Source organism: Cololabis saira, chromosome 21 (assembly GCF_033807715.1).
Source record: "Cololabis saira isolate AMF1-May2022 chromosome 21, fColSai1.1, whole genome shotgun sequence".
Classification (NCBI taxonomy): domain Eukaryota; kingdom Metazoa; phylum Chordata; class Actinopteri; order Beloniformes; family Belonidae; genus Cololabis; species Cololabis saira.
In genome coordinates this window covers 18,178,585-18,249,890 of record NC_084607.1, presented here as the reverse complement: position 1 = coordinate 18,249,890, position 71,306 = coordinate 18,178,585, and the positions used below count along the sequence as shown (strand labels likewise).

The 71,306-nt window shown below is 39.7% G+C and overlaps 5 protein-coding genes across 10 annotated transcripts in view; all 5 read right to left on the bottom strand.

Moving 5' to 3' along the window:
* LOC133421696 (ethanolamine-phosphate cytidylyltransferase-like) overlaps nt 1-8,306 on the bottom strand; it is a 12,400-nt gene extending 4,094 nt beyond the window's left edge. Inside the window, exons 1-6 of the mRNA XM_061711418.1 lie at nt 7,908-8,306; nt 1,369-1,457; nt 586-747; nt 427-493; nt 243-327; nt 126-167 (exon numbers count right to left, since the gene is read on the bottom strand). Of these exons, the coding sequence (XP_061567402.1) occupies nt 126-167; nt 243-327; nt 427-493; nt 586-747; nt 1,369-1,457; nt 7,908-8,038 (576 nt within the window). The 5' untranslated portion in view covers nt 8,039-8,306. The remainder of the gene's footprint in view (nt 1-125; nt 168-242; nt 328-426; nt 494-585; nt 748-1,368; nt 1,458-7,907) is intronic.
* A 2,734-nt stretch (nt 8,307-11,040) lies between these two features.
* On the bottom strand, nt 11,041-29,415 carry LOC133422339 (transcription factor MafG). 4 transcript variants are annotated; one of them, XM_061712301.1, is made up of 4 exons: nt 29,247-29,415; nt 24,393-24,443; nt 15,925-15,997; nt 11,041-15,231 (listed from the first exon to the last, which is right to left on the bottom strand). In XM_061712301.1, the coding sequence occupies exons 3-4, from the start codon at nt 15,958-15,960 to the stop codon at nt 14,779-14,781; spliced, it is 489 nt and encodes a 162-aa protein (XP_061568285.1). In that variant the 5' UTR covers nt 15,961-15,997; nt 24,393-24,443; nt 29,247-29,415; the 3' UTR covers nt 11,041-14,778. The 4 variants fall into 4 exon arrangements, with proteins under 4 accessions (XP_061568285.1, XP_061568284.1, XP_061568283.1 ...); XM_061712300.1 differs by lacking the exon at nt 29,247-29,415 and adding an exon at nt 25,580-25,767; XM_061712299.1 differs by lacking the exon at nt 24,393-24,443.
* Nucleotides 29,416-32,350: 2,935 nt separating this feature from the next.
* Nucleotides 32,351-36,610, bottom strand: pycr1a (pyrroline-5-carboxylate reductase 1a). 3 transcript variants are annotated; one of them, XM_061711383.1, is made up of 8 exons: nt 36,497-36,610; nt 36,191-36,262; nt 35,111-35,181; nt 34,854-35,033; nt 34,223-34,444; nt 34,006-34,098; nt 33,507-33,670; nt 32,351-33,260 (listed from the first exon to the last, which is right to left on the bottom strand). In XM_061711383.1, the coding sequence occupies exons 2-8, from the start codon at nt 36,255-36,257 to the stop codon at nt 33,092-33,094; spliced, it is 966 nt and encodes a 321-aa protein (XP_061567367.1). In that variant the 5' UTR covers nt 36,258-36,262; nt 36,497-36,610; the 3' UTR covers nt 32,351-33,091. The 3 variants fall into 3 exon arrangements, with proteins under 3 accessions (XP_061567367.1, XP_061567369.1, XP_061567368.1); XM_061711385.1 differs by having other exon boundaries at nt 36,191-36,278; nt 36,497-36,585; XM_061711384.1 differs by lacking the exon at nt 36,497-36,610 and having other exon boundaries at nt 36,191-36,466.
* A 1,002-nt stretch (nt 36,611-37,612) lies between these two features.
* Nucleotides 37,613-40,103, bottom strand: LOC133421820 (myeloid-associated differentiation marker-like protein 2). Its single transcript, XM_061711597.1, has one exon. It carries the CDS (start codon nt 39,163-39,165, stop codon nt 38,257-38,259), a length of 909 nt encoding a protein of 302 aa, XP_061567581.1. The 5' UTR covers nt 39,166-40,103; the 3' UTR covers nt 37,613-38,256.
* An 840-nt stretch (nt 40,104-40,943) lies between these two features.
* On the bottom strand, nt 40,944-48,023 carry notum1a (notum, palmitoleoyl-protein carboxylesterase a). The gene is made up of 11 exons (XM_061711417.1): nt 47,653-48,023; nt 45,147-45,199; nt 44,887-44,982; nt 44,489-44,549; nt 44,349-44,407; nt 44,150-44,252; nt 43,873-44,064; nt 43,689-43,786; nt 43,414-43,561; nt 43,280-43,327; nt 40,944-43,171 (listed from the first exon to the last, which is right to left on the bottom strand). The coding sequence occupies exons 1-11, from the start codon at nt 47,982-47,984 to the stop codon at nt 42,868-42,870; spliced, it is 1,494 nt and encodes a 497-aa protein (XP_061567401.1). The 5' UTR covers nt 47,985-48,023; the 3' UTR covers nt 40,944-42,867.
* Nucleotides 48,024-71,306: the final 23,283 nt, after the last annotated feature.

The window sequence follows — 71,306 nt, the reverse complement described above, 5'->3', positions numbered from 1 at the left end:
AGCAAAACAGTTGAAGAAGAGGAAGCTAAAGTATTTTCTTCTAAAGAGCCACAATGATGGCCTTGTCTGCAAACGTTTTTGATTCAATTTTACATGTAACCTGGGTAAAACGAATCAGACTTTACCTTTCCAAAGTTGTCTGTGTGTTGTTTATAGTCTGAACTGTCCTGAAAATAAAACAGGAGAAAACAGGGTTAATTCTCTGAAAATAAATCACATTAAGAGAATTTGATGATACACACAATGTTGCTGTGGTGTGCTTTGGTCATCAGGAGCATCCTGCCGACCAGGTCTGTGGTTGAAACTCCCTGGGTCCTCTTACACTCCCTAAAATGACATGATACACTGATGTCACTCAAACAGGTACCCAACAGCCCCCCCTGACTGTTTGTATCCCCTTCTGCACATTTGATTAGAAAAGCTCACCTGTAGCGCCCCGACTTCTTCACCTCTTCGTATGTATCTTTTCCATCCACAGTTAGAGTTATGTCATCTGAAACGACAGCATACACGATCCCCGCAGTGATTCAATGAGGTTTATTTTTTGTGTTGTGTCTGAACAAGTACGCAGGGTGATGACGTTACCTCCGTGAACGCAGAAGTCACAGTTGTACTTGTCGAGGGTCTCGAGAGTGGTGACATAAGGAGCTCCTTCCACGACCTCATCCACCCATTTTATGGCCCGCACCATCTTATATCTTTCTTCCTGAGTGAAAACCGGCGGACCCTTGTGCTTTGCAATCTCACCTTGGAAAAAATAAAATATTGAAATGAAAAGAACACAGAGAAGGACATTTGTTTGAATGCCATGAACAGTGCACCATCTTCAACACTGAGACATTGAATTATTATTTCAGGAAGTGGCAAGGCTGCTGACATATCTGCTAAGTATTCTGGGTTTTTACAATGTTGCAATTCCTGAATGTGTCACATGAGGGTGATGCACAGATGAGCCAACCAGAGTTTTCTAATTCTGGTCAGACACTCAACCTCTGCCCACTAATCTGCAGTGTTCAACACAGTAGGAGAGATGTGGTATTTTATTGATAACATCCAGTTAATTTCTTAGATGGCAGATGTTTAGAATCAATATTTAAAGTGACCACTGTATAAGCTCTTTTGACTGAGCCATTGTGTATTCAGCAAAAATGAAGCAAAAAAGAAATAATTAAGTGTTTATTTATGATTATACATGATTATATGATATATGATTATACAGCTTGGAGATCCTGCAATAACCTGAAGTTGTTAGCTTTTTCTATGCTGCAGTGCAGACATTCACGTGTGTGCAAAGACACTGAGCATATGAGCACATAATTGAAGTGTGACATAACATCAAAATATAAACTTTATCCATAATGTTCTTACTGTCTGTGTGCACTCCGACAATGAGGTAATCTCCCATGGCTTTGGCCTGCCGCAGCTGGTTGGAGTGGCCATAGTGCACCATGTCGTAGCTGTGGAGGAAAAACACGACAGGATTTGAACCTTTAGAAATGTTACATGTAGCAGCAGCCGCAGGGATTGCATTTGGATCTCTGTCTGCAGAAGTCAAAGGAATACTAAAGATTTCATGCATATGTCAATCAAATCCTTTACTGTATACGCTATTCTTGACAACATCAAGAATCATCCTCTAAGATGTGTAGCTGTAACGTCCAAAAAGCATTAAGTTTACGATCCGGTTCATATTTGAACTGTTCTTTCATGAACCCATAAATGAAACCTGGGCGCTGCATTTGATACGTAGAATATATGAAGATAAAAAAGAGATAGTTAAAGTGTGTTCTCCCCTCCCTCGCATCTCCTGCTAGGCTATGATACCATCTGTATTTAATTAGATTAGCACAGATATGAGACGGAGATTGTAACGCAGCATAGTAACTGAACAGATGGGTATTAGCCTCCCATCACTGTCACTAATGACAACTGCTCCTGGCGTCCCGATATTCCTTTTGGATTTTTTTTTTATTTCACTGTACAAGTTACAACGAGTGATGCAATCAAAAAATTTATAAAACTCTGACTTTTTTAGTGAATTTTAACAGTTTTTTTGTCGGGTTGGGGGGGGATTTGCTCCTTTAAGTCTTGTATCTATTATTTATGTATTTTTCTTCTTCAATCTTTAGTTTCTTAGTTTGATAAGTGGTTGATTAACTATCTTTACGCATTGGAGCAGAGCTTGAAAAGGACATGGAGCTGCACAAGTTGCAGCAGCTCTGCTCATATTTTTTTGTGTTTTTCTTTGCAACATCTTGAGATTTTCTGCAGGGATGGTTTTCTCTTACATTAAAACACTGATTATTGAAACATTTTTCTACCTTCGTTTGGATGCTCTGCTGGTAATTCTGCCTCAACATTTATTATGATGAGTAACCATGACAACATGACGTTGTGTAAATTAAAGAGCAGCTGACTGAGATTTTTAAAACCCAAGGGATGCTTAAGCCAGAAGTGAATGTGGATATTGAAAAAAAAAATGTTCGAGAAAAGACACTGAGACAGTTGAACTGGAGTAAAACGGAACCAAGAAAGTGTAAGTCGAAGCCATTCCTTCCCTGAATTGTGACTGAAGAAGATCACTTAACATAAAATGGGAGTGTTTAAAGCACTAATGAAGAGAAAGTGAGACGAGTGGGCATTAAGCACTCATCTATAATCAGCTTTAATAGAGAAAGACAGAGACTGCAAACAGAGCAGCGAGGCGAAAACGAGGAAGGCAGTTACTGTGAAGGAGCATCTCTGCACTCCAGATATTCAGCTGCTGCCTTTCTTTCTTCTTTTGGACCTGCTAATGTTGCATCTGCAATGACCCCAGTTGTTGCCAGGCAACAACACGCCACTTAAAGGCATACTCTTAACATTTCTTCCACCCATCTCTTTTTCTGTTTTACCTACAATTTTCCAATAGTTTATCAACTAATTATACTTTTTTCATATTTATTCTTGACTTATACACTGCAGGAACATATAACAATTCAATTCTAAAAACAACTACAGGAGAACAACAGTTGCCCTGGTAAATTATGAAGCAGGTAACAGCAGTAACAGAAGCCTGTGATGTTTTCATTCCCTGGCTATGCAAAGACAGGCAAGCATCTGCAACTTAACGCAGAGTCACTATACAAGTCCTGGCTGCAGAAGGAATTCCTCAGCACTTTTGCCATTTAAAAGACATAACAGAGAACTAAAATGTGCTTTCATGTCATCATTATGAGTTAAAAGAGGATTGTAGCTGCTCCGAGGGCGTCTTGTACGATTGAAATGGGATCCTTGTGTGCCGCATCTAAGGGGACAGATCAAGCCAAGAAGAGTGCTCTGAGGAGGATTTTGGAGGTGAATGAAAAGAGATGAGAACTTGGAACCCGAGACGGAGTTACGTAACACCAGGAGGCTGCTACGAGCAAGATGACCGTGTTCCTGTTGCATTTGTTACCAGGGAGAGAGATCATGAACTTATCATTGTGCCATGATGAAATATTAATTAGTGAAGCCTGTCAGCAGACACCCCAAACAGAACCTCAGTTTCTTGAGGTAGAAAGTAAAGGACAGCAGTAGATGGGCAAGGACAATAAGCCCGAGTTTCACAGACGAGATGAGCAGAGCCGAGTAGGTACTAGTGGAAAAGCGCCATAAGGCTTTAAAAAGAGTTTACACAATACCGCAGCACATACTGGAAGTGGACTTTACTCTTTTCCTGAGTGGTGCTTTTGTAGCAGCTGATCTTTAAACCCTGTCATGAGCAGCAAGTCTCTTTGTGCCTGTGAGAAACACTCTCCCCTTGGAATTTTCTTCTCACACTGCTGGCGAAGCAGGATGCCAGGAAGAGTTCGTCGGCGTTCAGTACAGGGCTTCGGGGGAACAATGCGCTCAGTGACAGGCACCGCAGCGCGGTCCACAGCAGCCTGAGGAGGTGTGGGCCAGAGGGGTTAGAGGGGTCCATTGCACGAGTCCTGTTGACATTGGCTCTCTTTGCATGCTCATCCCACCGGTTAATATTCTGGCATCCCAAATATTCTGCAACATACCATCAAACCACAGATGCACAGGCACACATAAATGGCAGGAATTCGACTAGAAAAAGCAACCGTAATCCTCGCCTTCATGCGCAGAAACTCAAAAAATCTTTTATGCCGCTGCAGCGTTGCTCTTTCCCCCAGAGGAGGTTATTATCTAACCTGCTCATTATTTTCTTGGTTAAAATATCAGAGAACCGCTTGCTTGCTTCATTCGGCGAACAATTAAAAACGCAAATAAACTGAACTCATGGGCACAGATGACACCAACAAAGATCAAATCCACACACTGGAGAAGATGGAACAACTCAGCATCAGCATCATCCTTGTTCTGTTTATCGACCTGACGGCTATCGTTTGCCATCAAGTCGATACACTAGTGCCCAAAATGAATTTTCCTGTTTACATTTGGTAACCTGCAGATATCAGTGCCAACAAAAAAACAACTGTGCACACATTGGTCTGTGAACACGGGAAAAGCTGTCTCTCAATGACTGCGTAACCTTTCCATTAAAACCTTCTGCAAGGTGAAATATGAGTATGGATAGAAGGGAAAGTGCAGTTTGTTTCTTGACATTTTGGTGAAATTACCTTTTACGGTCAGTCATAGATCAAAAGATCGGCTCTGTGGGCCAGCTCATCAATGATACACTAAAAGTACACTAACATATAACATGCATGCTAGGTAAATTGATCATTCTAAATTGCCCGTAGGTGTGAGTGTGAGTGTGTCTGGTTGTTTGTGGGGACTGCGGGTGGAAACTAGCATTACTGCTAAACCCGGTGTATTCACACTGCGTAATGTAGTGTGCATTAATATGCATTGTCCCGTCTAAATAAACTTTGAAACTGAAACTGAAGTGAGACTTAAGCCTGAATTATGGTTCTGCGTTAAATCGACGCAGAGATTACGCCGTAAGGTACGCGGCGACGTGCAACGTACAGTGCGTGTCGCAGCGTACCCTACGCCGTAGGCTCTGCATTGGTGTAACGCGGAACCATAAATCAGCCTTAAGATGGTATGTTCAGACCCTAGATCCATCCAAGTTTATAATTCCTGTTGGATTCGTTCATGAATGCTGTTCAGTTATTACTGAGATGGATTATTGCATTGGACATTCATGCACTTGTGTAAGAAAAATATGTCTGTTAAGTACATAAATGTGCACAAAACGAGAGCGTTCATGAAAAGTAGGGCCAATTTCACAACTCGGATAAGTCATTTCCAAACATGAAGATTAACATGATCTGCAAATAAGTGGCAGTGAGCATTAAAGCAGAGAAGTGGTGCAATCAAATCTCATTTTTGCTTCAGTCCATTGCCATTGCTAGTGAATTTAAGACCTGAACTTGCTTGGTCAGCCTTTGCTGGTGCTATCACATCAGTGTTACGTTCAAGACTCCTCCCGACTATTTCCAAGCCCCTTGTCAAGTACAGCATTACTTTTTTTTTATTGTCATGTTACATCATGCTGAAAGAAGACATTTAGGTCCAGGGGTGGCTCCGCAGTGGCCTAAAGTGTCTGGGTTAAAGATTAGAAAGTTGAGGTTTGAGTTCAAACCCAGGAATGCGAAGGTGTCTCTGTTTTACATTCAAACAAGTACCTTAATGAAAGGTGATTGTGCTCTCAGCACAAGTTCTGATAATGCTTTTGTTTGGTGTCATTATGGAAGTGTGACCGTTCCCAGAAAAGTTTAGATCTTTGTCTTCAGTTCTTTAATTACATCTTGACCAAACTAGCAATTGAAGCACGGGCATAACCAGCAGCTAGTGAATGGTTCATATCGGTTTATCAATGGAAAATGTGAATTATTCAGACAGCCGGGCATCCAGTGATTGACATACAGTTAGTCCAAACTCTAACGACAACAGAGTTTATGATTTGCCAATTCTACCCCATCACGGTGGATTTGGAACAAACTAATCGAGATATTATCAAAAGAGTTTTCACAAAAATATGGCATTTAAGATTTATGAATTACAGTTGTTCTGAGCAAAATATCTCCATTTTCAGGGGCTCAAAGTATGTGGGTTGGCTGAAAAAAAGTAAACTGGCCGGAAAAAGATAAATGTCTGGATCTGGATCTGGATATCAGGAACAGAGTTGGCATTTGGTAGCTGTGTTACAGGAGCTATCAGTAGGAAGTCCAAGGAGATCTTAGTGCAGGTGGAAGAGGCTACGATTAGCCTAAAACAAACAACAAACATGTAAGATCGATAACAAAGACCTTAGATGCGGCCAAATCAACACCTTTGAAAAAGATTATGATTATCCTTGATGACGGAGAACACAGTCACAACATCAACAAAGGTCCAGAATACTCTGGGGAAGGTTGGTGTATCATTGCAAAAACCTACGGTTAGTAAACATCTTCATGAATATAACTACGGAGGGTTTACAACGAGTCGTCAGCTATACTTGAAAAACCAGATCAGACTTTGAAAAATTTGGAGAAGGAAAAGAAAATCGTTCTTGATCCAAAGCATACCAAATCATGTGTGAAACATGGTGGTGGCAGTGTGATGGTACAGGCATGCATGGCACCCAATGGAACCGTCTCCTGAGGGTTTATTGATGCTGTGACTGCTGAGAGATGTAAGATGAATTCTGCCTATAATCTGTACATGTTCAACCAAATACTATGTGATGACACTTTTTACAGTTGGATAATTACCCTAAACATAAAGACACCCGAGACTTTCTTTTTTAACTTAAAAAAATCCCAGAAACAAGCAGCAACTGACTTTGCTTACATTGCTGAAAAGGGTTGAAGTCCCTTAAATTAAAGATAGAACTTTAGCTTTTGATCACATCTTTAGTGTCTAATTTCCAAACCAACGTGGTGTTTCATAAAGGTAAAACCATTGAATATCTCAGATTATCCAAATACTTCTGTGTGTTTAAGTGTCTAACTTAGCTTTTTTAATTTGTTTTCTTTTGCTTTGATTATATAAATAAATAGTTGAAACTGAATATAGTACACACTAATTCACATTCAGTCAACATTTAATTGTTGGCTGGCTTTATTTGAGGTATAACTATTTTCGTAAATCGACAAGACGTGTACGTTTTCATACAGAGGCAGAGGGGAGAACAACTCATGGCTGTTTTAGTCAGAAAAACAACTGACTGTTTTCTTGAACACCAAAGAAAAATAGCTGGACACATAAAGTCCGAAACAATTCTAGCTATTCTTGTAATCCAGCAGAATTTATTTTCACTTTTAATGTCCCACTGACCGACATTTGCACACATTAACAGCAGCAACAGATAAAACTAACTTGTGGTGTTGGCTGGTAATAATAACGCATTAAAGCATGTTTTAAAAGAAAGAGAGGTGTCCATTTATCTCCTAATGCCATTCACTAATGGCCTCAGAAAGCTTGTAGATTTTGTACAGAAGTGAGCTAGGATAGTAGCAAGAAAGATCAAATTTGCCCTCACATTATTATGTAATAGCTGTCTACTACAATGGAAAATCCAAACCAGGATGCCCCAGAGATATCCTTACAGAGATATAGTGTAAGGTTATATATATATAGGTTATTGGTATGTATGTAATATATATATATATATATATATATATATATATATATATATATATATATATATATATATATATATATATATATATATATATATATATATATATATATATGTGGATTAACCTTGAATAAGGTTTGTTTGAATAAGGTGGTTCAACTCCTTGAGGATATTCTGTTAAAAGTTGTTCTTTTGCTGAGCTGATGGTGATGCTGCAGAGGGCCCGTCCCGGTGTCAGGTGAAGAGATGGCACGTTTATTTTTACAAAATCGCCGCATTACAAAGGGTGATGAAGACACATCTGTAGGACCTAGTCACATAGAAAAAAATCCGATAAGCAACTCACCAGCCATCGCACCACACACGGATTCTCCTCCTCCTCTTCTCGGGACTGCAGGCTGCAGCGCCCGGGGTCGCTGCTGCGTCTTTGGGGGCTGCCGCGCTCACTTGGTGGTGATGATGGCCGTTCTTGATCATCCTGACCTGCGGAGGAATATCTACAGAAGTGCCCCTTCCAGCCACGGACAGACTCTTTTAGCCACAAGCGTTTGCTGCGCGGTGTCAGGTGTGCGTGCGTGCGCCGTCTCGGTGCAGGACCGTCGGGTTCTGTGTCAGCAGCAGCGGCAGGGGCGGCAGGAGCGGCAGGGGCGGCAGGAGCGGCAGGAGCGGCAGCGGTGGCGCGGTGCGTCAAGTTGGCCAAAGAACGCAGATGACACCAGAAGGAAGACGGTACCGCGCTGTAAATATACCCCATACGCAGTTCACGCGAGCCTTATTTTGAAAAGTCTCAATTGAGCTAAGTATTTGTTACTTGACAGAGGCAGGGTGGTCCGATGAAGAGCCGGTGTGCGCAACCAGGACGTTGTTGTTACATAACAGAGATGGTTTTCCTCTGTCACGTGACCTTGTCTGGATCCAGCAGTCCCCTTACTGGCAGCTAATAAAACGCCGAGGAGGAAAATACTAGTAACACACATATAACATATATTATGACGGGATCAAGGTATAGCTTACTATTGGAATTTGAGAATAAATACTTTAGAAGTGTGATGAAATGTGTGTTAACAGACAATAGGAACAGCTCCAATTAATATTATTGGAATATTCCAAACAAACCAACATAGAACAACGTCACGTGGTATAACCTATTATTACCTAATGATAATAATAGTAATAAACTACTACTACTATTCCAACTGATACTACTACTACTACTACTACTACTACTACTACTACTACTACTACTAATAATAATAATAATAATAATAATAATAATAATAATAATAATAATAATAATAATAATAATAATAATCACTTAGGTAGAGCACTGGGTGATAAAATGGGGAAAAAAAACTGGGATAAAAATATTTAAAAAAAATAAATAATAATATGCATCCATCCATCCATCTATCTATCCATTTTTTATATCCGTTTTATCCTTTGCAGGGTCACGAGGAATAATAATAATAATAATAATAATAATAATAATAAACAAGTAAGTTAAGACTTTAGCTCTTCAGCTATTTTCTGTCTGTCTTCAAAAAGCTATTTGAAATAATAAAAATAAACAAACAGAAACCATTCTCCATAGTTTGCCATGATGTGTTGTTCCTTCTGGCTTTGTTTTTGATTTTATAAGAAAATGTACACATGCCTTGTGAACTTATGAAATAGCTGAACAAAATCCAGCCCTCACCTAAATGTTGACTTGATACGAATCAGTGAGTAGTCCATTCTGTTTTCACTACTCATTAAAATAAAACAAGTGCTTCAGTTGGTTGGAGCTGCAGTTTTACTGACAAAGCTGAATCAGGATGATTTTTTGATCATTTTATATTGTCATGGCCAGATGGTTAAATCTGAAACACATTCATCCAGCTTCAAATCATTTTGTTCATTCTAAAATTTAAAACAATTAATAATTAAAAAAAGCGGACCAATCCCTTTTAAACTTTTACTGACAAAATAAAAACCCACTATCATTAGGGCCCTACTAAACAACTAATACATTTTAAACTTCTAGTAGCCTACCAGTCAAAAATAAATAAAAAAATTAGCCTAATACAAGAATTAAAACCCTTCTGATGAGTCAAAACAAATAAATAGATAATAATAAATAAAAAAAAGTGAAAAATCTTTACAAAATTGTTGATCATTGTATATGTAATTACTTCAGCAAGTGAAGGTCAATGTTTACATCATCTTGTGTTCAGTTTGTTAAAACACTGGGGGAATCCTGGTGTTGAGAATGTAGTCATCATGAAAACCCCGTCGATCACATGTTGCGTTTACCCTGAACCACCAGCAGGGGGCGTACTAAGCTCACATACCTGAGCAGGCACAGCGCACCTTCCTCTCATCCGTATCGCTTGTTTTCCTTAACAGCTGCATGGCATCTTCAGTCAGAACAGACACACATTTCTTCATCTCTTCCTCTCTCCACAAGCCCACAAACATCAACTCTTTGACAAATGGTGGTGTTTATGAGAATACGATTTTCCTCACATCAGATGGTAGTGGATGTAACAATCGTTGACGTAAACACAAACATGTTGCTGTAGTGAGTCTTGCAGAGTGTAGTCCCATGCTGAACCCCGGCAGGGCAGGTGTGCTAAAAGCCCAGCTTGGCTGATGTGGATGGAAACATTAATTGTATGGCAGGTTGTGGTCTGAGAACTGGGGCAGACACCTGCTGCAGAAGTGGGTGAAGATGAAGAATGTTGTCCTAGATAGCCCCAGCAGCTCACCTTAACCCAACCCGCCAAATTAATCAACTCTTCAGAGGCCTTGTGGGTGTCTGGGGCAGGCATCCGAGGAGAGGAGAGGAGCCCGTTTTGAGGCACAGGTCACACAGACCTTTCCAGGTCTCCTGTGTTCGAGAGAACCGACAAATGATATCACACCGCTGTCATGCTGAGGCGCTGGGGTTTAGACTTGCCCCGCAGGATCAAGTTGTAAGATGTAGTTTGTTTTCAGCCATCTGTGTCTTTGTCAGTGCAAGTTCTCTCTTGAGGGGCGTTTGGAATGTGCTGGGATTGAAACAGTGCTGAGGAGGCTGATGTTTGATGAGGAGCACTGAGCAGGGGGTGGGGTGGGGGCTGCTGGCAGCTCCACAGGGAGCAGGGATGACTAACTCACTACTTCTCCTAATCTAGGACAAGCACACCTAGACATCCTTCATGACTCTAATGTTTTACTCGTGTCGGGCCAAAAATATGCCCACTGAGGTTAGCCGAAGTGGGTCGCCCAACAGCTTTTTTTGGATCACAGAAAAAGAAATTGTGCCATCTAAATGATCGCTGTCTTCTAAAATCCACCATGGACGGCAAAAAAGCCTTCCCCGCCAGTTTATTTTTAAAAGTATCAAACTGGGTCAATGACGCCACAGAAAAATGACAAAACCTAATTTCGAGCGGTATTTAAAAACTCAAATCACAGCAGTGCTGCTTAAAATCATTTTCCAAAACATTTTATTGGTCTTATAGAAAATAAAGTAAGCTGTATCAACAAACATACAGTATATACATCAATAACTTAGACACCTCAGAGAATCACATTTAAATCCACAGTTGTTACTGTATATGAATACATAGTACTTATCTACAGATTGCAAAAATTACAATAATTTAATTTATAAATAGTTACAATTCACTATTGTCTGTTTTCATACAAAGTACTGCAATATTTTATTACAACCCATACAGAAAAATAACAAAACAGGTTATTAACTTTGTATTACTCGCTTTAGTCAGATTTATATACCTTTGAAACACAGACCCAACTCCATAGAGTAAAAGGAAACACAGTCCATTTGCAAAGCCTAATTCCACAGAAAAAAAGGCCAATGTCTGGAGAGCTATTAAATACAACTGCCACACAGGTGCTGTTATTTATCCTCTCTAACTATTTGGTTGTTTACACAAAAAAAAGAAAAGAAAAAGAAGCTTTGACCAACTGAAAATCTTATCTACTGAACAAATTACAGTGTTAAGATTATTTTCAAATACAAAACAACAAATAATGAGAACGAAAATGCTACGGCAAACAACAAACACTAATGACTAGTGTAGCAGCTGAGGAACAACACTCGCAGATGAACACACACACACACACGCACACACACACACACACACACACACACACACACACACACACACACACACACACACACACACACACACACACACACACACACACACACACACACACACACACACACACACACACACACACACACACACACACACACACACACACACACACACACACACGTACAAAAGAAAGCAAAGGATATTGCAAGAGGCCCTTGTGGCAGAATCCGTCGCAGCATCTGCTTCACTTAGTGCGCAGATATCTTCATCTTTCAGTCATTGTATCCACTTTCAATTTATGGATCTGTAATTTAGCTGATTCCAGACAAGAGAAACTGAGTAAGGCTTGAGTGCAGATGCTTCTTCCTGGTTCCTTTATATTAAACTTTATGATGCAAGTAAACAAGGGCCAAATGCTCCCCCCACTCAGAGATGTGAAATCTGACGGGAGGGAAAAACAAAAACAACAAAACAGCAAGAACGATCAAATAACAGACTGCAGCAACTTTGACAATATTTGATTCGTCTTACGTCTACTCTCTCGCACCTTTTCCACTGAGTTGCATATTAAGGGTCACTTTTTTTCACTAGGTTCATTAATACGTACTGCAGCTACATACTATAACACGAGTGAGTGTGTGAGAAAGAGGAGGCTCAAAGAATCGGTCAACAGTGCCACTCAATCACCTTAAAGACACTTGACACGAACAAGATTCACTCCACAAGACTGCCACAGCAATAAGGACGCCAACATCAAAACTGGGCTATGTCAAGAGTCACGTGTACATTTTCCCACAGTTAGCCAGTCAAAGCGGATAGCCGAGCACGTTGACGGGAATGACAGGATGGGTTTGCTCGCCTGCATCTCTCTGGCGTGGAGTTTTTGAGGGAGACTAGAGATGAACACCTCGCCGACACAACAAGACGCTATGACAAGCGGGGGGAGTGAGACCTGGATGAAGTGCAATCTGTTAATGTCATTACACAACTGCTTTCACCTTGAGGTGCAGGACTGCTTCTGTGTTAAACTCCTTTTAGAGGACCGGAGGAGCGATGCGACGGCTGGCACAGGGGACGCGCTGCTGGCAGCTGTTCTGGATTGTAAATCTACATGGTCCGCTGTGTCTCTTTCTGAGTGTGGATTCAAGCCCTTTATGACTGCTTAATATCAAAGGAAAACAAGATAAGAAAAAAGAAGAAAAAGAGCTGCCATCCCTGCCTCTTGTCTTCTCACGTGTAACGGTTTATTCAGTTCTGTGGCCCGTTTTGTCCTGAGCAAAACAAGCAGGAGCTTAGTGCATACGTACAAACCCTCAGCCAAACATTACTGCTTTTAAAACGAGGAGGAGTGATGCTATTTTTTGGGGGTGATTAACCTACGTGTTAAATCGTGCAATCTTTTAGTTATAGTCTTAAAAAAACAACCCAAAAAACAGTTTGTTTGGAGAAGTGTTGTTTCATTACGTAGGCCTGCAATCTAATTCAAATCGAGTTAAGTGGCTGGAAAGATAATGAAATCTTCTCAATAATGAAGTAATTTAGTTTCAGGTTACAGAGGGTGTATTTAAAAGGCATCCATCAGGTGCAACCATTATTCACTGTCACTTTAAGCTTTAAGAGTCTTTAGACTTACTGTTCGCAGATGTCAGTTTAACAATTTCTGCCTTACGCTGCTCAGTGTGGTAAACTCTTAATGAGGATATGATTTGGAACTAACGACGAGGAAGCGGAGGATATCACAGATGCCAATACGCACAAAGACAACTGACCTTGTTAACACCATCTAGTTTAGCTTTACAGATTTGTTTTAAATAGCACAGCATTGACATCTATACAGTGAACGACACTGCCAACTTGTCACTTACACGTCACATCACGCGCTACCCCACTGTACGCGCCTAGTCACTAGAAAAAGCTATCAGACTTCAATAGTAAGCCACTTTCGGTACAATTGCAAAAAAGATGTCACAGGAATTTTTTTTTTGTTTTGGGGAAGGGGGTTTCTATAAAGAATGAATCTACCTAGTAATAAAAACAAAGAAGTCAATGTAGACAAAGTTTTTTTTTTAAACACCTTAACAATTTAAACATTAAAGATTGTGTAAAGACTTTCTTTTTGAAATATCCGACAGCGTTAACAAGCAATTACAAAGTAATGACAAAACATTTTATATATCCTCTATGAGCGAAAGTGATGTTTCAAAATGCTTGTGGTTTTCAGCGTCCCCACAAAACATGAGGACATTCCTGTGATAACATTCAGCTTTTGAGATGTTGTAGAGGAATCCTGGCGTATTGGAATGGCACTCAGCTCGGGACTAATGTTTCCCAGAACCGTTCATCATTTCTCACTAAACAATAAATACGGAAGTTCTCTTTGTTTTGTCAGTGCATACATATATTATTGCATCTACCTGTCATGAACTCTTGTCTCCGAGAGCTCAGTCTAACCATCTTTCCAACTAGAGAAGCTGGATGTTGCATGCGCTTCAATGACAGCTTCACTGAAGCCCGACACGGATGCAGAAAACAAAAATGAATACTAGGTTTATAGGATCATTACTTCATACCTATAATCTTCTTGACAGAAAAAGAGACAAAAAAAAGAAAGAAAAAGGTAACAATTCCCATTAAAGTACTGGTTTTTGAGTTAGTCTGGTTCTTTTGAAGACTTCTGTAGCTTTAAGACCAAGAGTGTGACTATGGGTCCATTGTCCTTATTGAAAGTCAGTGCAGAATAACAAGCAACGGGATTCACAAGCAGTTAGATGGGACTGGGCCCGTTCTCCACTCTCTGTTTGTGGAATTGGTATTTAAGAACATCTACAATATATTATTATTGACTCTGACATTTAAAAATGCCAATTCGGACGGAAACAAAAGATTTAAGAGTTTAGTCTTAAGGTAAACAAAAACATTATGTAAACCATATTCTCACAATCAGCTAAAAGTAACAGTCTAAATTTAAAAAACGAGATTTTTTTTTCTTTTCACCCTACTGCTGCGTCAAACTGTTGAATGTGGTTTGGGAAGCATATTAGTGTTCGCTGCAGAGGAAAACAGAGAACTTGTTACAATGCACTGACTGGTTAAGTCTTGAAACTCTTCGTCCTGTCCGTTCTGCTACTACGACCTAGCCTCCGTTTTGGATTTGACGATGGTTATAACGCTGGTGGCAGCTACTTTACCAGGGATGAGGGGCCCGATCACAGAGGCCATAGGTCCCCTTGCTGAAGTGACGGGGTTGCGGGCCACAGTCCTGGCGAAACTTTGGAGGGCCTCGTACTTTGAACGCAGCGCATCGAGCTCCACCTTCATGCTGGCGTTCTCCGTGGCCAGCTTGTCCACTTCCTGCTGCAGCTGAGCCTTTTGCTTTTCCAGCTCCTCCTTCTGGGTGACGCGCTTCACCCGACAGCTGGCTGCGTATCCTCGGTTCTTCAGGGTGCGCCGCCGCTGCTTCAGCTGCAGGATTTCTTCCTTCGTCAACCCCCGTAAATGCTGGTTGAGCTCTCGCACCGACATGGTCACCAGCTCGTCGTCTGTCAGGCTGGTGCCATTTTCTCCAGGCTCCCGCTTCACCTGCAGACAAAGTTTAGGCAGCGTTGGTCTCTATAGGAGCATTAGCATGTTAAAATTAGGACTGTTGTTGACGTAGGGCTGGGCGATATATCGAGATTTTAATATATATCGATATATTTTCAAACGCGATATGGTACTAGACAATATCGTTTATATCGATTTAAAAAAAAAAAAAAAAAAAAGGGTTTTTTTTAAAATCGATATAAACTATATTTTTTTAAAATTTTGATATAGCTTATTTTGTGACAAATTGACTTGAATGTTTTATTTGAGATTTTCACAAATGCTTTGTTATTTGCACAACTATCAACCTCAGTTGAAAAGTCTGCCTGTTACTGTCTACATTGTATTAATTGTACAGTGTATTTTAATTTAATTGTTATGCAGGAAAGGGATATTTGTTTTATTTTATTCAAGAAGCATTTTTATTCTATATATGCAGGCAGTTTATTTTTATTTCATTTGTTTTATACATTTTGATATTGTGCAGACCTCTGTTAATAAAGGTACCTGTGTAACATTTGGCACGAGGCTTTGTATAAAACTGACTGAAAAAAATGAAGCTAACAGAGATGCTAAAAGAGATATATATCGAGTATCGCCATTCAGCTAGAAAATATCGAGATATGACTTTTGGTCCATATCGCCCAGCCCTATGTTGACGTTATAGCCAGCTCCACTTGTGGTTCTTACCTTTAAGGCCTTGTTTCCCTTGTTTGTGGTCGTCATGCCACAAGAGCAGTGTTCACCTGTACTGCTGGTTGTTCTGTGAAAAAGACGAGTCATCATCAATACATCAGAGAATAATGTCAGAAAGCTTAGCACCTATGTTAGAAGAAGCGTAACAATGAACTACAAAAAGGGTTTATTTCTGGAAAAGACGCTACAGCAGGAATAAGTCCCAAAAATACAAAGTAGGTCAAGGACTTCTCACTTCTTTCTAAGTGATACCAAGTTTTTAAACAAGTGGTGCAAGTGCTCTCACTGAAACTGTCAAAAACAACCCTTCGTTTAAACTTCTGCTTTTACCCTGATTCACGTTGAATATAATATATATTTACTGCACAGTGAGTCAAATTCCCTTGGCCAAATAAACATGATTCTGATTCTGATATAAACAAAGACGTAACATTTTAGTGAGAAGTACATCCAAACTCTCCCTCTTGAATCCTCCCCTGTGTTCAAACAGCATTGCAGTGAGGATACCGTTTCATTGGCTGGCAGTCTTTCTATTGTACATCTTCAGGGTTTAAACAGTCCCACCTGTCTCGGCCTGTGCTCAGTTATAATAGCTTCAATCAATAAAAAAGGGGGATAGACTGTACTGCAGAGCCTGACCGTGCAGAATGACCGAGCTGGACTGCAGTTGATTCATGTCAATACTGAGGGGACACCAAGAGAAGCAGCGCGGGCCAGAAATCCAACCTACTGGTGTTAAGACAGACAGAAGGTCAGGTGCATTCCCTCTGTGTGAGCTCTGTCACAGGATAAGTGCATGTGCACACACACAGTTGTGGCCCTGGGTGCTTTACACCACACACAGTAAATGCTGCGTCAGCGACGCAGGCACCCACCACGGCCAGCCCAGCCAGCACTTTGCCTCAGTAAGCTGATTTAAACAACCACCGGTGTGTGTTACTACTGAGCACATAGACAAATGTACAATGGAAACTTCTTAACATGAATACAAGAAACAACAGCATTTTTCCCACCCTGACACCTCCCCAAATCCTACAGGAGACCCACTGTCTGTCTGTGCTTGCATTTATAGCCTACATCCACATAAAGCCAGTCATGTATGATGTTTGCAGAGAAGCTCAGTGAGGGAAGAAAAAAAAAAAAAAAAAAAAAGATGAGTCGTAGCTCAGGAGTGCACTAAGATGGCCAGGATATTTCCATGGCAACAACAGGGTGCTACAGGTGGACCAGTCACCTGAGCCAAACAGGGAGAGACAGACGCTTGTTAAAAATGACCTGAATACAACACTATCATACAGGCTTGGGGACATAACATGAGGTCAGCTTGTGACTGGAATCCTTGATGCTTTTACTTTAAAAAGTCCTCCGGTTCCTAATAAAACAGCAATGTTTCTCCACACCGCAGGTGCCTCTATCAACAGCCTTTAACATTCTACAGAGGACCTTTTAAATCTGATAGTTTCCATCTCTGATGGCTATGAATAGCCATCTGATAGTAACACCTAGCTCTCACAGGCCTTCATGGTGACTCATTTCCAGTAAGAATTTGAACCACAGATGCAAAACAAAGGGATAATGGTCTGCCTGATGATGCAGAGATAATGGATAAATAGACAGGAAAGTAGTACACTAATAGCTACTGTGATGAGAGCAGGAAAAAAAGGGCTGCATCTTACACACTTCATATTAAGCCTACTATTTTCCCCTCAATGACCAAGACCCAACACCATTTAAAAAGCAGTTAGAATCTTGACCAGACAGAGACACTGCATATATTGTAGGTTGCGGAGGCGAGCTCTGTCACACAGCTGTGCAGAGTAACATAGTAGGCATGGTTTGGCATTTTGAAAGCTTACCATATGACAGTGAGGAAAGATTGCACCCAGGCTGCGAGCCTCCAGCACAGGCTGCTGCCAACAGACGGCTACCAATGACAGGGCATGGCAGAACAACACAGACAAGGTCCAATGCACAGCTGCTCCCTTCCACTACTGGGCATGTCATACCTCACAGACACAAAGAGACATGCACACAAATAGAGAGGCAAAGGAGAGGGAAAACACACCTATAATTTCCTGCAAGAAATGACAAGGAAATGCCAGAGGTGATGCAGCCAAGGATTTCACTGTGACAGGATGGCTTTCCACTTGACACTTTGCACAAAAGCACTACTCCTGGTGTAGATTACCTTCCATTAATAATTTTAGGCCTCCTTTTTTTTTTTTTTTTGCCAATGTCTAGCCAAAAAGAGCAGAAGGTGAAAGCTGCAGCTTTGAGCGGCGGGAGGGGGGCGCAAGTGCGGGGACACAGATGCCTTTTGTAGGTGCTTGCTGAATTTTTATGAATCGCCTAGAAGAACGCTGACAAATCAGAGCTGATTGCTTGTGGAGGAGAGACATCACACCCACAGGAAATAGAAAATGCTGAGTTTGGTCACCCAGAGAAAGGGAATGGTGAAAGACAGAGAAAGAGAGAGGAGGGAAACAGAGGGTGGGATAAAATGATAAAAAGAAATGAAACAGCCTTGTGTAAAATGCACAGTAGACAGTTTTGGAAGAGTTTGAGTAGAGCAGGTTTGAAAAAAAAAAAAAAAAGAAACACTGATCTCAGCAAGGACCAAAACTAAAAGGTGCCAATTAGGAAGTTACAAAGTTGGACTAACACAACAAGAGCACGCTGGACAACCAACAGAAGCCGTCTTTGTTGGTGTGTCTCTACAGAGAGAAACTGGTGAGATTTCTGCTGCTATGACATGATGGGTCCAGCCTTGATCGGGCTTGTTGCATGCTTTCATGATCTCATCCCCTCCACAGGAGTTCTCTGGGGGGGGTGCCAAGGATGGACACCATTAGCTAAGGGACTCTTTGCTGAAGGGGAACTGAGGCTCAGGCTTCCACGTACTGTGTCCCTCTGATGAATATTTATCACTGTCGTTTACTGCCCAGGGTGGGGGTGGGAGGCTGAATAAAGATGCTCAAGAGGTGATTCTTCAAGGATACATCCAAGGCTCTTCCATCAACAACTGTCTCAAAATGGCGGTAGGCTATTGGGGGGGCGGGATAAGGGGGGGAGTGGGTGCATTTCTGGTACCGGAGGTGGCATGCATGGTGGTTCAGGGCTGCAGGGAGGGCCAGCTCCACTTGACAGTAGTGTAACAAGATTATCAGGGCCATAAGAGCAAACAAAAACCCCAGCAACCTGCCTTGGAATCCAGATTACAACAGTGCCTGCCCTCTGAATACTAAACATGACTGAGAGAGGACTAACGGGATACAGGCTTTGCTGAGACGGGGCAGTGGATTGCATTTTCGCCTAACTAATCACATACAACATATCCACAGAGATCCATAGAGAGACTGATTACTTAAAACATGCAAGCACATATAAATATAAATTGTCATTATCAATTCTTGAAAGGAAGCTTCCGAGCCCTTGGCTCAGGCAGCGTGCTAATGAAGTGAATAAAACTAGACAGTGGAGGTGCATGCTGATGAAAAACTATTTTCAGGAAAAACACATGCAGCATTCAGCAACAGCAACGGCAATTGAGCTCAGGGAAACGACAGGCTGAACATCACCTAATACAGCTCATGAATGCATGAATGCAGGAGTCACAGCCCATGCACTGTGACTCCTACTCATTTGATCAATTTAAGAACAAAAAAAAGCACAGAATATGTGTGGTCCAAATGCAAATGAGGCCTTACGAGATGGAATATTTAGCACCAATTTAATCTGTCTTTGAAAAACATCTTAGATAATTAAATGAAGAGAAGTAGTCAGCTATGAAGACCCCAAAGACTTGTAGCCTCTGATGCTTTCCACTAAATATAAAATGACAGAAGGTCCAAGAAACAAAAGAAATGCCAGCAATTTCTCTTGGTCTGGCTTATAAATGTCTACTTATGCCTATTTGTCATCCTGTCTACTTGTGCTCTCAGGGTTGAGATGGTTAATGCAATCAGCAAACATTTCCATCGTATATGCCATCAGCCATTCATGCCTGATCAGAGCCACTACTCTCCGTCTCTCCCCTCCAATTCAAGTTTGAAAAGATCTCCCGGTAATTCAGATCTAATCCTTTCTCCTGTCAGCTAAGTTCAACCAAGCTGCATGTGTCGGGCGCCGTTTAACTGCAAATTAAAAATCTGACTCCTTTGATGGCTCTGGAGGAGATACGGAATGAGCAGTGTAAACTTGTGGCTGGAGAAAATAGTGTGCCAGTCTAAGAGAAAGGTGTGATGGGAAGAGGGGAGGGAAGCTATTAACTACCAAGTATTCAGAGCGTGAAATAAGAGTGACAAAAAGAGCAGAGATCATTCAGCAGCTTTCAGAGGGAATGTGATACGCTTGTACTGGAGGGGAACTACTATGCCAGCACTTTTGACCAGTTCTGAGCCCGTACATCATACTGCACATGCTGCATGGTTTAACTTTGCAATTATCAAAGTATAAATGAACAAAAATTGCACAAGACAATCATTGATACACCTGATGTGGTACTTAAATTTGCAGTTTGTGATTTGCTGCCTTAAACTTTAAAAAGTACATCATCATGAGGATATCAAAAATTTCAGTCAAAATCACTTTGAGGGGAAAAAAGCTCTTAGAAAACATCTGGGAAACGTGTTATTAAAAGATTTACTGACTCTTACTTTGAAAATGTCCTTTTTCGCTATACAGCCTTGCAAAGAATGAAATGGAAATAAATGAATGAATACAATAACCACCCTTGGTAGAGGGTCATTCACTTGATTCATTGAAAGGGAAAATAAAATAAAAATCGCAAATACGCATCTGCAACAGGCATCTGTGCTTTTACTGTAGAGTTAATGAATGCTGTCTCTTCTAGTGCGTTACCTGACATACAACCCTGAATCATCAAATTGTGGAAATGTGACCATTTATGCTTTATACTCTTCATTTCATATGCAACAACAAATACTCTGACATTAGCTCCTTGCCCAAAACCGATTTGTATTTCATTTCTGAATACCATTTTCATCCAATCATTCAAAGATTGCTTCTCTTCATCCCACTGCAGCTGGGTTTTATTTTTAGGCTCTTTTCTGCTAAAAATTCAATTTCTAACAGTTTCAATACAAACCTTGACTCCTGTTTTTTTTTTCCTCATTTACTTTTCATTTGTTGTGCAGTTTTTATTTTCAAGGCATACTGCTTTGAATGTCCTGCTTTAAAATCATCAGTGGTCTACATGTATGCCTCCCTTTAACAACATTGGGTATAATGTATTTTCTCATTATCAACCCCGCATTTTTACTGCTTCATGTTGTTGTGGAAAAACCTGCTAAACGTCTTTAACGTGTTCTTTCCAACTAGGTGAATAACTGGACTGAAAACTGAGTGTCCAAGTTACCAAGAATAAGACTTGAGAGTAGATTTAATTAAGCAATTGCATGCAAAAGGGTCTGAACAGACATCAGGTGTCTCGATGCAGAATGGACAAAGGAAACATGCTGATCTTAAAGCGTAGAGGATGGTTCATTCTAGTAGACAAAACATTGTTAAGGTATTCTCACTGTTAATCTTTGTTTGGGCAGAGTACTGGTCTGCACATTTAGCCAGCCAAAGCTATTTTCTGCCGCTCTCAGCAGTTTCATCAAGTATGGGAAATACTTTTTTCCCATCACTTTTTTCCAAAAAAAATGGAAAGATGCCAGCAATTACTACAATGTTTTAACTTTTTAGGTGGGTTTTACAAAACCAGAAGGTCCAGCTGTTCATTAAAATAAAATAATGTGATGTTACACCCCCCCCTCAAAATAAATAAAAAAATAAATAGATAAAATAAAACAACATAAGGAACATCTGAAAGAGCAGTGATTTATTTTCCTGCCCACTGCAATATTTTGAAAATGTTGTATCTTTTGTGTAATAAAATTTGATAAAATTCACCTCATTATTCTCTTTACTTATAAATAAATCAAGGCTAGTAGCTTTTCTAAATTACATGTTTACAAAGCAATGCATTACATGCACCATAATCCTTTTAATTTACAGGAAAAGCTGAAAGTTTAATCTCTTATTGTTTTTGGGGTTGTTTTTTTTATCATTTCTTTGAATATTGGAGTATAACAACTTTTAGTGGACAGATTTTGGTTTGAAAACTGCTGGGTTTTAGGAGACTCTTTATAAAAGTACACTTTTCCTTCTTTACTTCCTTTCTTCCATTTAATAGACATTACCCTAATAATTCACTTCTTAAAAGGTGTTATTCTTTCTTATCTGATTAAAAGGAAAATATTTCAAAGATATTTGACGTCATTTCCACTATTTGTTGTCAACTTCAAAATTACAGGTACGGTATTTGTTTAAAAAGGCTGCAAGAATAGCTGAAGAAAAATAACTAACATACTGTTAAAGAACAAAAGTGGGGGGCACGGTAGTGCAGCTGGTAGTGCAGCCACCTCACTGCTAGAAGGACCTGGGTTCAGTTCTCGCTGGGGATGCTGTGGGTGTTGAGGGCGTGTTTAATTCCTCATGCCCTTAGCACCCAGAACCTGGGTGGGGTTGGCGAAAGGGCCTTTCTGTTTGCATGTTCTCCCCGTGTTCCCTTGTGTAGCTAATGTGTGCTAAACCCTCACAAAAACCTGCAGCCATCCTGGGCTGTACACTGCCTCCTCTGGCCAGCTGGGGCACCCAAAGGCTGGAATAACGTGATCCTTCCATGCGCTATGTCCAGCCAGGGAAGCCTAGAGCCTAGATTTAGTATAAAGTAACTCGAGTCTTTTTGCATCCACCCACCAATTTAATAATTAGTGACAGAATGTATGCCATGCTCAGGAGCCCATATTTATTTCTGAGCTGTTCTGTTGGTAAAACCAGTAGGACGTGAGACTTCACTGGCCTTCTAAAGCATCTGCCTGGAGGACTTGATTGCCCAGGAAGAGAACAGCTCTCGATACGGCAGCCTCACACTGGCAGAGGAAGTCAGGATTGCAGACAACCCACACATTGGCAAAATACCTTAAGAGCTGTAGTAAAGCTCTAACATTCATTTTAAATGCAATATTGCATTGACCTAACAGCATGCCACAGAATAAACACAACACTTTGTCACGTTTTAATTCATTTTAAAGTGAAATAAAAAATGTGTAACACTGCAAAAGGTGGATTCTCTACAACTGAAACACTCCTGTGTGGCAAGAAATCAGTCATCAACAAACTAAAACAAAATAAATACATTTAATAAAGCAAGAAAACATGCGTCATTTTGGTATTTTCCCCTGTGAGGGGCTTTGATTCAAACAAATTGAGTCAGCAGAGCTGATTTCCGAAACTACGTTTCTATTAATAACATTGCAACTGGCATGTTCAAGTTAAGGGAATGATGTTTGCTTATAAGATATCAAACTCACAAGACAGTACAAAAAATAACAACAAATGCAATGATTAAAATATATACATAAAGATATATTTTTAATTCTTAATAATCATTTTTGTACTACAATCCAACATTGCTTAGAGAAAAGATGCTCTGAGTTCTTCACTTATTCTCACTTGACTGAAAGCTTAGTTATAAAAAAACAACAGCAAATAAATTAACTTACTGACAAACAAAAATATCTATTAATTAAATCAATGGGAGTACTAAAGGCAGTGTTAATATGCCCAAGCTAATTGACAACAGAAGCACTTATCTTTAAAAAAATGTATACATTTATTTTGACTTTATTTCCTTCACAAGTACGAAGATGGTTAAATCTCCTGTTTTTTTTTTTTATGTCTGTTTGATGTCGCAGACAATAAAACGTTTAACATATATAAGTGGGTTACTTGAAAAGTACAACCCTCAAAAACCATAGCCATGTTAGGCCTTATACTGGATTATCTAAATTATGAATAAACATAGAGTGCTAATGAATATGGCATGTCTAACTCAAGAAGTTCATCAAACACGCCCGCTACTCTGTCTGGATGAAAGTATCACTTTGAGAAGTGGAGCGGGCATATCGCAATGCTAAGCAATCATAATCCGCACCGCACTTGCAAGAGGTTTCATCACCAACATTCCCTTCCTATTACAAAAAGGAGGAAAAAAATATATTGATCTTTTTCCTCCCTTCCTTCAAGGCATTTTCTATTTCCCTGTGCAGCTTAAGCAGCACTTTTGTGGACAAATCCCACATTTGTGTTCCTTTCTGGAGGCTATCAATTGTCCTGAATAGGCATAACTACTCCCAAGGCACAGCTTCGCTGGCCATACAGAGGTGTTGATGGCCAGACTGTACTCTAAGCAGTGTAAAGTCTTGCCTCATGTTTCATCAACCTCACATATCCTCTTCCACCCTTCGCTGCCTGCCCATTCTTAGCAATGCCACTGGGTACAAATTGCACACTAAGTTCACCTCTATGGTATTTGGTCTCGTTTCATCTTTGCTACCTTGATGAAAGAAGAGATAAAGCTAAGAACAGATCACCACAATTCTCAATCTACACACCTCTACCAGCCCCATCAGACGCTTATATGGTCCATCATCTTTCCTTGTTACCTGCAGAGAAAGGCAGAGATGGACATTACGCTTTATTGCAAAGCCAAGCTTCTGATGTAGGGCTGACCTGTCAGCTAAACACATTTCAATGCCCTGATTGCATGAGCAGAGATGATGAAATAAGTTGGATATCTGAGCAAGAACGGGCAACTTCTATCTGTTTGGCCCTAGCTGTATGCGCCCAACAGTTTCCAAGGTGACTTTTCAAATTGCACACAGGCTCTCCATGGATAATTCATTACCTGTGCCCTTTATAAGTGTATACTCTAATAGGCAGCAAATTTCATCATGTCAAACACAGCGAAACAAGAGCAGCTGCCTGCTCAAAATAACAGAAATTAAGAGTTACATCGTGTTAAATTGTCAGCAGGAAATCTTTTGTAATTATATGGCATCCTGAAGTCAAAATCTGTACTTCAAATACTGATAATATCTGATGTTTTATCTTTTTTATTAAACCACTAAATACGCATGACCCAATTTTATACATCTTCACATAATATCTGCTTATCATGCAATTGTTTAAATTGCTTTCACATTTCAGTTGGCAGCACTTAGTCTAAATGTACTCCGGTTTGTTGATGCACATCATGACAGCGCTGCAATAAAAAGCACATTCTCGGCTGGATGATGATAATGATTATGATGAGGCTATTGATAAATACATGATGGCCATCACTTGATGCTCATGGCTCGAGGACTGACTTGCACGGGAGATCAGCACCATTTCGACCCATCTCCTTATGAAAGGATGCCTGATGATAAACATCGACCCTCATCCAGCCGGCGGACCTTTGTCCAGCTCTGTTTCGGCGCGTATTCCGGTCTAAACGCATTATTGTGATGAATCGGCATGATAAAAATGTCGCTACTTGCCTGATGTCTCGTATAATAAAACAATACTGTTGCTGAACTGCTCGGCTGGTACAACACAACACGAGGACGGCTGCTTTGATTAAGCCCTGCCATTGTTACAATTTAACTACTGGCTATAATAAACTGCCACCTCAGGTGAAGCAATTCAAAACAAAAAACGATGACATGCATGTGATTTTCGGGAGTAATGACAAAAAAATGAAGCTTCAATGTAATGATCATGTTCATGTTTGAGAGGGAAAAAAATTGCAATAACCAACCTGATCTCGCTTAAACCCCTGGCTCGGCTCGCGACCGCTTCCCTTTTTTCTGTTTTTTATTTAAACACAACGAGCGATGAAGCAGCAGGTTTGACCAGCGAGAAGAGTTGACAAACCAAAAGGAGAAACAGCACTGCAGGTTTTGCACTGATGACCGCAGGAGCGACTACTGTACGCGGGGGACACGCGTGTGACATTCCGCGACGCGTGTGTGCTGCTCTCTCCCACTCCAGAAACTGGCACACAAACTCCCCGCCTACAAACACCGGAGTGAGGAAACCCCCCTGCCTACTATCACCATCACAATCAGCTTTATTTGGCCAAGGCAGGGAATTTGACTCGGTTATTTTCACTCACTGTGCAGTAAATAGTCAAATGACAGCTCTTGTTAATTAATATCTTATTAACATTACCTTAAACATGATTTCAAACATACGACGGAGTATTAGGGGCAAACTAAGACAAAAAAAGATGGGAAATTACGAGAATAAAGTTATAATATAATGAGAATAAAGTCGTAAAATTAGGGGAATAAAGTCATAATGTTGCGAGAATAAAGTCGTAATAGAATAAAGTCGTAATATTATGAGAATAAAGTCGTAAAAGTAGGAGAATAAAGTCATAATGTTGCGAGAATAAAGTCGTAATAGAATAAAGTCGTAATATTATGAGAATAAAGTTGTAATATTATGAGAATAAAGTCGTAAAATTACGAGAATAAAGTCGTAATATTACGAGAATAAAGTTGTAATATTACGAGAATAAAGTCGTAATATAACGAGAATAAAGTCGTAACATTACGAGAATAAAGTCGTAATTTATGAGAATAAAGTCGTAATATTATGAAAATATCATTTATGAGAACTCTTAACAGGAAGAGCTTCTTCTCCCTGTGTTAAAATTAGGAATATTGAGCATCTTGTGAAGTTATATTTATATATTTATAATATATTTAATATTACGACTTTATTCTCAAAATATTACGACTTTATTCTCGTAATATTATGACTTTATTCTCGTAATATTATGACTTTATTCTCGTAATATTACAACTTTATTCTCAAAATATTCCGACTTTATTCTCGTAATATTACGACTTTATTCTCAAAATATTACGACTTTATTCTCGTAATATTATGACTTTATTCTCGTAATATTACGACTTTATTCTCAAAATATTACGACTTTATTCTCAAAATATTACAACTTTATTCTCATATTATTATGACTTTATTCTCGTAATTTCCTTTTTTTTTGTCTTGGTTTGGCCCTAATACTCCGTCGTACAAACATACTTTTGCAAGGCTAAACATAAAACAAAGGTGTATTTCTGTTACAGGTGTAAAATTATGGCATGGACAAAGCAAGGAACTGAGAGGTTGCACAAGTTTGTACCAGCTTAAGAAAATGTTTAAAAAAGAGAAGATAAGTGCCTACAAAAAAGAAGAAGGAGAAAGAGAAAAAAATAGATAGAAGAGTGAGTGGTATTTTTGTTTGTTTTCTTGTTTATATATGTATAGATACATTGGTGTTCAGCAAGTCAATGTAATTGTATTTACAGAGAGGGGCAGGTATCATAAGTTTTCTTCTTCCTGCTCCTTTTCTTCATGGTGATAATGTGTACTTCTTGGAATTTTGTACAACATTGTTAAGAAGATATACCATGAATGGAATAAATGAAATGAAATAAACCAGGGTTGCCAACTCCCTGAAAAATAAATAAGGGACACCTCATCGATTGCCTACACCTTTCCTGGCGGGGTGAATTTTTTTAGCCCCTTGTTTTTGTGAGTGAAACGATTTTTTAACTATTTGACTCCAACCTGAATGATTGATTGATATATTTATTTGGTCAAGTTGTAAAGTTATTTGTCGATACAAAGTTTTTTTCCATGTAGATCAAGGACCAAAAGGTGTAGACAGAAGCCAAAGCTTATTTTGTCTACCCTTTTAACATAATATAACCACTACAGTGCAAGATTTGAAAAAAACAAAACTAAATAACTACGTGAGAGAGAAAATAAATAAATAAATAAATAAATAAAGATGTGCATACATTCATCCACATGTACCAAACCCCCTTATATATACATAGCTGTGCATACATACATACATACATATATATGCACTTATTTATACCTGTATACACATACATACATGTGCACTCATCTACAAATACATGCATACATAAGCATTCATATACATACATCCTTCCATAGACATAATACACACATAATTCTGTCCATAATTTAGCAAGAAATGTACATAATGTGGCTATGCCAATGATTTATAATTATTTATGATCTTATCTTTATACATATTGGATGGAATATGTATAAATGAATGGAATTAGAAGCATATTTTTGAATGCCATGAACACATGGAAAACAAATTATTATCCAGCAATTCACTTTAATACAAAATAACAAAACTAACTGAATAAAATAGGTATCTTTCTTAAACAGAAACCTGTCCTGCTTAACTTAAAATTGTATGAATTAATATAAAACAATAGAAAGAAAGCAGAACATCCATTCTGTAATAGTGCACATTTTTAGTGCAATAACAAAAGTGCAAACAGAAAGTCTGTTAAAGGCCATGACTGTAGGCTACAGTTGTAGTAAAACAGAAAGAAACGTATGAACTCAACAGCTCAATCAATGCCATTTTCCATTGACGTTTTATGACTATTTTTTGACTCTCACATAGACAAAGTGCGTCCCTTTTCAGCTCAATACGGGACGATTCCGTTTTTCAAGGGACGCTTGGCAACCCTAATAACCCAACTGTGACCACAATGACACTCCTCGGCCCGAACTGGGGAAATAGAGAGGCAGGGCACGCTAGAAAAAAAATCAAAACAAAAAGAAAAGCGACTTCTCCACAGAGAATAATCAAACCCTAGCTGCCAGCTCACCGGTTACTCATCAGCCCTGCAACCACGTGGAAACCTTCAAAATAAACCTCACACTTATGGTGAGTGATACACGTCCAAACCGAGCCCAGTTAGACGGATATATTAGTTTGAAAGACATTTTCTGGCGTAAACTGCGCTCACTTGACAGGCTAAAGGCTGAATTGTGGGTCCGCGTTAAATCGACGCAGAGCCTACGGCGTAGGGTACGCGTACCCTACGCCGTAGGCTCTGCGCTGGTGTAACGCGGGACCATAAATCAGCCTTAAGGATGCTAATGCCGCGTTCCATTTGTCCTCGGAAGTGGGGATTTCCAAGTTCCCAGTCGGATTTTTCAACTGGAACGCCCCTCGAAGTGGGATGTCCCACTGGGAAAGTGGGAGAGTCTTCACCACCCCCGAGTTCACATTCCAAGATGGCTGCCCCGGTTGTAAACAGTAGAAGAGAGCTCTGTAAAAATTCGTAGCACTTTTTTCTAGTTTTGGTCACACTAAATCAGTCGTATACAAGTATTGTTCAGCATATGTATGCTGCTATAGTGTACTTCACATTTTTCATGTGGTATATGCGAACTACAAACTTGTTTTCCGACTTTGTAACTGGAACGCTGATAACTCGGCTGTGACGTCATTCCCAGTTCCGAGTTCCGACTTCCGAGATAAATGGAACGCAGCATAAGCCACGGAGCTAAGTGGCTGTCACACAGGCGTGCACACTCAGCACAACACCGACCCCGCTCCACTTCACACCCACCTGCTTTGAAAAAGAAAAAACAAAACAAAAAAAAAAGGACACGCTTTCCGGGAGTTAAAGCCGTCGAGCTCCTCTTCTCACAACCCGGCGCAGACGTCCAGACATCACAAGGAGCGTGTGATTCGGGTCTCCAGTCGGACGGCAGCTCGTGTCTCCGTGTTGATTTGCTTTCTTGTGCCGAGGCATGACGTCATCGTGTTTGGTCACGTGGCTCCATTCACGAGAGCTCTCCTGTCTTCTCCCAAGAAAAGCAAAACACTCACCGCCTATTTTTAGCTGCCGTGTGTTAGTTTACGTTTAATCGAAGTCAGTGGCGTCAATTCAGTCGAAGCTAAGGTATGGCAAGGTTACGAGTCACAGAACTTAACTAGAGTATCAATCAACACGTCCAGCAAATACTCATCACAGAAGTCTGCTATGTAGCTGATCTGTGTGGTCAAGAAAATTGGAACTTTTTCAAATGCAGTCTCGCTCACTGCAAAAACTCAAAATCTTACCAGGAATATTTGTCTTATTTCTAGTTAAAATGTCTCATTTTTAGTCAAAAAATCTCATTACACTTAAAACAAGAGTCATTACCAGAAAAATAACTTGTCCAAGATTTATCTTCTCATTACAAGCAAAAAAATCTTGTTCCACTGGCAGATTTTTCTACTTATTTTAAGTGAAAATCTACTTGAAACAGGTGAAAATGGTTGTTTTTGAGTCTTGTTTTAAATGTAATGAGATTTTTTTTGACTAAAAATTAGTAATTTTAACTAGAAATAAGACAAATATTCTTGTTAAGATTTTGAGTTTTTGCAGTGTATAATAGTTCTAGTGAAATCGATCATGTTGTTCTGATTTGCATTTGTAGTTATTCTATTAAGTAATAGAATAATCAATACAAAGAGACAGTAATTCCATAAATGTATTTGAAAAAACAAACATTTACATTTAACCCTTGAAGCCAAGGTGTGGCGGCTGTCATACCTTGCCATACCCAATTGACGCCCCTGATCGAAGTGAAGACAAAACTGCTGGGTTTTTACTGTACGGTTTCTCAACTAAACTATACTGCACGTTTTTAAAGTTGGCTCATTAAGATAAATTATAAAACACATGTAATGTAATCTTAGGCATTTGTATAGCACAATTCAACACAAGGTAATTCAAAGTGATTTACATCAATATTAAAAGCGGCAAGACACACTTAAACAGTAAATAACAAATAAAATGAAATAAAATGATAAGAAAATAAGTAAAAATGACCGGTTTAATTATGCCTTGATCTTGTTTATTGGTTGTTTGTGTTGTATTTATTTTTTTGTCTTTTCTTTCTTCTTCTCAATTTTTATATGGCATATACAGGACTGTCTCAGAAAATTAGAATATTGTGATAAAGTTCTTTTTTTTTAATGCAATTAAAAAAACAAAAATGTCATACATTCTGGATTCATTACAAATCAACTGAAATATTGCAAGCCTTTTATTATTTTAATATTGCTGATTATGGTTTACAGTTTAAGATTAAGATTCCCAGAATATTCTAATTTTTTTAGATAGGATATTTGAGTTTTCTTAAGCTGTAAGTCATGATCAGCAATATTAAAATAATAAAAGGCTTGCAATATTTCAGTTGATTTGTAATGAATCCAGAATGTATGACATTTTTGTTTTTGTAATTGCATTACAGAAAATCACAATATTCTAATTTTCTGAGACAGTCCTGTATGATATGATATTGTGAGGAAGGGACAGGACTAAAACAGCATTCTGTTTCCTCCTGTTCCCTCTCGAACACATTGTTTTGCTGTTGTGTTTTATTTTTGGACGAGACTGTTAAATTGTTTTGCTTTTTTTAAATATTTTGATGCTTTTAATTTGATGGGTTTTGTCGTGTTCGAGACAAAGCCAACAGTAAATAAAAATAAATCAAATAATAAAAAGCACAAGTTGTTAAAAAGTAAGGGCAGTAGAGTACAGCAGGTAAGTATTTAATTTAAATATTTTGATGCTTTTAATGTGATGGGTTTTGTTGTGTTCGAGACAAAGCCAACAATAAATAAAAATAAATCAAATAATTAAAAGCACAAGTTGTTAAAAAGTAAGGGCAGTAGAGTACATCAGGTAAGTATTTAATTTAAATATTTTGATGCTTTTAATTGGATGGGTTTTGTTGTGTTCAAGACAAAGCCAACAATAAATAAAAATAAATCAAATAATAAAAAGAACAAGTTGTTAAAAAGTAAGTGCAGTAGAGTACAGCAGGTAAGTATTTAATTTAAGAGTACGCTTCAGTAAACAGTAATGTTTTTAGGCCTGATTTAAAGGAGCTGACAGTTGGAGCAGACCTCAGGTCTACAGGAAGTCTGTTCCACCGGTGAGGAGCAGAATAACTGAACGCTGCCTTACCTTGCTTGGTTCTGGTTCTTGGGAACCACAACAAACCAGATCCAGATGAACCTCAGGGGTCTGGGAGCTTCATAGGAACTAACAGATCAAGCATGTAAGATCAATGTGTTAGCCTTCTTCAAAATGTAATACTTGCTTGTTATATACTTTTTATATATCGTCCATTACAGCTACTCAGTTTGAGTTACTCCTACAAAAGTAAAATAAATACATAAAAAAAAGGCTAATGATGCAAGTATGTAAGTGTTCCAGTCCATTGTTTTTACCAAATTGTTACCCAAAGCAACCCCAATCCACAGAGACTCAATGCAGCTTTCCACAAGGCCTAAATAATATATTGCTAACATCCCAGTATTAGATACTTCAGGACTCTGACTGGTCGAGCACTTTCAGGGGCAACTCAATATTAATTAGGAGGTCATGATGTTCTGGCTGATCAGTGTATTTCTATGTACAAATTCTGCAGTGTCCACTTTGTTCCAATTTTTTCTTTTTGGCATATTCTCAAGGCAAAACAAAATAACCATTGACACTGGATTTATAACTTAATTACATTTTGATCAACATTTTGTTCTAATGAAATCTGGGTTGATTATAGTTTCTAATTGGGAAATTATTTCATAATCCCAATTTCATGTTACCATCAATCACCCATCCTTAAAAATTACTCAAGCAAGTGCACATTAACACGAATTAATGACAACTACACGTTTTCTGTTTTTACAAGTGTAATAAAACACATCCTAGGTCAACTTTGCACAGACTCATATCTGGCACTTTAAAACCTCATGTTGTACATTTTCTCTTTTCATTATAAATTTGTTCTTTGTATTGCACCAATCACCACAACAAATTCCTTGTGTGTCCAACAAACTTGGCAATAAACCTATTTCTGATTCTGAAAGTATTTCAAAAGGCCATTATTCCATCATTTTATAAAAGACAGCATCCCATGAATTTTAAAACCGTTGTGTGAACCAAAATACCAGAAAAATAAAAAATAAAACTCGCTGATGCTTTTACAGAGGTAGGATTTAAGGGGCTTCATTACGGACATCAATCTTAAAGCCCCACTATATAACCAGAAAAAAATTATGTGATGATACATGGATCATGTCTTCAATGGGACAGCAACCCCTAAGAATTAAAAGAAAATAGCCTGGGAAACGGGTGTTATTATAAAGTGAAGTGCCACATTTTTTTTCCTTTTATCTGGTTACATCCCAAATGTGACTTTTTTAATATGCTTATTTAAAAAAACAAAAAGCAAAAAAAAAAACTTGATGGCATTCTCTTCTTTGTTTATATCAACATGTGTGTGTGTATATAATATATATATTATATTATAATCAACGCCATTAGTGGTTTATTCACAGCATGTACTGCATCATCAATATGTTCAGTAACAGTCAGTTGGTCTTTCTGAGAAAAAGAATACAAAAACAAACATGTTAATGCTTCTTGATTCTGGGGTTATTGCTCTTGAAGACACTGATCCCACCAGATCGGACTCCAACAGTGTCTGCAGTGACTCCTGGCTGCTGAAGCACTTTGTCCAGAGTTGTCTTCTTAATTGCAGCAGGGGAGATCTTCTCTTGGTCAGCCAAAAACTGAAGCTCCCTTTCAAAAGTAATTGTAACAAAATATAGTTAGATAATAATAATGTATTCATTAGGTAACCTGTAACTAGGAAAGAACAAAAAAAAAAGAACCCACAGCAAAATTACCTTTATATTTAGCGCCATCTCCTGTCCAGAACTTTGAAGTGGACATGAGATCATAATTATCTATCTAATAGTAGCTAATTTATGTGCCTTCGAAAGAAAATATAATCTCTTTGTCTGTTTGATAATGTTTTAAACCTACCTGGTCCTCACACAGGAGGCCTCTACAGCATTTATGAGGAGGCTTCGAAAGCCACCACTCTCCATGACGTGAAGGGCGTGGATGGTGGCGCCCCCTGGTGAACACACATTGTCCTTGAGCTGCCCGGGGTGCTGCTCTGAGTCCAGCAGCATTCGAGCAGCACCCTTTGATGAAGCACAAACAAGGGTGCACTGATTATGTCACATGTAATAAACTATCTATCTTTATCTTTATTTAGAGACTGAATATGCAAACTGTGTCTGGTATCAGCCAAGAAAAAGCTGAAATAATCGAATACTGAAATGAAAATGTACATGAGTAAATACAAAGGCTTAAAATCAAAAAAGAAAGATTAAGAAATTTACATTTAAACTACCTGAACCAACAGTGAAACAATAAAACTATAAGAAAAACATACGTGCAAAGACACAGCACACCAAAGCTAGAAAAAATATGTATCAGTAAATACAACTATTTGTTTCAAATATGATGGTCATACCAGCAGGGCTTGGGCTCCAAGGCGTACAGCCAGTCTCCTGGGCAGGCCCATTTTCACTCCCCCATCAGCAAGAGCTTCTACAGCCGTGAATGCCTGCGAGGCCACAATCATTGCAAAGAGGATGACAGAAAGAGGGCAACAATCCAAAGGACACATTATGCCTGAGGTAAGGCAGTGCTGCTAAATACACAAACACTGTCAAGTGTAAGCGACTCACATAAGCTGGGCCACTCCCACTCAGGCCAGTGACAGCATCAATCAGGTCCTCTTCCACTTCAGTGCAGTAGCCAACACTGGCCATCAGCTGTTCAAGGAGCTTTCCATCCTCCACTTCTGCATGGGTTCCTGTGGCATAGACTGTGGCCCCTTCACGGACGACCACTGGAGTGTTGGTCATGCAACGCATTACTTTTGGAGAACTGCGATACTGCTCCAGCTTCTGCATTGGTGACATGATATTACTTCATGAATCATCTAGTGAGGTCGTGTTTGTTTGAACAGGTCTGTATTTTGAAATTATCATCCCTGTAGCTCACAGATCTGCCGCTAATGTGCTTCAAGGGCTTTCACTTGGCTCAAATTAAGAACGTAACACACATTATTTGTCAATTAAGGCAGTATATCCCATTTTAATCAAAAGTCAGGCTTTGATTCACATAATATTGTTACTCTACAGTTGAAATAAAACACTTTACAGGTTTTAAAGTCACCGAAGTTGAGTGATACAGTTTTAAATCACTGGTTTGCTTCTCTCAGATGCCATGTCACCCATATGTTTAAGTAGCCCTGAGTCAAACAATAACTTATTGTATTGCTCAAGATATTGATGATATTTGGAAATGACATACCTTTTCTATAGAGCTGATAGTGACACCTGCAGCACAGGACACAATAAGGTGTCGGTCTTCGATATCTGGTCCAATCTCATCAAGCACAAAAGGAATGATGTGGGGCTTCACAGCCAGGAAGAGGACATCACTTTTGCTTACAGTTTCCTTGTTACTTGTGGTAAAGTGTACACCTGCTTTCTGTAAAAGAAAGCAAAATATTAGCACTTTTCCTTAATTTTTTATAACTTGTTATTAATTCTAAGAGTCGTACAGACCCGCAGCTGATGCACTGTGGGGAGGTCCGTGTCTGGAGAACTGGCTGTGATTCTGTGGGTGGCAATCACGCCTGGAAAGGTGCAAATGTCAAAAAATCAATTCAATTTATGATTCCAATTTGACCTGCGACAAGTAAATCCAGACTGATGTGCAAAGTAGTGGTCTTCAATCCTGGTCCTCGGGACCCCCTGTCCTGCATGTTTTAGATGTTTCCCTGCTTCAGCACATCCTGATAAAAAATGACTGCACTAATACAAATATTGTGCTTGATCTACTTAAAAAAAATAAGTCAACTTTTTGCATGAGATTATTATGTAGATCAAGAAAGACTAGTCTTTGTATAAACTACTTAATTTTATGTATGTAAATAATACATTTTGCAAGTACAGTCAACTTAATTGTGTTAAGTTTACTTGCTTGACTTTACTTGCAAAAATTAAGTTGACTTTACTTGAATTTTGATTTTGATTTTTAAATGAATTTTGTACGTACTAAAAATTAAGTAGTTTATACAAAGACTAATCTTTCTTGATCTACATAAAAATCTCATGCGAAAAAGTTGCCTTAATTTTTTAAAAGTAAATCAAGCAAGATATTTTTTACGGTTGTGTTCTACTTAAACAAATAAAGCATGTTTCATCTAAACGTTGGTCAATCTGCCCTTTAGATTAAAATTGTTAAAGGAAAAGTAAATACAACGAGATCATTGCTTGTTGTTTGTGTGTAAATGAAAAGATTGCCCGGGATTACCGTACATAAATACTGCTTGTTAAGGAAAAAAATGAACAATGTCTTGTTTTTTGAACAAATGCAGATTAAGTTCAAAACTAGATGTATTCATGTAAAGCAACAAACTTCATTTTTAATTGTTAATATCACAGATTTAAAATGTTATATTTACATGCGCTTAGATTTATTTTTTTCAGTGTGTGTCAATAACAGACTTGTCCAGACCTGGATGACAAGCTGACGACGAGCATTAATTAGAATCAGGTGTGATGATGCAGGGAAACATGTAAAACATGCAGGACTGGGGTCCCGAGGACCAGGGTTGGAGAAAGGATGAGGTGTAAACTCACCTGCGGCCGAGAAGCCTTTCACCAAAGCGTTGGCCAATTGGCCCGCTCCAATAAAGCCCACACTCATTCTGCCTGCGAAGGCACAAAGCTAAAAAATATTAACGTATGTTTGTTTTATTTCATCTCTGACAGTAATTGATGACCTTCTGCAAGTGGCGTGCAGCGTGTCCTTTTTACAACAGGCAGGAATAGTAAACACACTCCTACTTCCTCATTGAGTGGAAAAAAAAAAGGTAGGGGCTGAACACACCATGGCAAAAACCAAATTTCTGAAGGAATATATATTTAAAGAGAGAATGCACTTACAATAAACAGACGAGTAGCTACGTTGACCAAAACAGCTACAGAAAAGGCTGAAATGACCAGACCGTCAACGTGTCCCAGGAGCCTCGCGCTGTTTTGCAACTGTGGAGACAAGCGTGATTGGCAGGTGAGTAAGCCAATGAGCTTACCTTTCTCCTTACCGAGAACGTGTTCGGCCAATCACAGTGGCAGTGATGTTGATAGGCGGGTCCTGTAAAGCTGAAAATCCAGTTACATCAGATTGTGCAGAGGGATGGTAAATTGTGACCTAAATTGTGAGGGCATTCTAGTTGTATCACTATATCTTTTTTTTATTTTTATTTTTTAGATTCTGCAAACTATTTTTACTCTTTGTCAGGCAAAATGTTCACCAAACAATGCTGCTAGTATCTAGATAGAGGATAGTCACAACTTTCATGTTTGAAAAGATGTTACAAACAGCTACTGATGGAAGCCAGTTTGCGCAATTAATTAATAAAAAAAAGAGGAAAGACAAAAACTATATGATTCCTAAAACTACATCATCATAGTGAAGCATTCTACAAATTGCTCTTTCTTTATTTCAGGAAAATCTCATTTTGAGCTTTTATTTTTCTATTTTTGCATGATAGTCACCAACATGTTTAGAGACAAAAAATAAAAAGTCTGATTAGGACTATGACATTTTGATATTAGGAAAAAATGCAATATACAATTGTTGTTGTCTTAGAAATATGATCAAGTACCATTTATTACACACACACACACACACACACACACACACACACACACACACACACACACACACACACACACACACACACACACACACACACACACACGCAACCGTATTGATGATACATCTTGATCTTGTGATGATAGAACATGTTTGATATAGATGAGTACCAACTCTGCGTTAAGTCGTCTCCTCAGGATGGCCATGCACCTTTGTTGGTGAGAACACATGGAAACACAATTCATATCGTGCTGAAAGGTGCTGTGTAAATAAAAATAACTTCCTGAGATGAAATGGCTGCTCTTACTTCATCTCTGGTAAGTCAAGTAAAAAAAAAAAAGATGTCTGTCTGTCTGTCTGTCTGTTTATCTATCCATTTAAAAGATAAAATAAAATCTATTTAGGCAATTTATTGAACAGGGAAAATTTCAAGGAAAATTTTAGAAACACAACAAGGTAATGAATGCTACTTGCATGGGGTGTAACAAGAAAGAAATCAATCAGTATAATATGATTGTCACTTGTTTGCCTTTAAAATTTTAATGAATTAGATACAATTAACATTCAATAAACATAAAAACCCTTAATGAAATTACATTTAAATGCCTTATAAGAAACTGTAAAGACACATACTGCAAGATGGCTTAAAAACCAAAATCTACATTCAGTGCATAGTGTAGACTTAGCATGTTATATACATATCGTTGGGACATTTCTCCGTTACTACTGATTGTTTAAATACAATTAAATACATTTCTCAGTCCTCGTAGGATTGAATGAGTCTGTCCTTGTAATACTGTAGGAAAACACCAGGCGTGAGGTGGGTTGGGCTGAGACCAGCTTCCTGTGGTAGTTCACATCAGAACTGCAGAAGGTTTGTAACATGTTGTTTTTTTTTTGTTTTTTGTTTTTTAACACAGACATTCAAAACTATATAAATACTGATATAATAAGGTCTCACTTATAGGACTTTATGGTAGTTCGAAGAAAATTAGTCCTTCATACAATCTGTAATTGTCTCTGTGGCCAGAGGGATTGATGATGCTTTTCAAGTCGAGCTGGAGATGAAGCGAATCCTTTGGGAGTAAACAAGATCAATAAAATATAATACCAGGTTGACGTTGGTGAAAACTGCAACCACCAGCTTACTGTCCCAGGCACATTCCCCACGAGGGCAGTCCTCAGGACGAGTACTGTTGCCGTACTTCCTGTCAAAGCTGAAGATGGGCCAGATCAGTGCAGTACTGAGATAGAGGACCACAGCAAAGAAGGTGTACACAACCACAAACCGGTCAAACGGGAACTTCAGGGCAGAGGTTCTGCCGGACACTGTCAGTATGACCACTATCACTGTGATGCAGAAACACAGGCTGTACACAACTATGCAGTACTGACTGGCGGCGTAGACATCGTACTCACTATCGTTAGCTAAGGCCCCGAAAATGATGCAGGCCACAAAACCCTGGACCACCTTGAGCAGACCAGACACAGTGGCCATGTAACCCACCACAGTTCCTGGTTTGGCTCGCGTTAGGAACACCTCGACTGCGTAAGGAAAGACGCAGATGCTGGAACAAACGGTGACAGCAATGCGGTAGATTTGCACCTCGTAGTCCTCATCAGACCACTCAATGTCGAGGAAATAAACGGGGTAGACCACAGAGGCAGTGATGTACATGAGAGTTGCCAGCATGGCAAAAGTCACGGTGAAGTTATCCCAGGAAATTGGCATACAAGCGTGGAGCCGCGTGATGTCCAAGGTGAACACGACCAGGGTGACCGCGAAGCAGAAGCACCACACGAACATGCAGAAGATCCCATAAGAGGCGCTGTAGCCCGCGCTGTGGGACACCAGGGCTATTATGGTGCAGCCAAACAGGAGCTGGCACATTCGGGCTGCACCTAAAGGTGAAAGCACAGCGTCCTTGTTGAGGTAGTGTCCTCCGTGAGCATCCATAGTGTGTGATGTCCCTCAGAAGCTGATGTTTTTCTGGGTTAAATTCTCTGCGTTGGTGTTCTTGTGGCCTACTCTCCTCTTTCACATGGACCTCACCCTTTCATTGGTTTCTTTTTATGGATGGACTTTAATTACAAAGGTCTGTAAGTTTTTTCCCCCGCTCTGTTCTTACTTTGTAATTAGAACAGTGTTTTCAAGATCAGGCTGGCTTTATACACAGATGTGTATACGTTTGTACAGTTGCTTCCAAAAATACAGCTTAACCTTTTTTTCTGCACAGTTCATAGGATATGGTGCATTTTAAAATAATATATTTTATAGAGTAGCAGTAGAATCCTTGTCTTCCTCCAATTCTACAGTAAAATGTAGATGTTTTTTCAAGTTTTGCTGTTTCTTTGTTTATGCTCTTCTTTTGTTGTCCAGTGTAAAGTTCATCATGCTCCCCCCCCCAAATCACTTTCCTTCAAACGCTGTATCCAGTCTTCAGTCTGCCCACAATAGCCCGTGGTGCCAACAGGTGCGCAGGTTTGTAGTCCCGTCAGTCAAATCTTGCTCTTCATTGACTCATTTGGTCAACCTTCTTCACTGTAGAGCCTTTACTGTCCATTAATGTCCCGCTTGCTCTTCACCGTGCTGCTTCTGCCTCCTTTTGACTCTTAGATTTGCTTTCCCTCTTTTCTCCGCTCAAACAAGTACATCCTGGTCCTCCTTCATATGTCACGATGGACAACCCACCGCGTGGATTGCTGTGCCTGTTTAAATAAAAGTTTGTGACCAGCCCTGGGTTAACGGGCCTTGCCAGCTCTATAAATAGGGGTCTATATTCCACAGAGGGGTGGGAGGCTTCATGTGGCCGGCAGGATGGGAGTCGTATTTCTAGGGAGCACCCAGAGAGGCTGAGTCAGAGCTCCCTCAGTAAGAAACTGGCATTTACACACAGTATAATGACAGGGAGGGACGTTAAAACTCCCATCGGAGACATAAATTACATACAGGTTGAGAGGGATGATTATACACAAGAGATGTCAGATTTGGCCTCCATGTGTGAGAGGGAAGTAGAAATAGGTTTGCAGCTAATTAGACTTCTTTTATAAGGATATTAGCATGCTGATTCTGATTTATAGAGTGCAGGAGGAGTTTTGCAAAAAGTAGTGTCAAATAATACTCTTCAAGTTTTTGAACCCTCCAGATGATATTTTATAACAGGAAAATGCAAAATCTAAATACCCACCCACACGGTGAAAATGAAGTCGGGGTTGAGATATTAATTCTCAAGATACTTTTTTAGATTGCATTTTAGTGGAAATTAGTTTAAAAGAAATGTTAAGATGCTACTAAAGAGGAACTTACTATTCGCAGCTTTACAGCATGTAAGGCTGGCGTAGAGGGTAGAGTGAGTTGATTCTACGTACCAAAGTGGCTCAGGGCAAAACATTGAATCCCACATTGACTTAAATACCCATTGTCCTACTGTATCCTAGGCCTGGATATATGGGAAGAGTTGTGTGATGAAGGATAGCTAATATAAAAACGAATGCAAAATCAATATGTGGAACTTGATGGCACAACTGTACGGACGCCTCACTAAGGGACGAACCCAAAAGTGCAAATTAAATGCAGCTTTCTGTGACTCCACATGACTTTTCTCAGAAGCTGATTAAAGTGTTGGTGTTTGAAAATGTCCACTCACAATGAAAAGGAAAGCTTTTGTTGCCTTGAGGAATGACAGATAATCTCAGAGAAATTTCATTCATTTAGCCCCGCACTTGGTAGTATCAGCTGTCACAAATAGAGATGGTTCTATTCTTAGATTTTAGTTTAAAAAAATAAATAGGCCCTTCTCATGTTTCCTTTCATCGAAGCTAGCTTTTAAAGGTTTGGGAGAGTATATTTAAGTGAAATTGTACGTGTTGAGTCCACTTAAAATAAACACACTGACTTCGCAGACAGGGCAAAGTTAAACAAAGGTCAGAAATGGGGCACATTTCGCATTGAACAGTTCTGCATCATTTAGGCTCCTTAAATACAAGCAACATTTGTTTTTAGTCCATGAATGCGTTACAACTTGCTTATCCTTTTGATTTGTTCTTAAATTCATTACACTAACTCTGGAACTATTTTAGAAGAGTAACATACTTATTTTTATCTTTTTTCAATGGATATTTGATGGATATTCAATTGTAATTGGATCTGTATTTTTTCTTCTCCTACTTCTATTATTGCATATTTTCTTTTCCTCTCACATTTGTATTTATACAAATGGTACACTCACATACTTCCTAAAGAAAGCAAACCTCCATCAAACCTCTTTTGCACTGATTTTAGGATTCTAATATATAATATGTCAGTGTTCAGTTCACCCATACTGATGCTGCCGACCTTATCAGCAGTAATAATCAATTATTATAAATAACAAGTCTGGGCAAAACAATTACTGTACCTTGTAGTATATGTAATGCTTTTTTTCCTTTCAGGTCCCATACAAAGACATGCAATCAACACAAAGAGAAAAAACAGCAATGTATTTACAATTTACAAAGAATCACTTCTCTGTGAAAATAGCACTTATAAATATGATTTACATAAGAAAATAAATATGTAAATTACCAATGCAGCTTGAGATTTTCTTTCTGTCAAAAAATATGTTACAGAATAAAATTACAGTTAGCAATACTTCTCCTTTTCTGGTGTGATGCGAAATAGAGCTCCTTTAAAAACATCATTTATAAAGACATCATTACATACAACGTTGTCATTATATTAAAAAAATCTCTATAATGAAATATAAGGAAGTTACAAGGGTGAACACTTGAAAGAACCTATACAAATACTCAAAAAATATACAATACACAATAACTGACTCCCTTTAAATGTTCATTGCATTGAATCTGAGGACTGCTGAGCTGCTGAGGTCAGCTGACATAAATCGTCTGGGAAGGTTTTATGTCACAGCCTGTGAGGAGGTGGTATAGACGAGGTGTAATGGCCCTTTGGTGTGGAAAAAGCATTACCAGGTCCACTTTAGCACCATCTCAAAATACGACTAAACTGGATAACATCTTCAGTATCGTCAAAACTAAAAATATGCCTGCCTACAGGGGCCTTTTTCTATTGCCACATAATTGTAGACATTATCTGCATGTTTATTTTTCATTGTAGATGCTTTCAGCAGCAAGGAAAGCAGCTGCCACTTGCTGTTTTTCATGCTTTCCTGATTTCTTATGTCAAAGACTCGATACTGACCGCTTGTAGAAACAGTTTCCACACATCATTGTGGCATTGTTTCTTTCTTCTTTTTTTTCATAGCTTTGACTTTATCTAATCTATAAGGGAGGGTGGAAGTAATCACAACAAAATATCAATTAGCATCCTTAAAACTGGATTACATTCAAGATTTGTGTTTTACAAAAAATATATAATTTAAAGGGGGAGTGGCAGAGAGTTGTCCCTTAACACTGAGACGTGGGAAACCTTTATTTTTATGAGAGAAAAAGGGATAAAATCAAAGCACTTGGGCAGTGAGAAGTTTGGACTGAAGTGATCGGGAGGTTAGAGGTGATTGGATGTTAGGTAGAATGGGTTGTGAAGTGGGATGGGAGGTTGGAGGTATCAGTCACGGGAACTGGCCGGAGAGACTGGCCAGCTCTGCTTGGCTTTAGCTTAGTGTGTGTACATATGGGCGTGCATATGTATGGGAGCCCTTTAGCTGCCACTGCTGAGCATGCCCAGTAGCTTGCTGGGGTCCATGCCCTGCTGCTGGGCCATCTTCTGCACGTCGAAGCCCATGTGCATGAGGAACTGAATAACGTTCATCTCTTGTCCTGTGAACTGGTCTCGGATGGTCGGGCAGGTGGGGTTGCAGTGGGGCCACGGGCAGCTATCGATCAGGTGCATGGGGCAGGCTTTGGGCGGAGCCTTGTTGTTCCTGCCGTCCTGGAAGCTGCGGTCCCAGCAGTGAAGCGCCCGGGGCAAAGAGGTGCCTTTGACCTGCACGTCAATCCAATAGCTAGAGGACGACACAAGAGGGCGCTGTCAGCTCGCAGGTCGATGCTCGCATGTGGTACACAAAATCCCCCGAGTGAATAGGAAGCTTAGACAATGAAATCAGGCTTACCTTTTGGTGATAACTTCATGTGATAGGCATGCTGGAGCAAACATAGCTCTGAAGGGAAAAAGAACAGAGGTAAAACCACCTGAATCGATTAATTCATTCTATTTTTTTCCTAATTTTCAGAAAATTGGCCTTACGGGACATCTTTGAGTGTATTCCTCAGCTCAATGCCCAGGTTCTCGATGTAGCGCCACTGGCCTTCCTGCACAGGCTGCCCTGTCAGCTGGATGTTGTCCACTGTCAACTGGGCCTCATCAAACAGCCACTGGACCACAAACACTGGGCCTGTGGAGAGAAAATTGACAAGATGACTAAAACATCCATATACTCTACTTAAGCCATTCATAAATACTCATATAAATCACATAAATGTGCAGGTATTTATATAAACCAAAGAAGATCTCAGTCTCACTTTTAATTGATGGGAAGACTCTGTATCCGAAGAAGCAGTTCCACTCCTCTCCCTCATGGGCTTGTCTGCACCTCTCTGGCATCACCCCTCCCCAGTACCTGACAGATGGGTTTATTAGTCACCTTTTTGAAAAATGAACAAAACACTCCAGTGACTCCAATTTTTTTCCACTGTTATCCCATACTTGATGCCTCTTTTGATGGTTTCGGTGGGGGAACAGCCCACAGTGTCCACGCAGTCCGTGCACTGGTACTGCTTGTTGTCCAGGAACCAGCCTGAATCAGAGAGGCCCCGCACCTGTATCCCCGTGTGCCCAAGTCCGTCCAGCAGCTCAGCGACGCGATCTACATTCAGAAGTACTCCAGTACCACCGGCGCTGCACAGAGATACATGGTTCATACTTATCAGAATGCATAAAACTACACAAATCACCTGTTTAGAGTCACATTTCCTGGACCTACCTGCTTCCTGCTAACAAGAGGACCTTGGCATTGTCCAGTCCTTTGCTCAGCAGGTCTTTCACAACCTCTTGAATTATCAGCGAGCCCATGAAGGCATAACCATCTACACAGAACAGAAAGAGGAAGCAGAACTGCTAAATAAAAACACCTTAATGACAAATAATTGTCCTGACTGAGGGGGGTGTGGGTAATGTCTTACTCTGTTCTGTTTTTGCTGTCGCGCCACTCCACACGTCGCTGGAGCAGTATGGGATAAACCTGGGCAAACACCACACAGTTAAAGCTGCCATTCGTGACTTCCGAATGAACAACAGTAAACACAAACACACGTCAACTTACACCATGTTTGCATTCCACCAGTGAGGGTTTTCCTCCGGCAGCGGAGACAGGATCCCCGTGCCTGCAGAGACGGATCAACCTGTATCATTAGCCATCCTGTCTCGGCCCCCTCCCCCGACTCCACCTCACAGACGCACGCTTCTCATATTCATCAGATGAATTATAGTCATTACGGCGCAATGACAGATGGAGGATTCCCTGTTCTTATAGCGCTGGGCGCCAGGTAACCCTATTCTGCAGCAGCATTATGACTGGGTGTCGGTTTTAATGATACTGTAAATGAGCACGCGTACATCCGATCTTTTTTTAATTGCCAGGATGTTAAAGCGGCATGTGTTTTTCACCTTATCGTGAGGATTTGTGACAGGTAGCCTAACAGTGGTGCTTATGATGCTAACCTGTTTTTGTTTGGGGCCACTTGGATGAGCTCATCAGTCTCCTCATGGTCTCATATCTGCCGTCGCAGTTCTCCTTGTTGAAGCAATACCAGCCACCTATGCATTAAAAAATAAATAGATAGATAAATAGATCAAATGTATTATGTATTTATATATACATATATATAATATATATTTGAATTACATGAATTCTCTAAACAAAATGTTTGCAGACATCAGTTGTTCTTAATTTGCACACAGAGTCAGTCCAAAACACTCACCCTCAAGGAATATCAACCACCGTCTGCTGCCCCGAGATTCTTTTAGGTAATACCTGCCAAATATAAAACATATTTGAAAATGGTTTACTTTCCTCGTGGTTATTTTACTCTACCGGCATGATAATATATTTTAACACCACTTTGGTGCACTACACACAGTCAGATTATGGCCTCACCAGCATTTCCACATGAGGGATGGTAGCCAGGCTTGAAATATAAACTCACACGTCATAGTTGCTTGAATATAAACAAAGATTGCCATCTCTACAAAGTAACAGAAAACAGGTAAAATAGGCGAATCCGCTGAGGACACGGAGGAAGACAATGAGCTTGTGTGTGCTTCTTGCACTGAGGAAACTGACACAGTGATGGAAGGAGAGATAAACGTAATCCTTTCCCTCATCCTGTTTGTACTGTACATTCCAGTGAAGTAGTCTTCATGAACAGGTAATGTACCATTATCTTTCCAGCCAGAGCTCATCATTCTTCCCCCATTACACATAGCATGAGGTGACATTAAGATATTTTTAGTCCCAGACTAAGACTTTAAAGAAGAGCCAATGCATGGAGGAAGAGGAGAGAATGAAAGTATGAAGTCATCATGACTCTCCAGTACTGCAACATGGACTCCTGACAAATATATTGTTTTTTTTCCCAGTCAAATAAAACATTGTTGTTAGAACAAGCTTAAGCTACAAAGATAAGAAGCTTCTAAATGTGTTTCTCTTGTTTTCTCTGACTCCTCTCCAAAGACTCCAAATACATTTCAGTGAGTTCTAAAAAGATAACACACTTGGCTTAACCTCAGATGCTTTCTCCCACTCTGAGTCACCCTTTGGCTCTGGTTAATGTTTTATAATGTTTTATACTATCACTGTGATCGGTGATGCAGACTGATGGCCCTGCAACAACAAAGTGGAGGCATTCATGGTAAGCTGAACAAGCCAAGATGGAAAGGTGCTGTATCAGTCCAGCCATGGTTCGACCATGTCCCCTCTAGAGAGTTTTAAGTTGCACATTTGCATGCAAAACTGTGACAATGCCTCTCGGGAAAACACTACTGCATGGATTAGCATCGTAACTGATAACAACTACAGTGAATGAAAAGGCCATCTGCCAGTAGCTGTTCTCTGCGCGTGTCCTCATGCTGCGTCTCTAAAGAGCTAAGAGCTTTACTGTGCCAGCAGACAGCTCTCCCTACATGGCACTTTGAGGTTTAACTGGAATTAGGCAGGATTCTAAATCCATAAAGGGATGTGTATATCAAGCCCCATTTCAGTCAAGTTGATCCATCACCAAACTGCTCCAAGATCATTGCCAAAGCACATTAGGGAAAACTTTCCAAGAAAACCTCCTGATGTTTCATGAACTGTTTCTGTGCTTATGTAAATTCATGTAGCAATTTGAACTGAAATCACTATTTATCATTTTTCAGGAGTGCATCAATCATTGCAATATTACTTGTAAAAGTGGCACGCTGGTTCTCATTTTGGTGCAGATGCAAAATAAAATATTATTTCTGAGATAAAAGATAAGATGCTGACACAAATGAGGGTTAGAGTCATGAATGTTAACAATAACATCTTTTAAAGGGCCTGAAACGTATTTGGATCATTTGTAGGCTGCAATATATTTCACCCCTTTGAACTCCATTAAAAAGCAGAAATCATGCTCCCAAATTGCTTTCAGTGGAAATTATTGCTAACAACTGCAGTGAAACCTTATGGAATTCAGTTGATTTGACAGTAAACTGCAGGCTTCTTTTTTCAAAAAACCAAGTCAAATTAGGCTTAAAAAACAGGTGAACTGTGGAAAACGTCAGCACACTTTGTGCACTGTGCTCTGTGATCAGAGATTCAGGGAGACGGGGTCTGAAGACTTAATTCTAAACTTTCTGCAGAGCAAAACCCGCATTCTAATTTAAAGCAAAGGAAATGAAGCATAGGCCATGTGGCTCTCCACAAATTTCACGCTCTGCTGACCCAAAGCAGCTGTCTCGCTATCTTATTCTGATGGAGCCACAGTCTGTTTTTTTGTTTTTCTTTTCCTTTTCCCCATGTATGTTTGTCATGTGTTTCCTTATTTATTCACTTTGTTTTTTACATAAACTATTTAATGAGCTATTTTGAATTTTAAAAAAAATTGTGTGACTTTTTCATCATCAGGTCGTGCACATTTGGGTCTCCTAGGGGATAAAAAGATGAGAAGCAATGACCAGCAGGAGGGTAGCACCGCTGCTGGAGCACAATAACCTCACACTGACTCAAATAAATACATACATGCGTTTCAGATCCGGGGTGTCTCTCTGCACAGGTGACCGTGCTCTGACCTGTAGGTTGACGCACTGAATGCCTACAGGCTGATTTATGGTTCCGCATTACAGCCTACGGCGTAGGATACGCGACGACGCGCACCGTACGGTGCGCGTCGCCGCGTAACCTACGCCGTAGGAGCTGCGTCGATTTAACGCAGAACCATAATTCAGGCTTTACAAGTGGCTACGTACCCAGCGGGACTCCCGTCGTTGCAGGTGACTGATGTATTCTCCAAAAAGTTCAGCCTCATGTCGTAGTCGAGCTTCTGCGCCGAGCACGGGTAGAGGGACTGCGCCAGGTTCTTCACCTGCGTCATGAAGTTATCCATGTTCTCCTCCACCGCCGTGAAATCCAGGGGGAAGCTCTCCGTGGTCTCGCTCCGGTCCGCCCGGTACGTGGGCGGAGGCGGCGCGCGTCGCGGTTGCGGGTTGCGGCCGCCGCGGAACCTCCGTGCGCAAAGAGAGCCGGACTGCATCAGCACCAGCAGCAGAACTGAGGACACCACTGTGATGATCGCTGTCATCTCACAACTTTTTAAGACACTCCGTCCTTGATTTCACCAATTCACTTGGATACGGACTATTTCTCCTGATGGATCACAAGAATAAACTATAACAACAGTTATATGCGAGCTCTTATAACACTTGCTTGCGCTCAAAAATGTTTAAAAAAAAGTTTAATAATGTCAGATCAATTCAAAAAAGTGTCCTGCATCAGTTTAAATATTTGACCGATATCAAATAGAAAAAATACAAAAAACGGCGAATACATAGAAGTGCGCTCACAAGTGTCCGCTCGTCGGTCTAGAAAGCGCGTCTGGATCAAGCGCACAAGCTTGAACGACAACACTGGTGCCATGCTGTTGTATTTTATTCAAACTTTCCCCCCTTGTGTGTCCGTGCAGCCAATCGCAGGAGCGGGGCAGGGCTCGGGGCATGATCAAGCGTGGCAGACTACACCCCCCCCTCTTTTTTTTTTTAATTTATAGAGGGGGGGTGCCCATACGTTGGTCCTTTTGATCCACTATGTTTTATTTGATGTGGTGGCTTTTATTGGCCTTCAAATGCCCATTTCCCATTTTCTGACACAAATTTATGAAGTGAGAATGCATCTTGTAACACACTTGCCTGAAAAGCAACTGGCGGAAGCAAACTATATAAAACTGCTCCAGAGTCACAACAATATTAGGGTAGAAAAATTATTATTATTATTATTATTATTATTATTATTATTATTATTATTATTATTATTATTATTATTATTATTATTATTATTATTATTATTATTATTATTATTATTATTATTATTATTATTATACTAAGTCAGTTCCAGCTCTCAACAGAGTTGGGTTGCTCCTTTTTTTTTTTTTTTTTTTTTTATGTAGACTGGGCCTCCAAAGATCAAAGCAACCATCACTCTCTCTCTCCCCTGTTTGCTTCCTCCCTCCCACTTCAGACTCTTCCAAACTTTCCTGCTCTACTGTATATTTTAAGTTGAGCAGAGCATCCTGATGGGAAGCCAACTCTTTAACACAAGAATGCCCTGTTACGGTTGAGGTAGGCTCCCCTCGAACAACCTCTCATTTAAAGGACACTTTTAAGTCAAATTGTACAGCCCGTCGGGTGAAAGCAATCATTTGTCAAGGTGACGCTTTCATTGTGGTGTTTTGTCTTTGTCTTGAACTTGGTCTGCCCACGTTAGAGCTTCATATACATTTACTGTAAACTGAAAGGATTTGACTTTGCTGGGGATTCAGGCAACAAATTGAATAATTTTTTGCCTTACATCACATCAGTTTAATATGAATTTACTAAGCTTTTTGTTTAAAGCTGTTCTAATAAGGACTGTAACCTTAGCTGATATCTCAGCTTTGTGGTTGCAAGGCTACAGAGAGAAGTGCAGGGATCTGATATAATTATATTTATGTGGGGACCCTTTGTAGCTTTTAAAAGAATCATTTTCAGCTTTGCATGTGAATGAGGATAAATGCATATTACAAAATGACAAATTAGGATAAGAAAATTTCTCCAGCCTTCAGATAACTAAGGTCAAACCACCAGATCTCTTTTGCTTTGTTTAAGGCTTCACTTTGGAGATACAGTATTTGCAATATGCGTCAAAATTTAATCAAGTTCAGAATATAACACTTAGTTGGATTTGTCAAATTCAGATTGAGCTAAAAACATCAAAAGGATAAAATAAATGTATTTCTAAAATTATTGATTGGCTCAGCTCAACCAATGGCTAGCCATTATCAGTTCCTCATCCATAATCATCATGCTACTGCGCTTTGTGAAACAACCAGCTGTTTGTATGAATCTGGCGTCGGCTAAACGCGACAGTAGTTTTTTATTTCAACACAGAGAACATATTAATGGTATGTTCTGCTGTAAATGCCCGCTGGCAGCTCTGGAAATACTTTGGCAGGAGCTGGTAGCCAAAGCTAACTTTGATTGACACACGTGACGTGTTCCCGTCAGCTTCCCGAGCAATATGGTTGTTTGGCCCCGTACAAAGAAAAATGAGCTTCAAAACTGTGCTTCATAAACCAATGACCTAATGCTTTGTCAATTGTTTTTTTTACAGTTAAATGCTTGTTTCTTGTTGATTGTGTCACTCTGTGATAATGCCACCAAACACTGGGTTCTCTTCTACAGCGCTGTAGCTTACAATGCTAAACTTCCTTTTGTTTACTTCGTTTATGCAGTTTGGACATAGCAATGAAGCAAATAACCCATATTTTATACTACTTGGAGCAGAGAAATGTTGAGCAACATTTACTTTTACTGATATTATAGCATTTTATTGCTCTTGGGGCTTTAAAAACAACACAAATGAAACAGCAGGATATTCGTCAAAGGAAATATGGTGTTACCAAGCATTTGGTCTTCATCAACCTTATGCATAGTTATATTTCTAGGTAAGTGCACCTCACGATTTAAGATTCCCAGCTATAACAGACACTCATTGTCGGTGTAAGATAGAAGCATAAATCAACTATAAAATTGCATCATGTCCTCTCACAAAAGCTCTTTCACTCACTGTAACCCAATCAGTTAGCCTAAATGATGTCAAACTATTATGAGGCAGGTAAGATGGACACAGAGTCACCAGCAGGACTGATGGTATTCATTCAGGACTTCAAACACATGCTTGTGTAGATTAAAACATGTGGTAGGGCCCAGGAGGAGAGTCTTTGTCACAGACTGAATCTAGTCACTTTGACCCACACCTCCCTGTTTTATCACACGTCATCTTCAAAAATGTAACCCTGAAATCACTCACAGATGGACGATGGCCTCTGACACACTTAGTACCATGAAGAGATGCCCCGGTGTGGAAACTTTCTCTGTAGATGCTCACACATTGTGCAGCAAATATGAAGGATTTCTGAAACTACAAAAACGCCGGTCAGTTCTGCTACTGTGGTGTGGAAAATGTTTTTTTCCCTACCGTGCACCTTGTTTGAACTCTCAAGCACTAAGCTTTTCTGGCTTTCACCAGTAATTCTCCCTCTTCCCCTTTTCTTTGTGTCCCATCCTCTTTATGCAGCTTAGACGCACATTTAACCATGCAAATCTGAAAGCATTAATCCTAGAATTAGGTCATTTGAAAATGACCCAGCTGTTCCGATGGCAGTCCCCCTCAGAAGTGCCCCCGTAGCCCCCAACCCCAATTCCAGGCCTCCTGTGAAAGTCAAAGCTTGTCTTTCATCTCCGATCAGTTGCATGTGCCCTCACAGATCCACAGGTTTTACTGCTTAAGTCTGGGCTGGCAGCATTGATCATGTGACCGATGCCTGCCAGGCGTTTAGACACATCATAGCTCTGCAAGCCCTTCTCTGTCAACACAGCCTACCGGTTCTGCTCGCACATGCCCATCGTCCATCTCCTCAAGCCTGTTAGTACTGAGTTGAACCCACTTTTGCAGAGGGTCCATCCGTGATCATCAAATCCAGCTAGTTGGAACTGTTAGGTCAGGTTACATCAAAGAGATCAGGAGGGATCAGCCTCTTGAAAGGGACAGGCTCTGGCTCACATCATCAGAAACAGGTGGAGGTCCTCAATGAGAGAACAAAGGAGCGATCACCAACTGTAAAACTTTTATATTTCATAGAAAAGTTTCATTAAATTCTTTAAAGTGCCACTCTTTCCCACACAGTGTACAGAAACTGCATATCAGCAGCAACATAAAGCATATGATTTCAAGATGAGGATTGTGGGACTCAACTGTAGCACTAAATCCTATGGAGGTAACAACAGCAAAGCTTTGGACTCAGTGGCATAAGGTCACGAGGTGTTTAAGAGTTGAAATCCAGGAGTGAAAGGGACCTGGGTTGGGGTTTAGCTCAGGTGTTGTGAATTAGTTGAACAGTGACCGAAACCTTTAGATGTTATGAATATGTTGCATTGACATCTCTACTGTACCAGATTGTACCACGTTGAAATTTATTGGATGTCACCGGGGGGGGGGTTTCATTTCCAAGTTCACATGACTGTAATGTTAGAGAGCTATGACGTTTGAGACTCTCTCCTCCTGTGGAAACATTTTGAGCTTCAGCTTCTGTTCTATGTCACCTTGAGGCAAACCCCTGGAAATACGTCCTCTTAATTTCACCCTGAAGCCTTTATTTAAAACCCAAAACAAACATGTACAGAGGCTTTTTTTGGTGTTAAAAAGACCGTGGAGCTCCTTTCATGTGCCCGCACCATATGTTCCTGATATTACGCAGAGAATCAGTAAACAACCTTGATCCTTACTGAAGTCAAGAGGTGCCATCTAAGATGTGGATGTAAACGGGGAGTTCGAGAGAGTAAGAGAAGCATGAGACATCTGTCTAGCAGGCTCTCATTTCGTAAGAGGAGGACTTCTATTGGTTTCAGATGATGCCCTGTTTGATAAAAATGAACTCTTTCAAGATCGGACAGCTTGCATTTGGGGTCTCTCTGGCTATTCAAAAGGTTCAGCTGACAACTCAGCTGGTTGTTGTTGATGGTCACAAAGTAGCTGCTGTTGCCTGTAAACACTTTTGTCACATCATTCATTTTAAGCAAGATGGATGTGTGTGTCTGTCAGGGTGAGGGTACATACATGCTTTGCGTGTATGCCTGCACATGTGTAGGAATGTGTTGCTGTGCTGGAGGATGACTGAGGTAGACTGGGCTGTGTTGGAGGTACTGGTGCGTGAGTGCATGTGCAGCCGTCCTCCAGGAGTTTTCCATTCATGCCTGGTGCCTGAATCACCCTTTGCAATGCCCTCTACCAGGTAGCGTCGGAGGAGGGAACAGAGACCAATTACCTTTGAAAACCTGCTATTATTATCATCAGAGAGGCGGCAGGCCTCCTGCCCCTGTGCTTTTTCTCATCTCCAGCGAGACAGAGGGAGAATCAGGCTCTTTAGTCTCAGAAATGTTTACTTATGCCACAGATATGCCAAAGGACATGGAAAAGCCCTTATTACAGGTCATCACAATAGCGCCACAACGCATTCTTCCCTTTCTGTCCCTTAACCTGACATTCTCTATGGGGAAGCTCTTTTGAAGTCCACACCCTGTTGTAAAACATGATCATTATTCAATGTGTTTGAAGCTGTTTTTTTTTTCTTTGTTAAGATGTCGACTTTATAGAACAAACCAACAATTAACATGATTTCTTTCCATGTCTTTTTGCTTTATTTTGTTTTTTATAAAGGATTAAACTATTATAGTGAAAGAGCTGTTGACATGCAACATATGTATATCCAATGAGGTCAAAAATGTTAGCACTGTATGTCTGTTTTGTTTTGTTAGGTATTTTTGTTTTTGTTTTCGTTGTGTTTTGAGGGTATATATTTGGATATCATTTTTGTTCTTTAACGGACCAGCCCCAACTTAGGATAAGAAAGCAATGACATTACCGGTAAGTGTTTCCTACTTTTTTTTTTTTTTTTTTTTAGTCCCCTTCATCAAGAAGTAGGTAGGAATATTATTTAACTATTTAATTATTATTTCAGAGTCATTGATAGAACAGATAGAGTAGTACTATCTGGTATTCTCAATTAGTGCATTGAGTAGAATTTTTGGTTAGTATATTTGGCATGATTATAGCACTATGAAATATGTTTTGGTATGTATGGACTTTGACTTTTTTATTTCTTTTATTTTTGGAAATTGAGTTGTGGGGGTTTGTGTTCTATGTATACCCCTCTTTTTGTGTCTGAAAATATAAAAATACAATAAAAAAAAAAAATAAATAAAAAATGTTAGCACTAGTTTTGACACTGAATAAAGAAAAAACTGAAAGCAAATATTCCCTAAGAAAAAAACAAACAAACAAACAAACAAACAAACAAAAAAAATACCTGATGTCCCTGATTGAGAAACTCGTCCCACAGTGCGCTGCAGTTGTCGGAACCTTGGACGCCATTGGCGCATTGTATGGGCCCCATTATTTTTGACACTCTTTTAACACCACACAGCCGTTCGCTTTTATCCTCTCTCCAAGATGATGAAGCTACTGTAATCAAAGAAGACAATGATCAACGCCAGCTTCTTGGCCTGGCTTGGTACCTGCTTTGATGTCATATTTTGGTGTATCGTGAGCTGCGGCTGGTGCCAAAGAACATGCATACTTGCCAGCTGTCTGACAGGATGCCTTTCAACAAAATGACATCACTCTGCTACTTGATTACTTTCCATCAGCTCTTCCAGGCCTGGGAATTTTCTCCAAGGAATCTGAAATCATCGTCATCGCCTTTACACCCTTAATTTCAAAATGAAAGATACACATCTGAGACATTAAGTTCCGTGGCATGTGTATATGCAAGCCTATAACTCCTTTATTAGACTTGGTGGAAAAGAAAAGCTGTTCATAAAAACGTTTTTTTCCCCCCTCCGTGTACTTCTAGAGCCCCTCGAGGGCAATAATGCAATGGCGAATAGAGGAAAATGATCAAATGAAATGTGGAAAATAAAAACAACAGTTCACACTGCAAACTAAACATTTCCCTTCCCTCTATATTTTTTTTTTCCTCAACGAGGAAAAGAGCAGTGATAAATTACAAGGTAGCATCTGAAGTGTTTGCTTTTGGAGGAAACCGAGGAAACTGCAGCGTGGGGTGGATATTTATAACCGCCCTCTCCGCCGGCACTTTTCCTCCTGGCCCGACATCAGCTTCACAGGATGGCTGTCTGTCTTCACCTGTAGGTCTGGAGCGGGCCGCCTCTACCGTCCCCACATCATACAGAATCGCCTCTGCATGCCCCGAGGATCAAGAAGGGAGTCTACGCTCCTCTGACCATCATGTGAAAGCTACAGTTTAGGATTTTCAAAAGGAAAAACATTTCAAGGGATTAGAGAAGGTGTTTATTTATTCTCAACAGAGAGGATTTAGAAAGTGATTACATGTCTTAATAACCGAGGTGGGATAAACAGCACATAACTTATGTGGCTACCGGGTCTGAACTACTCTCTGATGTATCCTCCTCCAAACAGTGTTCAGTATTGCATAACTGTGTGAGTTAAGTAGAAACACAAACTGTTCCTTAATGAAACCACTGGAAATGAGGCTGAGACTTCCTTTAAATGTGTTTGTCATCCCAGAAAGATATCCACTGTGGTCTTTAATTCACCTGTGGTTGGCCTGCAGAAACATTTATTCAATACAACCGTATTTATTCCCTTGGGAAAACAAAACATCCAGTTCCATTTAAAAATGTAGAAAGTGTTAGTCAGACTTAACTCATCAAAGGCAAAAACACCATGAATGGGACGCATCATGTTGTTTTTGTGATGACTAATGAGCAGATTGCTGCCCACCATGCTGACTTTCGCCATGTCCACCCAGTTAAGATGTGTTCATGGTCTTCCCGGAATCTGCGGATGGATTCTTCATCATATTCCCCGAACACAGGAGGGAAGTGATAGAAAGAGACCATACCAATCATACCAAGTGAGCCCACTTCATCCGTTGTTTTGTCTCTTAAAGTAATGGCCGCACATTAAGAGCAGATAGGCAGACAGTTGTTACACATTTCTAATCCTAAAGTGAGCAATACAAAAACAAGACAAACCACAGAGAGGACAACATGAATCCCCTCAAAGCGAATGCCGTCACATCTGGGAAACAGGTGTCGTACGCTTCCTTTTGTATCCGAAGTGCATCGCAGAAAAGCTCATTTAAGAGTCCACAAAAGCGAGAGTGAAGAGGTCAAGCACTGCTGGATCTGATACAGCGGAGTGTCCCAGGAATCAAGAGGCATACTTAAGCATCTACAAAGAAAGCAGGGTGTGCAGGTACCGTCGGAAAGGGACGACTGTAACGTGACTGCGGCGTAACCTGCTCACCGGCGCTCACTTTGAAACCAGATGAAGATCGGCCGCGGCCCTGAAGTCATTACACCTTCAAAGGTAATTAACACATGGCTTTTGTTTGGGCCCGATGAGCCCCAGATTATGTAGGTACAGATGGTTGGAGGGAGGGGGAGCGCCGACGACAGATACCAAGAGCAAGGTGTGCTTGGATGTGCTTTCATGTCAGCAGGAAGTGTTTGACTCCTGGCCCCCTCTTGACCTCAAATCTTGGCTGTCAACACCACTTCCTTGAACGCCCTGTAAAGTTTAACATGTGGACAGAGACAGAGGGTCTCTGGACCTCTGCTCAATGAGCAAGCGGACCCAGCTGGCATCTCTGCTCTGCAATACCCCTTGCCAGTTATGCAAATTTAGGGTTATATAAGATCAAAGTCTTGTTTTTTATCTCTTTTTTTGAAGTCTTGTGAAACAGCAACATTAGCGTGAGAATACTCTACAAGGGTGGGAGCTGGGATCCGGATCAGGTTTGCGTTTGCTCTGCTTTAATGTTTTGAGCTTGTGTCTTTCTTTGTGCTTTAAAACACTCACCTAACTTACATCTTGAGGTGGGAAATAGCAGCACTTTTTCCAGTGCCATCAAAGACAAGGAGGTCCTGCCTTGACCTTGAAGCCACACAACGCTGTAGTTGACCACTCAGGTGACCACTTTTCCCGCCAAGTCCTCTGATCTTTCCCTCAGCACAGATCCCACAGAGTCCATGTGTTATCATCACGTGCAGAAAGGCATCTGTTATCAACCTAGTAGCCTACAACTCAGTCTGCAATCAATTCTTTTTGAATGACTCAACTTTAAATGAAGACATTGATTATGGATAATACAGTTATTCATATTCTTGCCAAGATTAAGATGATTGGTTTTTCCCTCCCCTCACACAATACTGAACTCATTCTTAATTAATGTAGCATCAAGATTTAAGACAACATCTCAACTTGTTATTTCAAGATGTGCTTTTGCAACCAACCAACCATGGACTGGACCAATCAGAGACTCATACTAGTTGCTAATGACATTGATGTATATAGGATGTTGATGAAGTGTATATAATATATACTCTTTGTACAACACGTTGTTATTACTTTACTTGCTACTTTATTCTATTTTAATTATACTGCTTGCCACATTATTTATTTTGTACATTGTGTACAGTCTGTTCTTATAGTTAATTATTCTGATCCTATATGTTGTCCACCGTCACTGTGTGTAATGCTGTCGCTACACTATAAATCCCAGCTTGGGATAAAGTCTGTCCGTCCGTCCGTCCGTCTACTGTATCTATCTTCTGCCTAGGTAGACTTATGGACTGACAGATAAACATTTTAGGGGGCTGGCATGGTTACATAGGCAAGTTTCGAGCAAATTTCACTCCAGTGGTTGTAAATGACTTCTCATTTGCAGTTTGGTTAGGTTTAAGCATCATAACTACCTAGTTAGGTTTAAGAAAAGATCAGCTATTGGTTTAAAACAAAGTGTGACAGTGAGGTGGGGAGGGAAAGAGTCATTCACATAATGCACATTCCTGGCCAAGTTACTTTGACATGACACATATCCCATGGTCCTTGAAATGTGAAATATGAATGTTTTTTATTTGGGTTATTCTTTACTCTTGAGTCACTGAGCCTTTGGTGTTGAGTAACAAAGAACCGAAACATTGAGGTTAATTCACATGAATGAGTAACACGTTACTCATGGCAGACAAGTTTCTTGGAGAGATGGATACTTTAGGACACTTGTGGAAACTATGTCGTAAAATTATTCCAGGACTCAGGATTCAGATAGCAGTACTAAACTATGCTGCACACATGTCAGTCAGGAGCATCAGAGCGCTCCAGATCTACGTTATCTGTGCTTCTGCAAGCATCAAAGACACCGTGATCCCTACAGTTTAATATGAATTACCTCAAGCAGACACATGGATCTATGGGTCAGCAGCCTGTCTCAGGAGAGTGTTTGATGATGGCATTTTATTGTTCCAGAAGGTCAAGATCTTCAAAGCTCTCCTTCTGTTCTCCGCAGGGCACCCAGGCAGCAGCTGTCGGAATACACTCAGCTTTGTGTTTTTATATGAGAGAAGAGGTAGGTCAAGCCCACTCTCACAGAAATGTTTTTACAGGGGGGTAGGCACTCAGTGGACACCATAATATTGTTGTTGAGCCCTTTTGTGCTGAAGAGCGAGGAGCGTGTGAATCCTGTCGCATGGGATGTCAAGTCTGACGCTGAATAAATAGTCTTTTTGGCATGATTCAGCAGTATGCCCACGACAGGGAATGAATTCGTATGGTTTGAACAAGCAAAACTATGACGGAGTATTAGGGCCAAACTAAGACAAAAAAAATTGGAAATTACGAGAATAAAGTCATAATATAATGAGAATAAAGTCGTAAAATTACGAGAATAAAGTCGTAATGTTGCAAGAATAAAGTTGTAATATTATGAGAATAAAGTCGTAATATTTCGAGAATAAAGTCGTAAAATTACGAGAATAAAGTCGTAACATTACGAGAATAAAGTCGTAATGTTGCGAGAATAAAGTCGTAATATTATGAGAATATAATTTATGAGAACTCTGTGTTAAAATGAGGAATATTGAGCATCTTGTGAAGTTATATTTATATATTTATAATATATTACGACTTTATTCTCGTAATATTATGACTTTATTCTCATAATTTTACGACTTTATTCTCGTAATATTATGACTTTATTCTCGTAATTTTACGACTTTATTCTCATTACATTATGACTTTATTCTCGTAATTTCCTTTTTTTGTTTTTTTGTTTGGCCCTAATACTCCGTCGTACAAAACAGACCAACACTTGGGTTTTAGATCAGATGTTTCCCTTTTTAATGCTATCTTTTAGGCCAGAGCCGCACAGCACAGAAGATTATCTAACACGACTTTGCTGTTTGCATCAGAAGGCACCAAACATGCATAAATCTGATTATTGTTATATGTATTTAAGTCCTTTTGTTATTAGCCGTCTTTAGTTTGAGGACATTTGAGGATAGTTGGGACTAATTCGTTTGAGCATCTGTACATGCAGATAAGTTACGGTACACCACAATTGCAAATGGCCAACACTGTTAATATCTTTTTGCTTTACTCATAGTCTTCAAGCAAAGAACACAGTCAAACAAAGGTTCTTTTGATAACTTGGAAAAAAACAGATTTCTTTCACCACTTGAGAAACCGTGTAGTGGTTTACATTTGCTATTAGCATTGATTACCTCCAACCTGCAAACAAACTTGGAGCCAGCAGCCAGGATGTGATGAAATGGCTTATGTGGCCAACGGTCCTCCTCAGACCTCTGGCACTCTCCATCTGACCACCCTGAAATGCTGACTTCCCTTAAGATCACTGCGATGCTGCTCCACCCTCGCCCTTCTCTCTTGACAGGATGTCCATGAAAGCCTCCCTCCCGTCCCCTCCACCTGTTTTCACATCCAGCAAGCTGAAGAGGCTCCTTTTCATGCTGCTGCTATGCATTTGAAGTGTCCTGCTGCTGAACACGCACACTTGAAATGGTCTGTGGTTTGTGCCTTTGATAGCTGGAATGCTGTTTTGAACTGTCTTACTCAGCTTCAGGTCAAAACCCCAGATTTATTTTCCAGCCTTACAGACATGTCAAATAAGATGGGGTTTATATAACAGGGGATATAATCTTTATAGTATAAATCTTACAGAAATAATAGCTATGAAAATGTAACCTGCTGCGACTTATCCCAAATTGAGGCATTTAAAACTGTGAGACAAATTTGCCACAACTGTGAAACCTCCTACATTACACATGATAAAATAAAGATTGTGTGGACAGTTACTCTCTCTGAAAGCATGTCATATTGGAGCCAGCTGGCTGATTCAGTTTACCTCTTTTCATTCTGAAGTTTCCAACATTTCTCTGTCTTTTTGATCTTTGAAGTGCCAAGTTGTGCAAATCTCAGATTACACGCAACATGTTTGGATCCATGTATTGGCCTTTGCAGCGCTTGCAAAAAAAAAAGCAAAATGCACAAGGCGATAAACTGGGTTTTTGTCATATACAATCAGCTTCATGACAAGATCACTTGCTACAGAGTGGGACACGGTAGCAGAAAAGGCTGAGCGCTCAAACAAAATGCTGTCACTTTGATCATTTCCTACAGGTCTTTGATCTCGGTACTCTTGAAAGGGCCGATAATGATGTTTAATTGATTATGTAGCATGAACAAGCCTGGTTTGTTCTCATATCATTCATTCCCCCCCCCTTTTCGTGTGTTCTCTCCAAAAGACGATCGCTTGCATGCCATATTGCCCTTTTCCTTTCTTCTTGTAAAACAAATAAAGTCGTCAAACATCAAAGCCGTTCCTGGTTAATAAAAGAAGACCTCAAATATTTTCCATTATGTTTAACATGGTTTTGGGTTTCGCCAAGCAAAGGAATAACAACAGGACAGAATAAAATGACGCCTTTTCTGTTGTGCTCCATTTCTGTGTTATAGAGGTTAAGCAGACCAAACTTGAGCCCGTTCTTTGATCTCGCTGGCTCTAATTATTCAAAGGTAGACTTTCTCTCCTCTATTTCTCTTCTGAGAGTCCCCCACACCCATCCCTCCACACACTCCTCTGCTCTCTTTTCTTACTGTCCCTGTCCACCCTCCTGATTATGATAACCAGAGTTCCCGGCTAAAACAACAGTCAGTCGGAGGATCGCTTTCCTTTGAAGTCGACGTCAGTCAGTTGTGTTTCTGTCTTTTGGCCAGAGCGCTGACCCCTGACCTGCAGTGATTACTTCCGTGGCGCAGCCCAGCAGAGATAACTGTAAATGCAGGCCTTTGATATCTACTTGAGAGCAGGAGGTAGAGCCTGGAGGGAAGTGCAATGATGCTCAGGCCTCTTAGTGTACACATACTCATACAGATACCCAGACAAGGCGCCATATGGCACAGACCAAGTAAACGCGTATGACTCCCTGATCAAAGCTGTACCACAATAATCTTTGAATGTCACTGAATCCAAGTAAGAGAAGTGTTGTGGCTAATGATAATTTACATCTTAAATACAGCCCTCATTGAGAGTCTGACGTAATGAGACATTTAAAGATGTATTAATTTGACCTCAGAGTAGCAAATCAGTGTCTCTGCAACCTAGAGCTGCTCAAATGAAAGGGTTGTGATTTCTGAAGCTTTATTTTCATTGTGCCTGAAGGACTTATTGTGACATCACTATTTCATGAAAGGAAAATTGTTCAGTTTTACAGTTAAACACATTATTTTTTTCCCCAAAAACGTTTAACCACGTAATTAGAGGGTTTAACGTTGTTGAAATAACACAGATTTTTTTCTCTTGTAAGAAAGTTTAACTTTTTGATGAAGAGACTACCATATAAACAGCGACCTCAATCTAAAACTTAATTGGCGTAAGGAATAATTTCAATAAGACATGTGGAGCATGCTGATCTCAGATACATTACCAAGGCATCCCTGGTAGCAAAATATGAGTGAATCAATGTTGAAATATGGTTAGGCAGAAACATTGAATCCATGTTGAACCCAAACAGAATAGGTTGATTCAACATTGATTACACATTGGCATTAGAATTGGATGATGGATTGATGGTTGATCCACCATCAATCGTCGACTTTAACCAAAAATCAACCTTTTCGACCATAATTCAACATTGATTTAACATATTTTGCTATATTTATTAGACTAAAAAGTATTAAAAGTGGCAGGAAACTGAATAATTCAGAGGCAAAACATGAACATGCTTGCCTGTACACATCAACAGACACACATTTATGAGTAAAACCATATGTTTCTGAGGGGGAGGAGTCAAGGACTCTTACTTGAAAAATGTTGGTCTTATTGCATCGGATTCTGAAGGAAAGGCTGGAACAGGTGTTGAGTTCTGCATCCCTCCCAAGAAACACTCGCGGGGATGAGCGCAGCTTGCTAGAATGTCCACTAACTTTAGTTTCAGAAGCAGGCATTCCTGCGAGGGAAAGGCGTATAAATTCAAACATAGTTCTATCAAAATATATGCAAAATAGCGATACAATTATAAAATGAAAGTAATATTTTTAAAGCTACTTGTATAAACATCTTGATCGGAATATTGTATTATTTAGATTAAAGTCAATAACTGGACTACTAGCAAGTTCAACTGGTTTGTTGCTGGTGTTTTCTCCTCAGTATTGGTACTAATTGGAATTCAGCATTACTCAACAAAACTTGAACTGATGTTAGCTCTACCAGAGAACTTTTGCTATTTTTGGAAAAAACTTTGTAGGCTGCTAAATTAAGCTTGCAGGCAGGTGGTGGCTTAGCTCTTGTCAGTAAACTCTCAGGAAAACATCGTTTTAAGAAACATGCTTAAATGTTCATTGACAGCATTTTTTTTTTTAAATTAAGCAACAGATTTTGATAGTTTTATGAAGTTCTTTATTCTCTGATGGTGAAAAAGAGTTGGATATAAAAAAAACGTAGTCGATATTATTACTTCTCCTGAAGGTAGGTCTTAAAAAAGGATCTGTCACCTCACAGATCAGTAGTGAATGATCACAAAATATGTTTATTCATTCTGTAGTTGCTTTTTTAATGCATAGATACTTATGCCTTTGATATTTAGTCTGTGTCATGGTCCATTTTCATCTGTATCCAGATGGAAAGTGTAAATCAGATCTGCGAAACAGTGCATGGATAATATTCATTCTCATGTGCATAAAAGTGTGAACACTTGTATATATTCAAGCAGCATTCTGGACATGAGCCAAACATTATAGCCGATAAAACATTAAAGAATACTGCTGCAAAGCTGTTACGGTTACACATTGCTAGAATCAATGTGATTTAAGTTTGGATCCCACACTCTCTGACATAGGCATATATAGTCATTACTGGAATGACTGTTGATATGTTCCACTAAACACGACCAGAACTTACCGCACTCCCTTGTGAGGGACAAATGAAGATCAGCAGATGAGAGTTCCTGGTGGATGCTCACTCTCCCTCTTCATCTTTAACCATAATTATGGCCTTTTTTCCATCTCTGTGTGCTTCCAGTCAGCTGTTGTGCTATTTTTCTTTTTTTTTTTATTCTGAAGAAAAGCGAAAAGCAAAAAAAGACTTCTGCTGAGCTGAATGTCATGTTCAAAGTCATAATAGTAAACATAAAAGCCTTGTAATTTGCACATTGCTTTTTTTCCTCTCATCTCCATCTCAATTTCCAGGAAACAGGGAAACTTTTCAAATGTGAAAATGAACACAAACATCAGTCTTCTCGTGACAAATTTGTCTGGTGAAGTGTAATTTCATTTTAATACCTTGCTATACAGCGCAAAGTCTAGAAGTAGACAAAAATTTACTTTGCACCATGCATGTAAACTTTGCATTATCACAGTCCGACACAAAACTCTCAATAGTTAACAGGCTTGTCTATCACGTATCTACATTTCCCCGTTGTTCTTTTCGGTTCAACTATACAACTTTGCCAAAAATATATTTTTGCTTATTCATTGATGTGTAAATTTTCATCTGAGACCTTTCATGAGATGATTAATGCCTGTGAGAAAGTTTGAGACATATTGTATTTTAGCTGATTTACATCTTCCTGGAAATAATGAAATAAAAATCTTTAATCTCCGCCATGGTTTGCAATCCTAAGTAAATTCTGATTCAGGTTGAGCCCAGGCAACACCACAAAACACTGCAAGGAGTCATGAAGTTATTTCATTACAGCTACATATCTGCATCAGTTTATAACTTTACGCAATGGTTGTTTTTTTTCTTCAGGGTAATTTAAATAAAAATGAAGTCTACCGGTACATGCCATCCACAGATCACCCCAAGATAATCTGATACACGGAAGTGTTATATCAGTTGTTAAGTGCATGCATGTGTTGTGTGATGTGAAAAAGAACCTGGCCTCCCTCCACATCGTATCACTTCTGCACTTCTTCAACAAAAATTCTTCCTTTTTCAAAGATCCTCAACCATGTTTCAGGTGATTCAGGTCTATGCTATTTCAAGCATCTACCTCAGGAGGGAGCTGCAACTGCTCGGGATTCTGCCATAATTTCCCACACAACCTTCAACCCTCAAGATCAGGCCTTTCCTGTGTGACAACTGATGATGCGTGATTATTGAAAATTTTTCTTCCTTTCAGTTCTGACTCCTTGCCGATAGCGTCTTTGTTTTCGTGTTAATTCAGTTCGAGTCAGTGAAGAGACGATTTAATGCGCTGGCTTGTCTGACGGAGCAGTGCACCTCTTTCATGTCCCTTCTGTATTTACTTCAATTAGTCATGCGAGAGAGGAGGGTCTCGGCTCCTGTCTCAGCGATTAAAATTTACTCCCAAACCAAGATAAACTCCACAATGTCCGTGGCATATTCATCATTTTAATTTCTGTCATTTCAGTCCAGGGAAAACAGGATGAAAGACACCTAAAAAGTCAATCCCTCATTCAAAGAAATTATATTAGGCTGTTAGTGTGATTTATAAGTGGCACCTTTTTAAATGAAGGCCTTGCTTTTTCTTCCTTCCTTAAACAGTGGCGTGTTGTCCTCTGTCTTTCAAATGTAAATAATTTGACCGCTCCCATGGTTACACCTCCCGTGTAAACAGCCCCAGAGCCACCGGCCCTCCACTGATACGAACTTTGTTTAGGGGTAGAGTCGGGTCAATGTGAGGGGACCGCTAGAAGAGATGAAACTTTGAAAACCCCTTTCATGTCGTGGAAAAGCGATCAACTTTGGTTGTAGTTTATTGCTGGTGTGATTTTTAAAAGCATCGCCCTGGCTCTTTGAAGTGAGAACGGGTCTGCTTTTCCTCCTACATTGGTGTCACTATGGCTCTACCCGTCTGTTTCTTGTCTGTGATTGGATCACATGAAGTCCTTTTTCTTCCAAATGTTCAGACTCGTCTGGCTGCTTACCAAATATTAAGTTTGTACAAACAGGTGTTCTTGTGTGTGCAATCCCAGCTGACATGAAGGAGTTCATGTTTCATTATGAAGCTGATTTTAACATTAAAAGATCTGTTTTTATAATACTTTGGCCCTCCGTGAACTTAAACAAGTATAGTACAGCAAATGGGAACATAGGGAACTAACTGTCCCTTAATCTTGTGCATAAAATAGAAGGAAGTACATCATTTGTATTTTTCATTATGCAATAAAAAAATCTTTTTGAGCTCCAAAAAAACTATTTGATCCTCCACAGTGTGAGCTTACAACTTCTGGGAGACTTACAAAGTATCTCAGTATCCAAAACCAAAGAAAACCCCAACAACATAGCTCTGCATTTGAAATGAATGATGTTCTGATTCTGGACTTTTCAGCTGAGCTCTTTTGGATATACATATTTTGGGCTCCTAGAACTGACACATGTGAGACATTTTCCAGTTGAGCCACCCGGAAGCATTTGCATTCATGGCTTCAAGCCGCTGCCTTACTTAGGCTTTGATGCCTGGTGTAAAGACTTTTTTTGTTTAAAATAAAGACTTCTATCATATGACAGTAGGCTGGATGGATCAAATTCTGAAGAATAAAAAGCAAGCTTGTCACAATTTATAAGTAATATTGTTGTCAGTGATACAATGATAATTTATTACAAAGTTCATCCATCCATCCATCCATATACTATACAAAGTAACTATTGTGGAAAAACCTATTACATACTTAAATATAATATGTTCTTTCCCACTGGGTGAATATCTGAAATACTGAACTGCATCCTCCTGTCCTCCAGGTTTGATTGACAGTCGATTCAGCCAATGGCTAGCTGTTTTCACATCCTCACCCGTAATCGTTACACTACACTACACTACATGTTGACTGCATCGAGTTAAATAGTATATCCCGCTGTAACGTCTAACGGCAGCTCTGGAGATATTTTTGTGGGACTGAAAGTGCTGAAGGAGCTGTTACCCAAAGCTAACTTTGATTGACATACAGTAGGCGTGTTCCGGTGAGTTTATCAGCATCAACATGACTTCGTCCCAGTCTTCAGAAACCAATGGGTCACGTGACCTAACACTTTCTCCAATGTTATATACAGTCTATGGCTGGAATGCCACTACCTTATATCAATCAAATTTAGCTGTGGCCACCAGCTCCTTTGACCAATCCATGCAGAGTTGCCGGCTAATGTTTGCAGTGGAATACCGCATTTTAAATGTCCTTTTGGAGGCAAAATCAGAAATGACCTCTGAGTTCAACCAAGGGTCTGCATAAGCTGCTGATTGAATAGTTAAGCTTATTAATATGATGGTGATTGATGAGGAAAAGATGGTGACAAGCCGGCCAATTTAAAGTCTATACCCCTAATTATGCATACATTGGTTTTTTTTTTATTTAGAAAGCTTTATAAAACAAAAGAATTCAGATGTCTTACATTTGTCCAGGATATGCAATCTATCTATGAAGACCAAAACCATTTTTTGAACCAGTCTGTATGTATATTTATTTCTGCTGTAAAATTGGACATTTTAACATGGGAGCCAATGGAGAGTGACTTGTTTTTGCAGCCAGCGCCTAGTGGCCAATTGAGGAACTGTAATTTCCATAGTTCCGAATTAAACTTAAAGGAGCTTGAGGCAGGATTTATGAAAAAAAATGCGTATACGTTTTAAGTTTTCTAGTAATAATGTCAGATGAAGCGTTCCAAACCAAAACGAATGAGCCCTCTAGCGTATCTCTCCGTTGCCTTGAACAGGCTGTGTGCTGCAAAATGTGCTGCAATTCCGGACCGGAATTTCCCGCGCTGTCCTGCGGATGTGTCGTCAAATGACGCTGCATGCGCGTTCTCCCCGTTCTCCCGTGCCGGCTTCGCTGTTGGCTGCAGTACCCCCGACGGCCGTCGTAGCGCTAATGAGTCTCATTTCTTATTCTTGCCTCAAGCTCCTTTAATCCATAAATTAGATTATTGGCACGTGGGTCGTCCTAGCCAAGTAAGAGCCACCAAGTAGTCCAAATTTGGCATTCTTTCTATTGAGTAGCAGCTCCTGTCATTATGTTCGCTATAATAGTCTTTGATAAGCCATACACATGGTAATAAAACAGAAATAATATTGTTATATGATATTAGGAATTTATATATTAATATTTTTCCAATAATAATCATGTTATCATTTAATAAGTCGATTATCTAAATATCAAAAATCGGCATGAATAAAAAATGTTATTCTCAGAATGAGTTCTCCAACCACGTATGTGTACAGTATGTGACTGCATATTACATAATGAACATAAAAAATGCTGTTAAAAGTCAAATCTTACAAGTCTTTCATATAACTTTGATTTAATCGCAGTGTGCAAACGTCTAAGTTTATATACAACCTTAACAAATGTAAGGAGCTACTTTCTCAACATCGTTTTGTGGTTGACAGAAAGAAGGGCCTCTGGGCCTCGCAGGTGCTGTTAAGTAGATTTTGCCAACTTTGCTGTTTCTGGCCATGTTAACTGGCTGCATATCTAACTTACTGACATAAGATAAACGTTACATTCGCCTCTTATCCTCAGTAAAAATACTTACATGAAAAAAACAGATTCCCCTCTTCAGTGTGAGGTGATCAGGTCCTCGTATCTTCCTTCACTCTTTTACAGACTGTGTTATGCACGCCTTCGTGCAGCTGAAGCCAATGCATCATTATTTTTTTATGGAATATTCTTGCCAAACTCGTACTGTGGTCACACACGACGAATTGTTCTCCCCACAGCTGCCTGTGCCTTCATAATAGCTACTTGAAAACGAGGGAGGTTTTATTTTCCCTGCACATTATCTTTACTGATTCATGTGTCTTTTTATGATTTATTTTAAGCTCTGAACAGGGTTCAAAAATAGTTACAAAGTCCTATTGCCAAACATTTTTATACCTAACATATAAAGTTATTTATTGCACAAATGTTATTTTGTGGGCAGAAATAAGAGACTCCCTTATTTTGATTTCCTCCCAATAAATGTTTGGAATTGTAACTTTGCTGTCTCATGTGGCTTGAGGATCCGGGTAGCGCTCTCTTTCTGTGGTGTGCGTGACCTCGGGATTGTTACTGCTCGAGGTCTTTGTTGGTGTAATGAAACTGTCTAACCAGCGGATCACCCCCAAATCTGAAGTTCACTGTGTCAAATGTCTTTGCATGTAATCCTCTTATTGTGTCTGATAAAAGTGTGCTTTCATGCCGCCATCTTCAAGGGTTGCTTTCTCAGATATAACCATGTATTTCAGCTGCATTGACTCCTCTTTTTCGTTTTTTTCCTCCGTGTAGCTAACCACCTCTGGGTTTTTGCGCGTTAGTATATTTGAACTGTTATTGATCTCGAATCCAGTGCTTGTGGTTGAAGGCCAAAATGCAAATTGTGTCCTCGAGGGCTGCTGGCACGGAAGTCCACCGAGCCTGAAGGATGCTGCTTTTTCGCGTGACTTTGGTCTGTATGTTCAACTATTTTTTTAAGGATGCTGAGGAGTTTCCCGTCATGGCACTGCATGACCATCAGAAAAAACAACATCAACATTCAGCTTACTGGGAGGGGGACTGAAAACATGATCCACTCTGCAGTGTGTTTGAAATTTTAACTTAAGAAAACAAGCTGGCTAATGGTTTTGTATTTATATATTTTCTTTGGAAGCTTTGAAGTCACAGCCTGTGTTACATGTGAGCCCTAGGCAACCCTGAAAACTACCCTAACTGTGAATATAAAGATACCAAAATAAGCTTGATCTCACCTCTGCCTCGGAGGAGTTTACATTAAAACACTTTACTCAAGTTCTGCTTGTCTCGCTTCTGAGTAGTAAGCTGTATTTGTAATGCTTGATTTTATTACAAATGGTATTGTCTTTACTCTTTAATGCTTCCCATGTCAGGTCAGTAGTGTTTGATGGATGATTTAATTTACCTGGTGTCAGAATTCATAAAGAAATTGTGCATCATCTGGACAAAAGAGGATTATCCAGTTTTGTGTACTTATTTCTTGTATCTTAGTATAAGAAATAAGAGGAGAAAAACTCCATCCAACTATTTTCTATACCTACTGCTTTTTTTAAGGTCATAAGGTCACCTTTGGGCAAAAGGCAGAAGTACACCCTCAACAAGTCTGATAACAAGTAGAACGCAGAGGAACCTGACTAACTATTTGTTGCTGACTAGCTTCCTGCAGCTTTCAATCAAAAGAGTTTGATCAAGTTTATGTTTGTATAATCTTAGGAAATTGATCATCTTTTTACGGTACTTTTCTACCAGAAAAATACATTTATTATTATTTTTATCAGTTTAAAACAAAAATATGTCCCTTTCCACATTGACTTTTAAATCTTCGTTTGCAAGTTAGTTTGAGCTGCTGTCTTTTGTGATGCAATAGAGCTCAGGAAAAGTGTTTAATGGATTCTTTTAGTGCTTTGGCTACAATGTGTGTTTTATTCTTTTTAACACTACTTCATGTTCATTGTTTAGAGGTGAGCACGCAAACTATATTTATTGCCATTAGAGTTATAGGGAAAACATTTTTGTTCTTTTTTTTCTTAAATTGAAGTTAAGAGCTGTATTTTATATTCTGAAGAAGATTCAGTGCAGCCTACAAGACTATTGTGTATGCATTTGTCTTGTTTGCATGTGTGTGTGTGTCTGGGGGGGGGGGTTATTGCTCCATCTTGTTGGTTGCGGCGCAGTCACGTCTGTTCTGTGGGACATCTGTGGGTTGCGTGATGGACTTTTGTGGAACGGTGCTCCCTTAGTGAAGTTAAACAGGCACAGTCACGAGCTCTACCAGACGCCATGGGCACGAGTGGCCTTGTCTCTTTGAGGCTTCGTATACATGCACATTTGGCAACACCCTACAGCAGAAAAGCACAAAATTATGCTTGTACACACATAAAGCACATTCAGTTCTTACCGCAGGGAGAAATCCCTGTGGAGTTTTAAGGAATACTTCATGCAGTGGAAATGTTTTACTAAAGGACCTGTAACATAAATGTTTCTTCACTCCTGCCAAGCTGGTCAAATCTCAAAAAGTTATGACTGAATTGTCTTCCAGCTGCCAATGCGTTTGGTTTTTATTGGCCTTACACTTCATGTTTGATACAGCCTCACCGCAACAGCTCCCAACGTTCATTTCTCAGTGATGCGTGCAGTCCGTACCGTTTCTGAAACACTTTACACAGCTGCCAAGATACTAGTTTTATTCCTTATGTGAAGCTGTCCAAAGATTTAACAATTCATTTTTTCACGGTTATTGATTTATCCTACTTCAGGATGGAGTGTATCTGTGTGCTTTCCATCTCAGTCTTTTTCAAAGAAGTGAGGCATAAACCTTTCTGAAGACCAGAACATCCATGACAACTCCCGACCTCGTCTGCACAGTGAAACATGAATTCCAATCTATTCCATCTATATTTCATACTCTCATGTTCTATACCTGAAAACCCGCATTCTGCTTCTCATGTCTGATATGTTATGAATGGTCTTAAAGGCATAGCAGGATAATGAAGACCAGAGTGTAAACAGGCCAGAGTGATGTTAAAAATAGAAGGAAAACTTGGGGGAGATCAAAAAGCCAGTCATTTGACTTTGATGTTTGTCTCTTTCGCTCCGAGTTGGTGTAGTTTCAGACATTTTATTATGCTTCTGCAAAGTCTCTGCATGCATTCTTCCTACCACCTATTTTTCACAGACACATTTTATATTTTAATTGCACATATAAGCAGTGTTTCCTAAAAGTGCACAAATGTGTGTTTTATGTCCAACGTCACATTGTTGTTGATTTTTCTAAAAAGCAACTACACATTGGCAACGTGTAGTTGCTTTTTAGAAAAATCAACAGTAACATCATCTTTGTCACAATTACAGTCGGAACAACTTCCAATATCAATACCTTTTTAAACAACATCATAGTGGTGTTTAGGTACCGTAACAGATAATGAAAACAGGGAACCAATAATATAACATTTATGAGAATTTTATTTTGATTTGATTTGATTTGCATGTATTTGTTATAGAGGGACAATGTACATTAATGAACATTTAAAAAATGTAAATGCACCCAATTGTAGCCAAAAGGCTAATTTCCATTGGCAGTCCCCCTGCCAGAAGGAACACAAGGCGTAGTGATAAAGTAAATAATTAATAAAATTAATTGAAGCCCAAATGTTACTTGTGAAGTTTAAGTTTTAGACACAGTTATTTTCCAGAGATGTTACTGAGAGTTATGAGTCTTTCCAGTTTGAGGTGTTTCACATCATCCCTGAGCAAGTATCGGGTTGTAAGTGTTTAACTGTATCATTCTGAATATCTTAAAAGGTTATGACCCCTGATATCAGCATTATTAGTCCTATATAGAAAATGCAATTGTCTAAAATTTAAAAATGTATCCAGTTAAAATTCCAAATTGAACATCACTCCAGCAATCAGGAGACATGACCAAAAATTGTGCACGAGTGATGTAAGTGACAATAAATGATACTTGCAGAGTCTACATGACATCATAGAAAGTTTGATCTTGAGACCTTAAACTGGAGTAGAATCT

What these genes read in the sequence shown, in the direction of transcription:
- LOC133422339 (XM_061712301.1), bottom strand. Translation starts at nt 15,960, where the DNA reads ATGACGACCACAAACAAGGGAAACAAGGCCTTAAAG. An exon ending in AGGGAAACAAGGCCTTAAAG is followed by an intron (nt 15,232 to 15,924) that starts GTAAGAACCACA and finishes CTTTGTCTGCAG; the next exon opens with GTGAAGCGGGAGCCTGGAGA.
- pycr1a (XM_061711383.1), bottom strand. Translation starts at nt 36,257, where the DNA reads ATGAGTGTGGGCTTTATTGGAGCGGGCCAATTGGCCAACGCTTTGGTG. An exon ending in CCACAGTGCATCAGCTGCGG is followed by an intron (nt 35,034 to 35,110) that starts GTCTGTACGACT and finishes TTTCTTTTACAG; the next exon opens with AAAGCAGGTGTACACTTTAC. An exon ending in TTGGAGCCCAAGCCCTGCTG is followed by an intron (nt 33,671 to 34,005) that starts GTATGACCATCA and finishes GCTTCATCAAAG; the next exon opens with GGTGCTGCTCGAATGCTGCT.
- LOC133421820 (XM_061711597.1), bottom strand. Translation starts at nt 39,165, where the DNA reads ATGGATGCTCACGGAGGACACTACCTCAACAAGGACGCTGTGCTTTCA.
- notum1a (XM_061711417.1), bottom strand. Translation starts at nt 47,984, where the DNA reads ATGACAGCGATCATCACAGTGGTGTCCTCAGTTCTGCTGCTGGTGCTG. An exon ending in GTGGCCCCAAACAAAAACAG is followed by an intron (nt 44,550 to 44,886) that starts GTTAGCATCATA and finishes CCGTCTCTGCAG; the next exon opens with GCACGGGGATCCTGTCTCCG. An exon ending in AGTCTTCCCATCAATTAAAA is followed by an intron (nt 43,562 to 43,688) that starts GTGAGACTGAGA and finishes TTCTCTCCACAG; the next exon opens with GCCCAGTGTTTGTGGTCCAG.